At 44.1% G+C, this 72089-nt stretch overlaps 2 long non-coding RNA genes across 2 annotated transcripts; both read left to right on the top strand.

Moving 5' to 3' along the window:
* Positions 1 to 20275: 20275 nt before the first annotated feature.
* On the top strand, positions 20276 to 27598 carry LOC310842154. The gene is made up of 3 exons (XR_014562940.1): positions 20276 to 20445; positions 26607 to 26725; positions 27469 to 27598. It is a non-coding gene; the product is annotated as an uncharacterized lncRNA (long non-coding RNA).
* Positions 27599 to 49762: 22164 nt separating this feature from the next.
* LOC310842281 lies at positions 49763 to 57738 on the top strand. The gene is made up of 3 exons (XR_014563055.1): positions 49763 to 49791; positions 55648 to 55852; positions 56751 to 57738. It is a non-coding gene; the product is annotated as an uncharacterized lncRNA (long non-coding RNA).
* Positions 57739 to 72089: the final 14351 nt, after the last annotated feature.

The following is a 72089-nucleotide window of genomic DNA, read 5'->3' as shown; positions in this document are numbered from 1 at the left end:
TTGTTGCCAAGAAAGTTATTCACTACCAGAACAAATGCCTTCCACGCTTCCAGTTCCACTTCGTTCATTGAGTTTCCGAACTCTGGATCTCTGATGAGCTGATGGATTTGAGGACCGTCAAAGATGCCAGCTTTCAACTTCTCCATGGTCAATCCTGGAAAAGCCTTGCACAAATAAATGAAGCAGTCACCATCCTTGTCCAGAGCCTTGGTGAACTGCTTGATTAAGCCGAGCTTGATGTGCAGCAGTGGGAAGAGTATTCTGTCTCTGTCCACCAGAGGGTCGTTGATGACGTTCCTTTCTTTGCAAGGCACCAATTCCTCCCGCACAGGCCAGTCCTTCTTCGTGTAATGCTGAGCACGGTCCCTACTATCCCACATGCACAGAAAACATGGGTACCGTACTTGGTGAAGCCAGACTGTTGTCCCAACAAAAAGTTCACCATCTTCAGGTCAACACAAATAAACCACTTATGCTGATCATAACTAATTTTCTCCAGCACATACTTCACCGCTTCATAGTTCTCCTCCAGTGTACTCGAGTGAGCCAGGGGTATAGAGGCAAACTGGTTGCCGTTGTGTAGCAGAACACATTTCAGTGATCGCTTGCTGCTGTCAATGAACAGTCTCCAATCTTTGGGTTCGTACTGTGGCACTCCAAGCTTCAGCAGAAGCTGCGCAATATCTGCACAGTACACCAGGTCCTTCTCTTCCGAGAAAAAACGGAGGTACTCTTGATGCCTGTTGCGCAAGAAGCTGATGCAAGCACTGTCAGAGAGGAGGTTTTCCCCCTTCAATCTGGATGCCAACAGTTCAGCAAAGTCCTTTGACAAGCTGAGGTCGTGAACTAGATCATTCAACTCCTTTTGGGAAAATGCATCATCTTCAAGAACCACTTCTTCTTCATGTCCTTCAACACTGGAGGCATCTTCATCACTAATGTCAGGAAGTTATCCGAAGATAGGCACTGGAATTTCATCACAATGAGCTACAGGACGACATGCTGATTGAAGATCAGGATACTTCGTGGGGCAGCTGCCCCATTAACTTAGTTTTGATCCCCCAACTTTATGCTTTGCTGGACCAATTTATGGAAGATTTTGAGGTTTTATGACTTCAAACTGATCCCTTTTCGACATAATCACCCAGAACTATCGGACCTGAATACTTCTTGTCATTAAAATAATCATTTCCAATGAAAACAATTATTTGATAAGGCATTTTACCCCCACCAACTTCTTCTAAAATGCTCCACACAAGCATACATGAGAACAAAAACGTAAAAAAAAGACATGTGGCCATAGCTCAAAAACTTGACCTGATTGAGCAAAACCAATGTGATTTTTGGATTCAGCGCATCAGATTCATCCTAAATCAGCTGAAAAAACGCAGACAACAAATTTGTTGTTGACCAGTGTAATCTTTCTTTCTAAGATTAAAAGAAGCAGGAGCGAAGAAACATATCCTTTTTGAACAGGGGAGAGCATCATTTATGTGTCTTTTTAATCCCCCCTTCAGCTGAAGTTCCCCAGGGTGGAGAATACATGCACATACACAATGAGGGGTGAAGAACATGTGGCCCTCCAGGTGTTGCTGAACTACAACTCCCATCAGTCCCAGCCACCATGGCCAATGGTCAAGGCTGAAGGAAGCTGTAGTTTAACAACATCTGGAGGGTCAAAGGTTCCCCACCCCTGTGCTAAAAGCACAAATTAACAATAGAAAACTAAACAGAAGACACACACACACAATGTTTTCTAAAAATCACCACAACCTCTGAACCAAAAGGCAGTGGCAACAAGGCAAAAGCTTCTCCACCTCCACTGTATGTTTCCCTCCCTCACCTTCCATTGCTGAGGAAAAGAGAACAGTGTGGAGGTATAACACACCTCAGAGGGAAGCTAATTCAATGGACACAAAACAACGGCAGAGATATTTATGTGTCACTCAAACAACATGTTTCTGTTTAAAGGGGGGGGATCTCCATCTGAATTGCATTTGGTGGGACTTTTCCTGAACTTGCCACATTGGACTGTAATTTCCCAGTCCTATAAAATACTGTTTGGCTTTTCCAAGAGGTTTGGTGTGTGTTTTAGTGACATGTGTAAAAAAATAATAATCTGGTGACCAAGTGAACCAGCAGGCACAATAACCTAATGTATCCTGTGAATTAGTTCCTAATAGAACACTGGTTTGTGAATCACTCTTTTCTGGCAAAAACACTGGGGGGAGGATTGTGGGCCTTTTGTCCCCCCCTATTTTGCCCCCTTTCCAGATTCTACCAAGGACAGCACCTCTGATTAACCTGTGCTCACCTGTCCCAGAAATTTTTGAAAGACACATATTTAAAATCTTAAGTAATTCAGAGGATTATGAATTAAATATATTACTTTTGACTAACAATGGACCATGGATCTGTCAGGACTAAGCAGCACATTAAATGGAGTGCCCTTAAAGAAATATAATATCTCTTTCCTGTCTCAGAATATCTGCTCTCAGATCCACATATGTTTTATATTTCTTAGGCATCTGGTCACCACCTGATATATAACTGCAATTGCCAATTCTATCCAATTTGTATTTAATGTTATGATGCAAAAGTTTCCAAAATCATCTGGGCGAATTAAAGTCTATTTTCCCACCTCACCTCAAATGTTTTTGGATTTCTCCTTGGTAGTGCAATCTTATCAGAGTAACTAACAAAAACATTTTCCTGGAAATCACACTCAGTGTTCAAGTAATATTGCCTGTCCCCTAGCGGCAGCAGAGATTAATTGCTTTACTGATCTGTGACATTTTTTTGCCATTACACCTACAAATCTGAAAATAATTATTAGTGCAGAGGATTAGTTCAATTTATGTGCTTGGGGTTGCAGTCATGTCCGTATGAGTAAGCTCCACTGAACTTAATGGGACTTACTTTTGAGTAGGCTTGCACTGTGAGTCTTTCCCACTGAAACTATTAAGTTAAAAAATGCTTAGCTTTGCCTGGATGGTGTCCAGTATTAATTCCTAGGGTTTGGTGACTGATAAAAGATTCCAGAGAAGCAGGCTATCTATAGACAATGACTTCCAAATTGAAATTCCAAAGCTATTACCAAAAGCACTAGGTTTGATCTGAATTCCTATGTAGGCGCATATGGCAGCTTCAAATCAAGAAAGTCTCTGGAGCTCTGGAGATTATTCCTAGAAACCAAAGTTTGTTCTTTTTCTAATCTTTATTTTTGCATTTTCAAAAATATTACAGAAGAACAAGTATAAAAAATATGCAATGCAAATTCCATTCTCCCTCCCAAAGAGTTCCATGTGTACGTGTATAGTTCAAAGTTTGAAGGTAATGAAGACTTTGCATTAGTTTCCAGTTATGGGCATTTGTTGATTAGCCACACAATTCAGAAGTCAATATAGACTTGAAATGAGTTCCGTACAGACTTGAAATGAGTTCCTTTTTCAGTAGTTGAGTGAGCATCACCTGAAGTCTTCAGTAAATAGAATGTAACACAGTAGCCCTACCTGGGCATTTACAAAGGCAAGGATAACTGATTCTGGGTCTACATCCCTGAATCCCATTGTCCTTGTTTTTATTATGTATTTTCTGTTCTCATTTTGTATTATTATAATTTTTGTGAACCGCCCTGTGATCTTCATATGAAGGGTGGTGTACAAATTCAACAAATAATAATAATAATACATCCAAAAAGATTCAGCCACCACATATTAACCACAAATTGGGAAAGCCACCAGGAGAAGTCTCAGAGCAGATCTACAAGTTGTTTTCCAAAACTAGAATATGGTAAGTAGTCTTTTGGGGAGATTTGGAACACTGATCCATCTGTAACATTCAGGAGTACAGAGTAGATAGTATTTGCCAGAGGACTACAATTATGAGTCAGACTTAGCACTTCAAACAGCTGGGAATTACTGATGGTCGCCAAGTCCAAGCCCCAGACCTCCAATGATCTGGGACCTAGATATTTTGACTTAATTTCCTCCAAAGAACTGCAATTGTGCCAATATTCTCTTTCCTAGAATAATCTCAACCAATCCCAATCCATCAGGTTCTTCCTATGGTCTTCTGCTCTGTTCCTTCACTGATGCTGAGTGTACTCCCTGGTATCCTAATGGATGAACCCACACTACTGGATTGGAAAATCAAAAGAAAATTTATTTATTTTGGTCCATGTTTCTCTTTTGAATTGTGAAATGGACACTCTCTTTTTCTGGTAATGGTGTCACAGTTCCATAATGTAAACAAAATGTCTTCTTGAGTTTCTTTGATCAGTATACGTACTCAATGAAGTTGAGACAAGGCTAAAAGCATGAGATCATTCGCTGCCCTTAAAGAAAAGCTTGCTTTTCAAAGGGAAACTGTGCTGAAACACCAGAGACATGTACTATAAAAGCTAACATAGCCTGGGTCATCTTTGCCTCATCTAGAGCCAAAAAATAAAAGGAAAGGAGAGCCTGTGCTTTATTTCTATGTGTATGCTGCATGCTGGTGTGATTTTGTGGTTGCTGCTTTTATCTGTAAGTTTTTTGTTTGTTTGTTTTGGGTACATTTTACTTTCATTTTTAATACAAAATACTAGTTTATTTAGCTATAGTTTATGTGGTTTATTGAGTTATAATTTATTTAGTTATAGTTTATTTCCCACCAAGGAAGACTTACAAAAGATAAAATGCAAAACACAACATATAACAGACACACCCATTTAAAACAATGTGATGTGCAAAAGGTCCACAACAACCACTTTAAAACAAATATATCCTCCCCTGACTCAACACAGGAATGAACACTAAAAATTGTCACTAAAAGCTGGACTATTATTGCTGTCCAAATGGGGAAATGAGTACATTTTCAACTCGTGCAGGAAAGATGGCAATGTTGGTATCTGGTGAGTCTCCAAAGGGAAAGGCCTAGCACATGGTATGGCGTGTGACTTGCATGCAGGAGATCCCAGGTTCAATCCTGGCATCTCCAGATATGCCTGAAGAGACACTGCCAGCCAGTGTGGACAATCCTGAGCTAGGTTGACCAAACTCAGTATAAAGCAGGTTCCTATATTCCTGAAGGACTGTTCCATAAGTGTGGAACAAGAGAAATGGTGGGTTCTCTTGTTGTCACCCTCTGGCACACATATTGTGCCACACAGAGAAGGACCTTAGCGTCTGGGTATGGGGAAAAGTGGTCTTAGATGTATTGGGACCTTGAGTCAATTGTGAGTCTGTTGTATAGAGGATTTCATACTTAGCAGAACTGTTATACAACTTTAGATGAACAGTCCAGTTTTCCATTATGTTAGCAACCCCCCACCCCCATTATTAACCTTTTTTGGCACTTTCTGGTGATTTACTTCAACCACATAGTCAGGAATGGTTGAGCAAATATTTTATTGGCTGTGCTTCAAAGCTGACTTCCTTATGCTTAGTTAATATGAATTATAGCAGCAGTTATGATACCTATATAATGCTTGCCTATGCATCTCACCTGGAGACCGGAAAGGTTCAACAGTGTTACAGTGTCTAAAGAAAAGACATGCTTACGTGTGCCACGCATCAGGGAGGGGGAAGATGCCAGAAATGGGAGAGGAAGGCAACCCATGGCTTTCTTATCTCCCGAATCAATGCAAGATTTAAAAGTGTTAAGGACTGTTGGGTCTGTGTGCAGTTCTTGGAGAAGTGCCTTCAGGCCTCAAACTGACTCCATCTAACCAGCCTGGCAAATGGATCTTCCTGAACAGGAAATAATATAATAGGGCTTTCTGTTCTAGTCAAACATTGCTTCAGCAGCATGGTCTTTCTGAGCTCTGGTGCATTCTTGGTGCATTTTCTACTATTCTTTGGTCCTAATTTCTGGTTTGCACAATGGCAACCTATTGGCTGGTGTGTTGTTGTTGTTTTAATGCATCTATAAGAAACAATGGCTCTGTAGCAAGCAAACAGCAGCTCCTTAATCTCTCCCAACATTGTTCTTCAGTGAAAGACCTCTTTGTCCTTTTCTGTTCTTAGAAAAGATCTTTGTGCTATGATTTAGAAAAAGAGAGAGAGAAAAGATTGCGGAATGAAGGGTAATTTCATGGGTGATTTAGGAGAGATGGAGGATAAGAAGGAAAAGACACACCAGGTTTTCTTTCATTGCTTTGCCACCAAAGAAAACATGAAGCACTTTATTACCTATTAATTTTTAGATTAAGTCTAATGCATAAATGATCTAACCTTTCCTTTTCTGTTTACGGTCCACCTGAGCAAGCAGAACTTTTCTGCAAGGTCTGCATTCTACACTAGCTGCAGGCTCTGTGTCATCTTCCAAGGCAGCCCCACATACAGTGCATTAGAGTAGACAGTTCACCAGAGCATGGTCCAGAAGGGTCCAGAAGTCTTTTCACTTGGTGCTAAATCATACCACAACATGAACCATATGTGAACGATAGGACTTTTCCACTGGGTCAGCGGTGGGCAACCTCCAGCCCATGAGCCAAATGTGGCACTCCAGCCCTCTGTATCTCTTCCAAGGCCACAGTCACTCTCTCAAGCCTTGGCTTTCACTTGGCCATGTTCTGTACCCTCCTCAAGTGCTATTGCCTGTTGGGATTGTGTCCTTAAACTGGGATAATGCATCATTCTGCTTGCCAGGATGGAAACATATGTATGCACATAGAAACTTCAGGCCTACCTATCGCCCTGCCCACATTTTCCTCCAGACCTGCCCATGCATCCTCCAGGAGGTTGTCTGGGAAGGAATTATTGTTGTTGTTGTTGTTGTTTCAATTTATGCCCCACCGTTCCTCTCGAAGGAAGGCCATGCAGCAAGCACATCATCATGAAAACAAGTCATAAAAAAGCATTCTAAAAACAGTTAAGAACATTCTTAAAACAGCTAAAGACATCTCAACCAGTGCTCTGAGGGTTGCCAGGAACAGTGTCCTTTAGCCATCAGCCTGGATGAACAGGAATCTTTTTGAATTCCTCCTGAAAGTCAATAATGAGGGAGACAGATGCACCTCATGAGGGAGGGCATTACACACAGGAACCACCACTGAAAAGCCCCTTTCACGGGTCGGTGCCAGTCTTAGAGTCAAAGATGAATCATACTGGGGAAGACACACTTTTAGGTCCTTGGGCCCAAGTCATTTAGTGTTTTATATGCTAGTATAGCACCTTGAATTGGGCCCAGTTCAATTGAGCAGTTCAATGCTTTCTGGACTGCTGACACGTGGTCCTATCAGGCCGCACCGGCCAGCCTCACAGCCATATCCTATACTAGCTGCAGCCTCTGGGCCATCTTCACATACAGTGCATTGCAATAATCTAGGCAGGAGGTCACCAGAGCATGGACTATTGAGGCCAAGCTAGTCTGGTCCAGAAATGGCTGTAGCTGGAGAATCAGCCTGAGCTAGGCAGAAGCACTCCTAGCCACAGAAGCCGATTTAGACTGTAGTGACAAGGTGGAATTGAGGAATGTGGCCCCCTAGACTAGGAAAGGTAAAACCAGCAGTGAATTTGTCTATCTTTTTACCTTCAGATCCTTATATACAGTGTTGCCTTTCAGTTCAGTAACAGAATAATTCCCGTAGGAGCCTTCTCTGAAACATTAACATTCTCCAAGAAGTTCCCGGAACACCGTATTACTATAACTTGACACCGAGTTAGGAGCTGCCCAATAAATGTTTGCAAGGCTGCAATAAACTCTGTTCCTAATAGTGTGTTTCATGCTGGGCTAGCAAAGTGCTGAGGAAATAACCAAGCGGAAACTCTATATTCAGTACTTAAATGTGGCACCAGCAAAACTTCCAGCTACAGGCCTTCTTTGTGAATTCAGACCAGCTACTTATTCTTTCTGACTCTGGATGCGGTGTTCGGAGTCTGTCTGACTGCCAGCGCTCAGACTCACAGTGAGCTTTGAACTAGAGACTGGAAGGTTATTTCCACCACCCAGGCCTGGTCAAAGGAGGGGACCATGTGGGAGACTAGCCAAAGAAGCCTCTTCACACCAATAGACCACAACAGCTCAGATGAACCTTACAGAAGCTGGGCCAGGCTTGCTTTCTGCTTTCAGCAATTCTGTGAACCCGATACAGAGGACCTTCTGCCTTCACAGGAGCTATGTCTAATGAAAGATGGAAGGCTGATTTACTCTAGTTCAGGTGTTTCAGCAGAGCAGGCCTCGAGATATTAAAATCTTTAAGGAACTCAACCAACCTTTGTGTGGTCATTCAGCCCATTCTAGTGGCTCATGGCTAAGATATCACTGCATTTCACTGGTGTGAGACATTCTAGATGCAGAACTTGGCCTTTGCTTGGAGAAGCTGGTTAAGGCTGCTGGCCATTATGGCTATGCTCTGCCGCCTCAGGTAGAGGCAGTAATGCTCGCTGTTTAGAAGTGTATTCACACCTACGCCTCCAAGGCACAAAAAACAGATTTCTGCAATACAACTTCAGAATAAATGTTAGAAGCTAGAAACAACGAACAACAGAGATAATTGTCAAATTAAACCACTATGGTGGCAATTATCTGCCAAATCTAAAATAGATTTTGCTCAGATCCTTTGGTTGCTAGAGCAAGGGAGACTCTATGCACCACATAAGAGCCTGTGCCAGAAACCAGTTCTTCTTATTTCTTCCTTCTTTCATTCTTAATATTCCGTATAGCTTTTTTGGGGGAGGGTGCAAGTCTGCTCTGCCATGGTATATGAGACTGGCTGGCTGGCTGGCTGGCATCTCTTCCTTTAAATAGAAGGCAGTAAATCCAGATGACTTCACGCTGACTGCACAAACAAATGCCCACATGTCCATTTCTCTTTATATCCCCTTGTTCAACTATTTGTGAGAGTTTGCTCCTGGGAAAATATTACAAATGCCCCCCGAAAGACAAAAGGATTGTGGACAGAGTTAAGCAGCCTAAAACTTGAATCAGTCTGGAAGAAGAAGAAAGGCCAAATACCACTTTTGAGTCATTCATGTGAGTTTAATAAGTTGCTCCCTATGCATGGTTTCCTAACAGCTATGACACCTCACGCCCTTAGTCAGGCATTCTGCTTCTGTATAAACCCTACACATCACCACACCAACATCCTCCTGTGTGAAGCAGGGAGCTTTCTGTCTCCCTGGGGGTTTTAACCTCTTTTCCAGTGGACTTCTGGGAATTGCAGCTCTGTGAGAGGAATAGGGGTCTCCTGACAACTCTCAGCACCCTTAACAAACAACAACTCCCATAATTCTTTGGGGAAAGCCATGGCTGTGTAAAGTGGCACCATAGTGCTTTTGATGTATGGCGTGAATGTGGCCACCGTCGGCCTTCATAAGTTGGTGGTGATATGGAGGGTGAAGCATTGGACACTTATTATCCTTGCTCACACACAGGGCAGATATTTTTGAGTCATTCATGCAAATTTAATAAGTTGCTCCCTATGCATGGTTTCCTAACAGCTATGACACCCCACGCCCCTAGTAAGGCAGTCTGCGTCTGTGTAAACCCTGCCCATGAACAGGCCAGGTGGAGATGAGCAGAATGTCCAGATAGGGCAATGGCCTTTGACCTACTGCAGTAGTTGGAGAGTGTTTGTAGTTCACCAGCAAAAGCAACATATGCCTGTCCCCTCCTGCTTCCCTGCTTGTTCTCATCAACCAGCTTTAGGTTAGCTCCATAGCATCGATCTGGCTGCAAAGCTATAGCAACAGCAGTTGCATATCCAGAAACATGCAGTGTAGGCAAAAACTTTAGGGTACAGTGGTAACTCAGGTTACATACACTTCAGGTTACATACGCTTCAGGTTACAGACTCCGCTAACCCAGAAATAGTACCTCAGGTTAAGAACTTTGCTTCAGGATGAGAACAGAAATCATGCTCTGGCGGCGCAGCAGCAGCAGGAGGCCCCATTAGCTAAAGTGGTGCTTCAGGTTAAGAACAGTTTCAGGTTAAGAACGGACCACCGGAAGGAATTAAGTACTGTACTTAAAGTCTCTGTTACAGGGTTTATACTAGGATCAGTGTGTTGTTCTAAGAGGAACAGAAGTAGAGCAGTGTCCTTGGTCAGGTCTCCTCGCTATGTAACTATTGCCACAGTCCTAGTTTGGCCTACTATGCAAAGCAGTTGCTGACCACTGATCTGCTGGAATATACTGACTGACCTTTTTTGGTACAGCAAGATTGGAGAACCTTTGACCGTCTAGTTGTTTCTGAACTACAACTCCCACCAGCCCTGACCATTGGCTGTGCTTGCTGATGCTGATGAGAGTTGTAGTTCAGAAACATCTGGAGGGCCAAAGTTTCCCCACCCCTGTGGCAGAGGATAATTTTGACTGGAATTTTAATGTCTTAATAATTCAAGCAAGTAATAAGTAAGAGTTACATCTGCAAACTGAACAAGACTATTAAAAAGACAATGATTATTACTAACTGCTGTCTGAGCTTATTGTAGTCATTTTCCCTAACCCCAAATAAAGAGCAGATTGGATGCTATGCAAGAGTTATGGACCATAAGTGGAATAATCTGAATGAATCCCATCTTACAATTGGAACCAAGGCTAAGACATCACTGACTAGAATTACTCCCCAAGTTTGACCTTCTTTGTTATTTTAATATCTGGCAAAAGTGTTTTTTACAAAGTTGTGACCATCAGATGGTTTTGTGAATCATTCTGCACTAAGGAGGGGGGGAATAGAATAACTGTGATAATAATATTCTTGGGAAACTACCAGAATGTCTGGGAACAACTAACCCATGCTGTGACCAATTTGCTCTAGCATTCATAGGAATGAAATAGGAGTCCTGTGCACCTGTAGTCAGGCAGGTATATAGTGTCATCTCCAACACACACACCCCCTCTCCCACAAGCTTAAGAGAGCTAGGATGGAGGATGGAGGGGCCTGACATGACATTCAGATGTTGTGTGTGTGACATCACACAACGTCCTGACACCACACACACAATGCCAGACGATGTCAGGACATCGCAAGATTGGGGGCCCTCAGTGCCTCAGCCCACAGGAGCCAGCACCCTTGGTTCCCCTCCTCCCTTCAAAGCTACTTTTGCCAAGGATGAGCTGAGCAGATGCCCGACTGCTGCGGCGCAACACAGTTGAGCCATCCATGTTCCCAAGACTAACTGTTTTGACCAAATGACTTTGAGCACATTAAAGCCCTTTGACCGTCTCTTCCTAAACCCTCTCCTGGTCTTCAAGCCAGGAAACAGGAAAGGGTTGTGGGGTTACGTCTTTCACCCTGTCCCTGTTATCACACAGTACAATCGCAGAGGATGTCATGGGGCTCCGCCAGCTACCTTACCTTCCTCTGTCATCCCAGGATAAACAGGGGGAAAGGTGTGATGGTGGCAAGGTTGACATGGCGCAAAAACACTAGCAGAAGCATTGGGTTGGCTCAGCTGGTGCATTTACACTGACCTCACTGCCGCCTTGCCCCTCCCGTTTCCATCCCGCTATGCCAGAGGGAGGTCAGGTAGGCGGAGCAGCTACACCACACTGTCTGGTACTGGGCTCAAGCCAGCTTCTAGTGCAACCGCAGCAAGAGTGAAGACTTTTCTACTCATTGAAGCTCCCTGTGCAGTCTTCCATGGCTCTTAATCCTGTGTGAAACCTCAACAAGTAGAAAAGGTTCATTGTCTACAAAAGCTACAGCCAAGCATGAACCTGGAACAAGCTGGATTCAAATTTTGAGAAAGAAGGCTCCAAATAAACATTAGGAATAACTTTGTGACAGCAAGAGCTGTTCGAGAGTGCAGCACACTCCCTCGGAAGGTGGTGGACTCTCCTTCACTGGTGGTTTTTAAACAAAGTTTGGATGGCCATCTGACAGGGATTCCTTAGGTGTGGTTACTCAATCACAGGGGGTTAATCCTTGGGCAGAGTCGGATTCAGGGCAGTGAGGTTGGTTCCCCCATACAGGGTACCGAGTGGAGTGACGCAAAAATTAGAAGATTCATTTGGGAGTGCCAAATTTTGGGCTCGCGCAGGGCACCATATTATGAAAGATTGCCTTGGGGTCCCTTCCAACTCTACAGTTTTATGATTTGAAGCTGTGTGATGACAGGGCAGGCCTGAAAGGCTGACATGGCCCCAGAGCCCTTTTCCGCTCTCACAGCTGTAACAGCCTGAGGAGGAATTCCTATTGTGCAGGGAGAGGCGGGGAACCTAGAATCCACATGCTTTCACATCAACATCTCTCGGAATAATCAACCGCACCATGCCACACTTTACATATAACACATTTCACGTTGTCTCTTTCAAAGCTGTCTGCTAATGCTCATTGTTAAATTCTTGTTATACTTTAGTTTTAATTGCCAATGAAATGTTTTTAAATGCCTGTTGGTTTTAACAGCAAACTGCTGCTTCCAAATAAACTGTTACAATCACTAACGGCTGTTGAAACATTTGGTTGCGATGGGTTCTCTCTACGCTCAGTCAGGAAAGGCAAACCCCTCAGAGTCCGTACTTAAGGGCTTGTACTGTACTCCGATTCGATGGCTGATAAGATAGCGGGCACAGTGTGCATTTCAAACCAGAGGACTCTGGTAAATGGACTGTGACATTTTCAAACAAATAGAATATCAAATAGCAGGTATAAAGAATCACTGGCTTCTGCAAGAGCAACAAATCTTTTCAAGGTTACCTTTCGGCAAACTGAAGATAAGACTAAATGGTCAGTGACACCAAACTTAAAAGTCTCTCTCTCTCTCTCTCTCTCTCTCTCTCTCTCTCTCTCGGGGATCCTCTTAATTTCAGGCCTTTAATTGGTTTATTAAGTCAATCCTTCTTATGCAATCCTGGAATTGTATTAGAGATGGGTGGATTTCTCAGCACTTCTCATTTTTCCATTCTGAAGTTCAGTTTCCCACATTTCCACATCGGTTTTCCGGAGGCATCTGGTTGGCCACTGTGAGAATAGGAGGCTGGATTAGACAGGCCATTGGCCTGATCCTGCAGGTTACTCTTACAATCTTATGTTTTTAATGGTTCATGAAATGACCCTGACTCCTGCTGCTTCTTGGCCTTAGAGCAAACAAGGTCCTCTCACACAGTGAGTACAGTCGTACCTTGGTTCTTGAATGCCTTGTGACTGGAACGTTTTGGCTCCCAAACTCCACAAACCCAGAAGTGAGTATTCTGGTTTGCAAACATCTGATGTGGCTTGTGATTGAGTGCAGGAAGCTTCTGCAGCCAATCGGAAGCCATGCCTTGGTTTTTGAACATTTTCGGAAGTCGAACGGACTTCCAGAATGGATTCCATTTGAGAACCAAGGTACCACTGTACTCCATGCTTACAAAATGAGAGAAGGAGACACCACCAATATTTAGGGGGAAGGGGAGACCTGGGGACGGGGAGAGCCAGTGAGGACGGAGCTTGTTCAGTGACCACAGAATGCTGGTTGCTGGGAAAGAAAAGGAGACGGGAGAAGGGATAGAATGGCACATCCTGCAGGGGGTGTGGCTTACTGAACACTCCACTGCACTGCAACATTTTCTTGCATGCCCCGACTTGTATGAAAGCAAAATTCTTAAAAGCAAGAGTATACTATTAGGGTAGGGAGATGCTACCAGGACTGTAGCAAGGCATATACAGATTAGAGAAAAAAGTTCAGTAGAGGGGAGGAAATGATGCTAAAGCAGTAGAAGCAAACAGGAACATCTGAGTCAAGGTACATGATATACTAAGAGAAGTAGGGGCTTTGATCATGTTCCTTTCCCATGCTGAATCATCTTTGACTTGGAGACGGGTTCTCAAATTTAAATTACATGGCTGTGGAGTAAACTGTGTAACTGAGCAGCTATTTGATCAGCTCACCACTATCCTTCATTTTTTTAAAAAATCAGCAGACAAAAAGGTATGGGAAATGGGATGTGGTAAAGGAATATGAAAACTAGTAGAACCCAGATTGTTGGTGTGAAGTGATTCCAGCACATGTCAGCCTTTGACTCACTTGACCTCCTTCCCAATGTTATTTTAAGGTCCCCCCCCCCCTTTTGCTGCTGAATATGCATCGCTGTTACACAACGCTTACTAAGACAGTTATGTAAAATGCGAGAGATAAAAACCTCAATTCAGAGGCCCATCTCTAAAGGTTTTTGAACTTCCTGAAGGTTCTGGGAGCACATCCAAGGTTTTTATTGTTCCCAGAAGGTATGTGGGGTTTTATTTGTCATTTGGAGAATGAGAGTGTGTTGAGGAAAAGAGGCAAGGGGAGAAGAAGGTAGGATTCAAGGGAGACTCAAAACAGATGTAGGGAAGAAAACCCAAAAGGAAGGGAGGAGAGGGGAAATGTTGGAGAAATGCTACCTCTGTTAATAGCTCAATCAAACCTATGCATGTCTACATGGCCAGCAATGGCTACTAGCCATGGTGGCTGAGCTCTGCCTCCATGGTCAGAGCAGTAACACTTATGAATACAATTGCTGGAAGCCACAGAAAGAGAGGGTGCCTTCTGGATCAGGCCAATGGCCCATCTAGTCCAACATCCTGTTTTCAAAATGGCCACTCAGATGCCTGTTGGAAACCTGCCAGCAGGACCCAAGCAGAACAGCACTCTCTCCTCTTGCAGTTTCTAGCCCCTACCCTTTATTCCACATTGATGAAGGCTATGAACATAGCAAAAACCTCACTGGATCAGACCAAAGGCTTTTCTAGTCCAGCAGAGGCCTGAAAGTGGCCCATCAGATGCCTGTGGGAATCACACAAGCAGGACATAAGACATGGGATCCCAAACAACTGGTATCCAGTGGTGTGCTGCCCCGGATATTTTAGGTAATATTGGGAACCTTAAATAAGACTTGTTGTTGTTGTTGTTTAGTCATTTAGTCGTGTCTGACTCTTCGTGAGCCCATGGACCAGAGCACGCCAGGCACTCCTGTCTTCCACTGCCTCCCGCAGTTTGGTCAAACTCATGCTGGTAGCTTCGAGAACACTGTCCAACCATCTCGTCCTCTGTCGTCCCCTTCTCCTTGTGCCCTCCATCTTTCCCAACATCAGGGTCTTTTCCAGGGAGTCTTCTCTTCTCATGAGGTGGACAAAGTACTGGAGCCTCAGCTTCAGGATCTGTCCTTCCAGTGAGCACTCGGGCTGATTTTCTTAAGAATGGAGAGGTCTGATCTTCTTGCAGTCCATGGGACTCTCAAGAGTCTCCTCCAACACCATAATTCAAAAGCATCAATTCTTCGGTGATAAGACGATGCTCTGCTAAATGTGTAATATCCTGTATTCACTTGCTCTCCAGTAATGTGTCTGTTCTTTTGTTTAAAAGAGAGGTGGCTAACTCCCAGCTTGGGGGGGGGGTGGCTTGGCCCCCAAAGACCCTACCAGTTTCAGGGGTGACAGAGAAGTCTGACGGAAATGGGAGCAGAAATTGTCAATGCTCTCTTATTCATCCCATGTCTAGAATGGAAATCAGTCCAGAGAATACAATCAATAGTCACTGTTGTGGTTGCTTTCAGCCTCCAAATGATATATAATTCATTGCATTTTCCACCCACTTGCATTGCGTTTCCTTCACACTGAAATGAATAGGTTGGAATAAGTTATGCAATTTTGGCCCAGCGGACAGCGCATGCGCAAATACAGAGTGGGATAGGAAAGTAATGCTTTCTTACATCCCTACCCACTTTGGGCCATACTTATGTCCTCTATATTGCTACTGGAGGGTGCATGTTCATACCAAAGAAGGTTAACCACTCCTGATTTAAAGGTATATTAGAAATAAGAGGAAAATACTGTCTCTGTGTGAGAGAGAGATAAAGCCATGTTAGTGTCTTGCAGCAAAACCAACATGCAGCAGAAACAACAAAGAGTTTTGTGACACCTTGAATAATGGCAAATTTACGATGATAGCTTATGCTACCATGAATGTGTTAGTCTCTGTTGTTTTTGTTACAGCAGGCTCACATGCCTACCCGTCTGGAAATTGTTACGCAACTGTAAGACATTTATAATGTGACTCAGGCATTCTTTCCCCAGGGCTCTAAATTGCCTGGGCTCTAAATGGACCACAAAAAGAGAATGTTCACTGCTACCCAGATTTGTCTTCCAATATGTGGAGAATAATGAAGCCAGTGACAGGACTATACTTGACCCAACTCCCCACATTGTGTGATGGTAACTGCATTTGAGGAGAACACCCTAAAAGGCAATGGAAGCTGCTCCATTAGTTCAAATGGGGGCACTGCCCCACCATCCTCAGTCTGCCCTCACCCAGCTCCCATCCATCTGCCTACTTACTTACATCAGTGTCAGGATGCTGTCAGCGGCTCCCAGCTGGCTGCCCAGGAAAGTGTAAAGACAAGGGAAACTTTCTTACAGTCCTTTTTTATTTCAGACTTTACAGAGAGAGGCTATAGAACCCAGCCTCTTGGATAATGGCATTGTCCTGAGTGAATCTCCACCCCACCCCGTCTCTCCCACTTCCTCATTCATCATCATCTCCTCTACGGGTGCCTCTAAGTGCTGCCTGTCTCCAAGCTCTTTGCTCTCCTACTTTAAAGGCCCGCTGGGTTCTGGGAGATGGTCAGTCTGGAATGCTTTCTAAATCTCTCTAATGGAATGCTCTCCCATTATTTCCCAATTTCCCCCCTCATCCGCCTCTGAGCTGTGACCTCCCGCAAACCCTTGTTGTAAATCAATACTGTCTCCCTCTTCCTCCTCGCTGGAAGGGTCAGGATGGTGAGGTGGTCTCCACCATTCCTCCTCTGCCCAGTCCCTGACAGATGCCAGCTTCCCCCTCCTTAATCCTGGTACTGCCCTTATAGAACTCAGCAGGGAGGGAAATGGGGATCAGGATATAATCAGTGACTCTGTCTTTCTAGCATGGGCTCTGCCTACTTTTTGGGCTCCCTGCATTCCACCTCACCAGTCTCAAAAGACACCAGCTGATAGGACATGATAACTGTAGTTCAAAACATAGCTCTATAGCTGCAGTGTGCAAAATGGCAGGCTGCTGTGTGACATACCCTGCTTTGGTGCCCCTGCACAAGCTGTTTTAGGCCAGACTGTAGATTGTACCATGAGAATTGTATCCTAATCCTGTCTTCCCACAAAAAAAAAATAACCCACGGCAGTAGCTGTTCACTGGGCCTGAACTTCACTCACTCAACCCCTTAGGACAGGAATGGGGAACTTGTGATCCTCTGGATGTTGTTGGACTCCAGTTCCCATCAGCTCTGGCCAGCATATCCAGTGGTCAGGAATTATGGGGGGCTGTAGTCCAGCAACCCATAGCTTGGGTCTTATGTGTCTTCAAAAGGCCAGGTTACAATTCACCAATCTTTTGCTGGCTAGCATTTACAACCATGTCTTGCCATTTCTATATGTGGCAATATAGTTGTGCGTGAGTTTGTGTGTGTGTGTGTGTGTGTGTGTGTGTGAGAGAGAGAGAGAGAGAGAGAGAGAGAGAGAGAGAGAGAGAGCACAAACTCCTCAGTTTGAGCCACATTCAGTCTCCTGGGTCAGTGTTTCAAATGTCAGGTGAAAAGCTCATTTAGTCTGAAGAGGAAACAGTGAGAGAAATACTGTGAGGTAATAAGTCATAAATTTCCATTTCAGGATGTTTGCAGTAACAATGCATCATGTCTGGCTCTGTTCAAAGTTCCACAGTTGCACATTGGAACAGATGTGAACAGAACCTATACACCTTCAATTTATGACTTATTTTAGGTAAGTAGGCTGAAAAATAATTCTTCCTTTTTTAAAACTTGGGGTAGAGGTGGGGAGCTAGGTTGGGTTCCTGTTGCCATCTTGCTAATAATATTGAATATATGCCCTAGTCAAACTGAAATTAAGACATATAGCAAGAAGAAATGGACCCTCATTCCCCCACTGAGTATTATCCAAAGAGAAACCAGCAGCTTATAATAAAGCAAGCAAAAGAGAAGGTTATAGACCCTCTCAAAAGTGTTATTTTGGGGGAGCCACAATCCTGCTCAGTAAATTATCCACAGCTATGGATTATTTGCAGTTTGATGTTTCTTTTCTTCATTTAATTTATAGTCTACACATTCCCAAGGGTCCAGGGCATGTGTTGTACAGCTGGGATGCGGCACCCATCACTCTTCTGCCATTGTAATGGTGCCTCAAGCGGTCCAGTTGTTTCCATGGAAACAAGGGGTGGAACTTTGGCAAGGTTGAAAGCAGCTTTGGGGAAGGGGAAGCTGGGAACACTTCAGAGAGGACACTTGCTGCATGACTTAAAGGAAGTGATGTAACCTGTGAAGTTCCACCATAAAGTGGAAGAGGCCCAGAATATCAGGAGCAGGCTTGGAGATAGCTGCTTTGCTAAGTAGCTAGAGCAGAGCAAAGAAGAGACTATAGCCAGGCTGAGAGACACTTCATTGGCCTTTAGTGCTTGTGGTCCAGTTACATACAAGATGAAAAGAAGCTGCTGGTTGTTGTACATCTTTCTTACTCTGTGCCCCAAGCCAGGGGTAGTCAACAACACGATGCTCGCCAGATGTTGCTAGACTCCAACTCTCACCAGAAATCATGTCTCATACTGACTGAGAAAGCCTGAATGAAAATGTCACATTTACTCCTTCCTTATCGATGAACCTATATTCTGTCAAACAGTAGGAAAATAACTCAGATAAAGCTCGTGTATATTAACTGACCCCTTCAGCTGAGAGCTGTAACTACATGCAAAGACTAAATAAAGTTCAAGTGAAGAAATGACCCAGCTCTAGCTTTGCAATATATAAATGCTCTTTCCATATCCTAAACACTAAAGAACACCTGTGGGGAAACTATAACAAAGAGAACTAGTCATAAGACCTTTGGGTGTTATTGTATGTAGCTGTGAAATCCATTGAGCCTCTGGGAACTACCCGTCATGTGTTCAGAGGGCTCCAGATTACAGTAGCAACATCTTTCAGAACCAGTGATGTGGCGTGCCCCCTGGCATATGCTCACTTCTTTGCCCTTGCCAATATTTATATTGTAACAGCAAAGAGGAATGTGGAAATTACCTAGAAGTTGCAGCTCTGAAGAGGCCAGGTGCAGGTGGGAGGACTCCTGGTGAGTGTCGAGGCCATAATACTTCGGGACACCAGTTGCTGGAAACTACAGAAGGGGAGAGTGTTCTTGCGCATGGATCCTGCTTGCAGGTTTCCCAAAGGCATCTGGTTGGCCACTGTGAGAACACGGTGCTGAACTAGGTGGGGCACTGGCCTGATCCAGTGGGCTCTTCCTATGTACTGAAATATGAGGGAGTGATATTACTATCTGTTCTGCTGCTACAGTCAACCAGAGAACTCTGATCCATTTGGCAGCTGGTTCATAGGCTGGTACAATATAAGTTTCCTCAAATTCTACATTATTGTTTTAAATATGACTTTGTGAAGAGAACAGAAACTGGAATGGATAAATAATAAAATAAATTATGGTGCATATGCAAGGAATAAAGTAGCAGTGGAAGCAGAATTGCTAACAGTGGCTATAATTGATTTATGTTCCCGGTCATGCAGATATAATGAAATGTCTACATATTACAGTAATGTCACTCCCTTTAATAGTGAACTTGGCTGGTGAGTGCCGACAGGATTGTAGCCAAAATGGGGCCACTGAGAATCAAGAGGGAGTCATCAACATGCTTGAGGGAGCCTTGAGGTTTGCAGATACCAAAAAATATCTTTAGGAAAATATAACTAAGGGGTCAACCTTCCCCCCAAACTGAGAACTGAGCCGTCTCAGTAAATACCAAATGTTGACTGTTGGTTAGAAAAGGAAGATGGAAAATGGGGGTATGTGGGGAGTGAAATGATTTGCTTGCGCTCCTGACAGCTTGTGGTATCCCAGAGGGAGGCACAGTTGGCTCGAAGGAGCATTCCCTCGTGAAGGCGAGGATACACTGCAACACTTTGCTGCAGGTCCCACTTGTACTTGTTTAACTTTAAAAAATATGAGAATTCCTAATGGAATTAATGCATTTTTATTTATGCTTAGTCTAATTCTACACACATGTCTGCATGTAATCCTAGCTTACAGGGGTTTTTGGAAAGAGAAAAGTATGCACATCTTTTTACAAATTTAGCCCAGCAAATAGCTGCTAACAGGCAGATCACAGAATGTTGCTTTACAACATTTAGCTATTATGAAATTACTTGAGAATGGAGAGTAACAATGAAGGTTTTTGATTGGTCACTGGCTATGTCATGCACGCGTCAACATTTCCTCATAAAAAACACAGGTATGACCTTTTTACCTTGAAGTTTCCATGTCATAATAGCTATGAGGCACTCCTGGTTAATAGATTTCTGAGGGATTATTGCACACTTTCTGAGGAGCTGAAGTCGCTTGGCTTTTGGCTCCTGCCTCATGCTGCACCTGAGATGTGTGATAATCTCTCAGAAATGTGCTGCTTGTCAAGTCTTATGGCTTAATTATAAACATTAACGAAAGTCAGCTACAGCTTAAGAGGCTTGCCCATCTGTTTCTGCACTTGATGGATGGTTGTGGTAAGTCAAGAAAGCCTATCCGGACACATGGTTTAGTTACCTAGCGTTGTTTTTACAAGTCCTGTTGGTTTTATCTTTGCTATTTATTTATTGAAAAGCGTTTCTATAAACCATAACGTCATACGTGGCTCCTTGGTGAGTGTGGCTCCTTGTGGCGCCAGGCAGCTGCGGGGGGTGGGGGTGGGGTGGCTTGCTTGCTTTGTTTTAGAAGCGGCTTGAAATGGAGCAAGCCACTTTGAAGGCACACTCCCAGTGCCAATCAGCTGACTGGCAAAAGGGGCTTGCTCCATTTTCATGAATCAGTTTGCATTCAAAGCTCCGTTTTCAGACGTGGTTCATGCAAACGAAGCGAGCCTCTTCAAACGGGTGCCTTCGAAGGGGCCTGCTCTGTTTTAGAGCGTTTCCTAAAATGGAGCTCTGTTTTAGGAAGTGGTTTGAAACAGAGCCTTGAAAGCACACTCCTGGTGCCGATCAGCTGATTTGCATTGGGAGCCCACCTTCAGAGGAGGCCACTGTAACAACCCACCAGCTGTTCAGGTGTCCATTACCTGGTGTCAGGGGAATGGCACATGGCTGGTCCCACCTATCAAGTCGGACTGTGAAGGATGGGCTAAGTAATGATGCAGCTCATTGGCCGGACCCAGTTCTGCATCCCTACACAAAAGGAAAAGGGGTTGAGAAGCAGGATGTGGAAAGGAATCTCAGACATCATATCTTATTTCCCCTACGTGTTGTGATGTATCGTCACTGGAGCTGAACAAAACCTGTCTCCAAAAGTTTCCCACACCATTTGTGGGTGGTCAAATGCATGCATCAAGTGGGGGCAGGGGGAGAGAATTTGTCAAATATGGCAGGGAATCCAACAGTTTTTTTTCTCAGAAGATTCTCTCCTGAGATATTTTGTGTCACTTAATTTGTGATCAAACTCATACCTTTAGCTCATATTGGTGGGTGAAGGAAACCATGGGCTAAGAGAGCAGTGGAAGGAGTAGGGGCTAAGACTATGGCTTTCTTGATCAATATTGAAATCCTATTATACCATATCAAAACTTGATTTACAGTTGAGTACAAAATTCATAGATGGCAAAATGGGCGGGGGGTTTCTCTGAATATTCTCATGGAGAAGACTGAAATTCCCCCAACAATTCAAGGTAAAGGTAAAGGGACCCCTGACCATTAGGTCCAGTCGCGGACGACTCTGGGGTTGTAGCATTTATCTCGCTTTACTAGCCGAGGGAGCTTCTGGGTCATGTGGCCAGCATGACTAAGCCGCTTCTGGAGAACCAGAGCAGTGCACGGAAACACCGTTTACCTTCCCGCCAGAGCCTTCCCGCCAGAGCAGTATCTATTTATCTACTTGCACTTTGACGTGCTTTTGAACTGCTAGGTGGGCAGGAACAGGGACCAAGCAGTGGGAGCTCACCCCGTCATGGGGTCTCAAACTGCCGACCTTCTGACTGGCAAACCCCTGAACGCATAATTCCTCAGCCCTAGCCCCCCCCTTCAACCAAACTGCAGTAGGGACTTTATTATGCAATCTGGGGGGTCACGGGTGCATTTGGGATATTTGTATTCAGAACAGTGAACAACAGTTTCCTACCCTCCATAAAATTCTTTCTCTTTGCTATAAAGATCTGAGATTGAGTCCAAAATCTGAGAACTCTTTTGCTGTATATGGTGAATATTTGCTGGAGTGGGAAAGGACCACAGACCCATCTCCCTGACCCTATCCCCCACTTTCAGAACATGTTAAACTGTGAGTGCAGATGTTGCCGGACTCCAACTCCCATCATCCCCCTGGCTATAAACCATGATGGCTATGCCTATGGGCAATGGGAGTAGGAGTGCAACAGCATGCAGAAGACTACTAATTGGCCTGTGTTCGGGCCTTGAGCAAGTCACTTCCCTCCCTCATTGAACCTACTCACAGCCTTGATGAACTGGTGCTTAACTAACCTCAACATTGGCTGTGGGGGCTTCTGAGCATGCTCCGTTCTCAGGGGGCTTAAGTAAATAAGAGCCAACAGAATGAAACAAAAGACATATCAAGCAACCTGTCTTACCCACAATGGCCAGCCAGATGTGTATTGGAAGCCCACAAACAGGACATGAGGGCAAAAAACCTTTGCTATTTACTAATTACTCTTCTAGCTTGCCCTATGAAGCACTTAATCCGAAGAAAACCAGTGTAAACAAGCAAAATGCATCCAAGTGTGTTTCTGGGCTGGATTGTAAACAGAGATAAAGCTGAATCTGCAAGCCTTTGTGCTCCTGCAAAAGAGGAATGTTGGTTATGAATGTTTGCAGAAGGAAATGAAGAGTGAACTTCATTTTAAATTATGAGAAAGGATCCCACTTGGGGGGACTTGGGGGGAACTTCCATTTGTTTTCTTCAGAGTGCAACAAAACAAACAGTTCTGTGTAAGAGTGGAGACCAAATTGAGCATCAGTGGGCAGGAAAGTCACTGAAGAATAGTGATATCCAAGGTTTTATCTGTGCCGCGTAGCAGATTTCATATTGCCAAAATAGAGAGGTATTCATTATTAAAGGAATGGTGTCATTCCTATAATCAAAATATGGGCCTCTCTTTTCACTGCCTTCTTTTATGGGGTTTGCTGTGGGTATCTGACCTCACGGGCACACAAAGAATATTTCCCTTCTTTGATCTTTATCTTTGAACTTGAGCTATGAGTCATACTTGGAGCGACTGGTATACTGCAGATTAAATGCCATAGCCCATTCCTTTCCACTATTTAAAAGTATCTGCTTGGGTGCTGGATATTATGTACTATGATTTATAATCCCTCCATCCCCCAATTGTGAGTGTGTATGAGATATCTGAACTTTATGTTTCCAAATTTTCTAATCGGACTCCTTCCCCCTGCAGTAAAAAAAAAAAAAAAGCATATGTATTTCACTGAATTCTCCTTGTTGATTATCACTTTAAATGTTGTAATACTTGAAAATGTAAAGCAGGGTCTCTAGCAATCTCTATCTGAGGATTATCGACTGTTAACATGAGTGGAAGGAAGTCTTGTGTGAGGGAATTTCTGATGCCTTCCTTCCCCCCCTTCTGGGGGTCAAAATATCGACTGAACAAGTACCGTATCGGTCCGAATATAAGCCGCACTCGAATATAAGCCGCACCTTTAAAATTGGAGGGGAGAAAAGAAAAAAGAAAAAATACCCAAATATAAGCCGTTCCATTCCTCGCTGCTCCTGGCTGCATACTGGGCGGGGTGAGCCGCACTGCATTGCCGCCGGCCATTCCCCTTCCTGCTCTCTCCCTTCCTGCCCTTGGGGGAGAGGATGGGGGACTACGCTTGGGATGGGCACCGCTTTGCCCTGTGCTCCTGGGCTGCATACCATAAGGTCGTGATTATAAGCCACACTTAAACTTTTCATGGTCAGAATTTGGGGGGGGAAAGTGATTATAAATTGAGGTCTTCCATGATTGAATCTAGCAAAAGTCAGATTTTGAGGATTGGATCCCGGCTTGGACCGAAGAAGGAAAGTTGGAAAGATCCCTCTATCCAGGGATTGACTGACTTTTGGGACATGGGCTTGGGTTTGGAGGAGCCTGAAGTTTTGGGGGCCTTTAGACTTGGAGGAATTCCGAATTACGTCCTGAAACACTTTATGGACTTTAGTTTTAACCATGGAAATTTGGCTGAACTGTTCAGAAGGAATAAAAGTACTGTTAGGTTGGAGTTTTCCCGAGATTTGCTCCTGAGCATTAAAGAATATGAAGAAGATCAGCAGAAGGGACTTGGAAAAGAGTTAAGAGCCTCGGATATAAGATCTCCAGGTTGATGGACTATATGGAACTGACGGAAAGGACTGGCAGAATCCGAAACCACGGAGAGGAGATGGTGGAAGAAGATTGGAAAAGTTAAAGTTTATATTTAGAAATATTGTAAAAGTAATGACTGTTAGAAAAATGGTGGAATGATATTTTATGGATTTAGCAGAAATGCTATAAGAAGTTAAGTATACAGTGGTGCCCCGCAAGACGAATGCCTCGCAAGACGGAAAACCCGCAAGACGAAAGGGTTTTCCGTTTGCGAGTTGCTTCGCAAGACGAATTTCCCTATGGGCTTGCTTCGCAAGAAGAAAGCCCATAGGGAATTCTCCGGGGACCTCTTTTAAATGCTGGCGGTGGGGAGCAAAGCCTTTCCCCCCCCTCCGGCCTTCAGAAGAGGTCCAGGAAGGCCGGCGGGGGCCGAAAGGCTTTGCTCCCCACTGCCAGCATTTTAAAAGCAGTCTGGGATAGCAGGGAAGCGCTTCCCGCTATCCCAGACGGCTTTTGAAGGCAGACGGGGGGAGCAAAGACTTTCGCCCCCCGCCCGCCTTCAGAAGGGGTCCTGGACCTCTTCTGAAGGCGGGCGGGGGGCAAAAGTTTTTGTCCCCCCTGCCTGCCTTCCCGGGGGCTTTTAAATCGCCCCGGGACAGCGGAGAAGTCCTCCGCTGTCCCGGGGGTTTTTAAAATGCTGGGGGTGGGAAGAAAAGCCCTTGTCCCCCCCCCCCAGCCTTCAGAAGAGATCGGGGGACAGACTGTCCCCGGACCTGCTCTGAAGGTGGTTTCCATAGGAACGCATTGATTGATTTTCAATGCATTTCTATGGGAAACCGTGCTTCACAAGAAGAAAAACTCGCAAGAAGGAAAAACTTGCGGAACAAATTAATTTCGTCTTGTGAGGCACCACTGTATGTAAGTAATTTAGTCTTAATGGGAAATAAGGTTAAAAAATATGTTATTTATAATATGATAGAAAATAGAGAAAGATGGAAAGGATTTGCTGAAACAATCAGTAGAAGTGGGATACAAAAAGGGAGGTGTGAGGAGGTCGAGGAAACAAGGGAATGAAGGATAGAGCATGGAAAAGGAGGGATGTTTTTAAATTGTTTTTGCTTTGCTTTATTTATGTGTCAAGTTTAATGGGTTGGGTTTTGTATTGTTTATATATTGTATTGTTTTTGTTTTTTCCCCTCTTTTGTTTTCTTCTTTTTTGTCTTTCTTTTTCTCTCTTCTTCTTTTTTTGTAACCTTTAAAAGCAATAAATATTATTTTTAAAAAACAACAGAATTTGGGGGGAAAGTGAGGCCTTTTCAGGCCAATATGGTATTCCTCAAACAGTGGCCCACGACTCACCAGTGGGCCTCAGTGCCCTGCCCGCTACAGTACCTGTGCCATAACCGTTCCGTTGGGCCAGTGCCGACACCAGCATCTCCATGCATGCTGACTAAAACTGCCCAGGAGACAGAGATTTTGTGGGAGTAGATGAGGAAAGGTCACAGGAGGCACTAAAGATAATTGGAAAGTACGATAATCTTTATTGCCATTGTCCCATACAGAACAATGAAATTGAAAAGTGAGATAAAAAGCTAATATTTATTGATAATAATTAATAATGCATAAATAAATAACTGGTAATAGAAAGTGCAAAGATAAGAGGGAGGATCTGTCAGAGGAGTAAGAAGCGAATTTCAAAAGACCAGCAATGAAGGACTGTAGGGTCTGGTGGGAAGGCAGAATTAGCTGCAAGCTGAGCGTGAAAGAAGAATGGAATAAAAATATAGAGCTGTGCAAAAATTATTTGAGAGACACAGGGAAGGGAAAAATATAAAAGAAAATGTAATCACCAGTAAAAACTGAGCCACAATATCTCCAGAGCAAATGTCTTGACTTAGCTTGTGGGATGATGAGTGATGGAGCTCCTCGCCATGGGGGAAACACTGTGAGGAAGAATTTAGCAATTTCTGAAAATGGATTAGATATCAGCAGAAGGTGACATCAGTAATTGCCAGCTGATTATACCAAACTTTGCCTCCATCCGCCACCTTTTCCATAACTGGTGCTGCCCCTGCACTGCCATTTTGGGACTGGTGAGCCTCCACACAATTTTCAGTCATCTCAAGTGAGTCCTGGGGGTAGAAAGACTGAGAGGCCCTGAGCTGAAGAGTGAGGTGGTACCCAGAGGTTGCTGCTGGAGGAAATACAAACACTTTCCAAGAAATACTTTGCCCTGTAGAATTCATATGAGAATTATGTCAGCATAACCCTTTCCTTTCTTTTCTTTAGCAAATGACGGACTGTTGGAAGAGTGGGGTGGAATGTAGGAAACCCAATAGATAACTTCCCCTCTTCATTTCCCCCCAGATTCCACTCCAGGAGGCTCTCAAGCCAGCATCTTTTTCAAGACTGTGTCTCATTTTCTCTACATGCAGTTTATAAGAATGAGTAGCCACAGAAGGATAATTTTTATTCATCACCTCATGGTAAGATTTCCGTGCAAAACAAAAACAAAAACCCAAAACAAATATGCAAACTTGCCAAAATATGTCATCCTAACATATGATGTAAGAGGAATTCGTTACTATGGTTGTTCAGCTGCCTGAAAAAATATCACACCCTTTCCAGAGATTTGGATAAATGCTCAATAGCCATTTGACGTTACCGCATGTAGCTGTGTTATTGTGGCAGGTGTGTGTGTGTGTGTTTTGCACTGGCTTATCCGGTCATGAAAAATACATCTCTCTCTCTTTCTCTCTCTCTCTCTCTCTCTCTCTCTCTCTCTCTCTCTCACACACACACACACACACACACACTGTGAATCATTAAAAATTGCATTCTTCTAAGATAGTCCTCTATTTTGAAATCCAGTTTTTGGCACCTCTTTGTTTTTATACCAGCTGTGGTGTTTCATCTCCATAGGCACACAGATGACATCTGAACATCCAGCACTATTGTGCTTAGAGACTCCACAAACAACCCCACCAAATCCTGTATGATAAATTTCCCCCTGATTAGTTAAACAGATACTGCAATGCGCCAACAGAAGGAGGCGTTGTTGAGACAGCATCTCCTGAGACTCTGGCTATGTTTTCTTTGAGTTCTTCAGCATTCAGCCCTTGGAGCAGCGAGAAGACTGGGTGGCGGGGGGAAGAATCAGTTCGCATTATTCATTCCCAGTGATTTCTTTCTTTCTTGATTTCTTCCTTTCTTTTGGTTTTCATTATAGTGCCAGATAAAATCCTGTCATGTGGAACTGAGGCCGAGAGCAGGCCTTTGAAGAGCAGAATATGAAAATATTGTTTGATCCAATCACAATATGCTTTTTAAGAGTCTAATCCATAAAGTCAGTTCTCTGTATTAAGGATGAAAGAAACAAACAGTGGTATGCAGTGTTTTGTGAGTGTGTGTTTTGAAAGGTATTTTTAGCTCTTGGTTTCTCCATCACCACCTCACCAAGGATACGGAAGAGTACCTAATTGTACCTAGTACCTGGTCATTGTGTGGAAGAGGAATGGTAAGATGGATAAAGAGGGAAAGAAGGAGGGCTGAAAGAGGAAAAAAATGGGTGGCCCTGCTTCCTGCTAGCATGCAGCCTCTGAAAGGTCACCCCAACAAGGGACACAGCCCTCAAAAGAAAAGAGGCTCCACAGCCCTGTAGCGTTCGAGGCAGAGGTCCTTCCAAGAGCTGCTTAATTGCTGGACATTCAGCCTGGGGCTATATGCACACTATCTCCAAGTCCCTTACACTCAGTCCTTTGAATTACTCAAAAATAAGTCCCACTGACTCCAATGAGGCTTGCTCATCGAGTCTCAGGTAAGTATTATAAGACTACAGCCTAAGTCCTTAGAGGGAGACGCTTGAAGGCTGCAGCCAAAGTTAAAATTCTGAATTACTCTGGAGCATGACATCCAGGCCTACACGGTGATTTATTTGAAGGTACTAATTAGGTCTTTGCACAGATTGGTAGATTTTGCGGTCACTTTAGTTTTCTTCTTGTTGTTGTATAAGCTACTAGATACTATGACAACATACATGGGAACATCCTGGTTCTTGGTCAAGGCTGTTGGATTAGCTTTCTCAGCGTAAAGGGATAATTGTGCGTCTCTCCTTCCTCTCTGTCCACACTGTATCTCCACAATACACATGACACACCCATTCCGACGGTGGTTTGATGAGCGGTTTCCAAAAGGGAACCAATGAAGCATGGGTGTAGTTAATCGCTGTGGCTTTCCCATCTATGTATATGCAATACAGACCTTTTGGATCCATTTCCAACAGAGAATGGACATACGGCCGATTGACGGCAATTTACAAAGGGGTATCAGTGAATGACATACTAAATTACCTTGTAGGGTAATGTTTTTTCCATGCTGTGTAGGAACTCTTTTTTGTTTGTTTTGTTTGTTTCCTAGCTAGCTAACCAACCAACCAACCAACCAGAACTAAACAGCTCAAAAGACACAGACCCCTGCCATGTCATTTAAAGTTTTGATTACCATGCAATAATAAATAAGAAACAGTGTTTCATCCCTCCAGTTACTTGAATTAAAGAATGCAACAGCCCTGCTGCTACAAAGGCACACCTAGTTCGGCATTCTGTCATCACACTGGCTCACTAGATGCCCATGGGAAACTTACAGGCAGGATATAAGCACAATAGCAAATAAGTGCAATAGTTTCTGATACTGGTGGGCATCTATAAACCATCATTGCTAGGGGCCATTAATATGCTTATCCTCTGTGAATGGGTCAATAACCCCTTTAAAGTCATTCAAGTTGGTGGCACTGCATACACCCCTATGCCTCAATCATCACTACACCTTGTGGCAGAGAATTCCACAGCTGTATTTTGTGCGACATCGGTGCCATTCATTAAAGTGAAATCTTCCTGGATGGGAGAGCACACAGCAACCAAAAAGGTACACCAGATCAGTGCATTAGTTACATGGTTGTTGTTGTTGTTGTTAAAACATTTAGGCCCATATTGGATTTTTTAAAAATATGCCCTTGACTGTAAAGTTTGTATGTGACAAACTGGTATTTGAAAACACATACTTCACACAAGCACACTTCTCGGGGAGCCTGTTGAATGAGCATTTGCTGGCAAACGGAGGTTTTTAATTTAATTTAATTTAATTTTAAAACGTGCTGCCTTTCAGAGCCAAAAGCCTTGCTAAGACAGCTAACATAATATACAAAGCTATAAAACACAATTTCAATAAAATGCCATATATTGAAAACAATGGTTAGCAAAATCACAAGCAATTCCTAAAATAAATTAAACCAGGGAGTGGGAGACTTTCTTCAGTGTGCTAAGGACTGGATTCTCTCATCTGCCAGTGGGCCAGTGGCAAAAGAAACTGAGGTAACACTTACCTTTTCTATGGAAGTCTACATTCTAGGTACACAAAAAGATCTACCGGTATATGAGAATCCATATTTAAATCAATACTTAAATCACAAAATACTTTTATAGATATGTATATTATCACCATGTGTGTGCTTATAAAGGTATTTCATCCTGAAATATGCACCTGTTCACACATTTTTGTACATTTTTTGTTCAGAGAACTGTATTGCAAATTTCAGATAAGTGTGAAACCAAAGGATAATTATGTTCTGATCTGTGTAGAAGTCCAATAGGTATGATGTAGTGAGTTCTCTTAAAACTGTGGACCAAATTAAATCATCCTCCATCTTAACACACAGCCGTTGCAATTCCCACATTCGGTATGGAGCTTCGCTGACCTAACAACTTGTTAGGAAAGGGGCTTTTTTATTATTTTAAAAATCATCACAATTCAACTTTGAGTATGCTCTCTTTCTAAAGGAATGTTGCCTAGTTTGCCTTCTTTGCCATCAAACAGATTGTTCTTGTAGGAATCTTTACTTATCACCTACTTAGTCATTGGCAAGATGGACTTCTTGTTCCAGCAGAACTTTTTCCATCCATGTATCTATGGATGCAATTATGGGCCCTGGAAAGCTGTTTGTTTTCAGGGAGGGCTGCCACCCCAACAACTGGTTCTAAGAAAGGCAGTTTCGGAAATACCACAACTTTCTCAGGTTGTCTACATGGCCATATCTTTTGTCGTGTGTCTTCCAGCGTTGGCTCATAAACTGATATAACAATTGTCGGTTTCCTGTTTTCTTTAGTCCAAGACTATGAAACCTCAAGCTGGATAAAAAAGCTAATGTGAGGCACAGACTGGACCTTTTGTATACCTTGGTAGCCTATCCAAAGTATAACATTTTGTTAAGATCTGACTGATTCCTGGTATTGAGTAATAAGTCAATGTTTCTCCCTCTAATAGAAATAATTGGAAACTGAGTAGAAGTCATATAGGAGAATTGTGAAATGTGTAAGACTAAGAATGCTGGCAATATTGAGGTATGCATGTTAGGGGCAATGTGAATTGTATGGTTAATGTGCATAACAAGCACTCATCATATATCATAACCATTGTATACATCATCTCCCCAGGAGAAGGAAAATATCCACATTCTCTGGAAAGTAGACACATTCTCTAGCTTGGGAAACTACAATTTTGTTTATTCTCTGGACAATATGCACATTCTGTGGTAAATGTGTCTACTCTCCTAAGAAACATGTTCTTAATCTAGTTTAGAAGCAGTCAACCAGAGGTGATGAATTTGCATCAACAGCCACTTCTTATGCACATTAATGGCTTAACTCACTTTATTCCTACACATATATACTGATCAATTACACAGTTTTTCATCAGTGCATATATCGGTTTGAGCATGCCTATTTAGTCGTTTAGTCATGTCCCATGGACCAGAGCACGCCAAGCACTCCTGTCTTCCACTGCCTCCCGCAGTTTGGTCAAACTCGTGTTGGTAGCTTCAAGAACACTGTCCAACTGTCTGGTCCTCTGTGGTCCCCTTCTCCTTGTGCCCTCCATCTTTCCCAACATCAGGGTCCTTTCCAGGGAGTCTTCTCTTCTCATGAGGTGGCCAAAGCATTGGAGCCTCAGCTTCAGGATCTGTCCTTCCAGTGAGCACTGAGGGCTGATTTCATTAAGAATGGATAGGTTTGGTCTTCTTGCAGTCCACGGGACTTTCAAGAGTCTCCTCCAGCACCATAATTCAAAAGCATCAATTCTTCAACGATCAGCCTTCTTTATGGTCCAACTCTCACTTCCATACATCACTACTGGGAAAACCATAGCTTTAACTATACGGAGCTTTGTCGGCAAGGTGATCACTGCCTTGTCATGGTGAAGGGGCTTGAAAAACTCAGAGAAGCTATGAGCTTATGATGCAGGGCCACCCAAGACAGACAGGTCATAGCTAAGAGTTTAGACTAAATGTGATCCACCTGGAGCAGGAACCGGCAAGCCACTCCAGTATCCCTGCCAAGAAAACTCTATGGACAAAAACAACAGGCATGCCTATTTACATGAAGGCAAAAGTTTTATTCACATCTAGCTGTACCTTCCTCATTTAAAAAACAACCAACCCATTATTTTGGTCAAACTATTCACCAGTCCAGGACATTTTGCCACTACAGGCAAAACTGAAAATGCTTTCCCCTTTGCCACCACCTCCGTTTCTGCACATGCCTGCTGCTGAGGCTGCCTTGTTTGCACCAGTTTGTCCTCTTTGTTGCCGCCTCTTCCTTGCCCAGATCTGCCGCCAGAGGCAACTTCCTCATGTTGCCTCATGGGTGGGCCGGCCTTACATCTTGCTGATGTTTATTTCACTTTCTGGTGGGCATAGCTTTTTCATAGAGTAATTTTGCGACAGTTTGAAAAGATCTTTACCCAATTATTCCTTTAAAAACTGTTATTATAGAAAAATGTGTTATTTAGGTTGTCAAAGTTTTTTTCTTTGTGGAAGATAAATGTAATACATAGACATCTTTGATTCAGTCATATCTGGCTGAGGAACACTGTGCGTATTTGCTTTATTTAGATGGGAAGATTACTCCACTTCTTTTGTCACAGGGTGTGATGATGTTCATGGAACTGTAATCTTTTTTTGCTGCGTTCTGAAAAATCAAACAAGAGGAAAACAATTACAGAATTTCCTGTGTTTATTTGTGATTCGCCCTCATTTTCAAAGTGATTATAAGATTTTAAAAACCCTGCTAAACCCTTTAAGGGTTTTGAGAATGTTTTGGTTATGGTATACACTGAACTTTCTGTGGGAAGTAAAGATATCTATGAAGCCAAATGCATAGGCCAGAGGAAATATTTCTGTTTATTTGGATTAATCAGCTGATCATTTTTCAGTTACTCATTATAATGGAACCGATATGTATATATTTGCCAAGAAAGAGAATTTGCTCTTGAAAAAGCAAATGTTGGAATATATTCTATAAACAATCTGTATGTTCTAAGCTAAAGTTACATTTTATAGGACATTTTACTGCTCTTAAGTTGATCTGCCAAGAATCTCAGGTGCTTACGTCTGTGGAAAAATAAGCTACTGTCTGTTGAAGTTTCAATAAAACAGTCCAGAAATTGGATGTTAAAGAAAAACTGACATATAAAATCAATATTATGGTAAAAGACTCAAAGGAGTCCCCCCGCCGCCCGCATCCACTTATTACTTTTATATTTTGTACACTAGAAATCTATACAAGTTTCTTTCTTTTCAAATATATATAGCCTAATTTTAAGAGCTGCTATTCCTCCAGATAAGTGTGCAGGACTGAGTTCATGTTCCACCATGACTTTTAGAACTGACTGGGAACACTCTTTTATGTTGACTATCGATATACTAAATCAACTCCACAAATCAGGTTCCCTAAACTCTAGGGACCCACCAAAGCCTGAACCTGCCCATATTCCAGTAGTGACGTAAGACAGCTTTATTCAAACTGTATTTGGTTGCCCAGGGATAAGTAGGGATACAGCAGTATAACCAGCATATTGTTATTAACCCTTGAGGCCATAAGTCCAATTGGTTAGCGATGAATCTATGGGCTAGCATAAATATGCACAATGTGTTTTGTTGTACCAACATAGTAAGCTGACACTACTTTGCCCCTAACAGTCAATGTGGCTGTAGAAGTGTGTCAGAAATCCTTCAATTTTCTCTCCAGATTTTGGAGTTCTGAATTACATCGCTTTATTTTCACTGAAATCAATAAAGAATATGAGTGGTTAAAGTTCACAAATAGTGAGTGAATTGTTAAAAGTTACCTGCGAAGACAAGCGTAATTGTCTCAGCTTTGAGAGCAGTTGCATGAGTTGTGCTGGAAGGGGCAAGTCCTATCAAGGAGCAATTTTTTGGAGCTGGTTTTCCTGTGCTGTGGAAGGAGAATACTTGCTCCCTGATATGATATCGGAACACCACCTTGCCTGTGACTGGAGGGTCTCTGGCAGAGGGAGGACAAGAACTGCAGTCCGACTGTATATGGCGAACAACAGGTTAGCCACCCCTGTGGGAGAAGGAACTTAAATTCAGATTAGTATATTGGCCTTGATATCTAAGAGCAGGCTTCATACTGAAACAACACTTTGTGTAACTCTATAACTCCAGAAACGGTATCTGCATTTTGTTCAGAGTTCTTTTTTAAAAAACACACACCCAAATGCTTTGAGGGATATTTGATTCTTCCATGTGGAAAGGATGGAATTGTTCATGAGAGAACCACTGCTAGGGTTGCTCTTTCCAAGGCAAAACTATAATTAAAGAAAAACAGACTGCCTTATTGTTAGTTTATTTGAGTAGGTAAGCTCCGTGATCAGATGTCAATGCCGAGAAGTTATCATTCATTCTAGGAAACCTCAAAGCAAACATTTAGAATTGGTTCTCTGGTTACCCTATTCCAGCCTGATCCACAGTCCAGTTAAGATAAGTTATTTGGATTAATGCCAACAGTCCAAACCCCAAATTATGCAGTTAGGGTCTTGGAGGTCTGCAAGCCAGTTCCTGCATAAACTCTGAAGGCCCACCTAGGAAATGACAATGGTTCGATTTTGCACCATGCCTACTCTATGATCTGCATATCGCAGAAGTAAATCTCAGGACTGGCCAAGATATTTGATAGCCTGAGGTGAAGAAGAATCTGGTACTGCCCACACACTCTAATTCCATGTACGAAAGCTGATTGGCCACAGTTGAATCTTACCTGGTGACAACAGTTTTCTCCAGTGTACCTGAGAGCAGCAGGCCAGTTGGCCCACACACCTTTGTCCTCCAATACCTTGTGATCCCTCCCCACTCTCCAGTATCTGTGCCTGAGTCCAATGGAGATTACTTCCATATACATATTACTAGAATTGCAGCTATGGACTACAATCCTTCCCACATGAACTTGGGTGTAAATCCTACTGAAGGCACGGGACGTGTAGGATTGGACTTTTGAGTGCGATTTCCTGGTTCTGCACTTGAAATGACATGGATTTGAATCCAAACTTGGCCAACAAATGTTCATTGAATTTCCCAGTGCTGAACCACAGTAGTTTGGATAAGGCACCGTGTGCACGTGCACACGCTCTGTATTATTAAAATCTGAAATATGGTTAGTTCGTCTATATATATAAGAGTATTACAATCAACAAACAGAGCCCAATGAGCAATGCCATGACCTGATGTTATGGGATGCGCTTCCTGCTGAAATCCAAGAGGCCCCTTCTGTATTGGCATTCTGATGGCTTGTTAAGACACACTTGCTTGAGCAGGCATTGATCTCTCGTCCTGAGTCTCCAGTTTTAACTGCTGTATTGTTTTAATGGGATTGTTCTATTGCATATTTCAGTTAAGGGTGTTTATATTATAATGTTTGAGTGGGATTCTCCCTACCCATCTTTTAATTATGGATATTTACATGTTTGTGCTTGTGTGATTGGTTTTGTAAATGGCTTAGAAGCCTATTTTGACATTAAATGGTATATTAATTAAATTGTTGTTGCTGCTACTGCAGCTATTACTTAAATTTCTCTTGTTTTTTTATGGATGGGAACCCTCTGGGAGATTTACTCAGTAGGGTGGACCTCAGGCAGGAGGGAGCAAATTATGTGTGAGGCAGCTAGCACAGAACACAAGCATGTTAAAGGAATTATTAATACTGATTGTTAAATGGTTAAATGAAACAACATTGAAGAAGCCTGACATTTGTCTTTACTGGTGCAACTGAGAGCACATTATTATTACTATTATTTTAAGCGACAACGACGACTGTATTCATGTGCTTCCTGCTAGCCACAGAAGCAGAAAAGTGGTGCTAAAAATCACATCTAAAGGATACCTATTCCACAATTGGTAGAAGTTGCTCTGGTTGGCAAGGAAATGTGTTGCAGCAACTTGCTATGCATGGAAGCAGCTTCACGACCCCAAAGTGTTTCAGAGTGCCTGGACACCATGCTCCAGATTGTCTCACCCACTGGCAGAGAAAGAGCCAGACCGGTTAGATCCATTTTACAGACTGAGCCCCGAAACCTAACAAATGTGAACTCCTCACTCAGTAAACCTACAGCCGAGCCAGGAGTTGAACCTAGATCATCCCCTCTCATTTATTTTGTGTAATCCCATGGAGATGCTTAAGCTATTGCTCCACAGCGCTGTCTTTTTACCACGGCAACAGCCACGCACATTAATAACTAAGTGTTAAGTACATTCACAATGTTGTACACATGTTGAATTATAGAGAGAGGGCCTCACAGGCCACAGTTGCTCATTAAATTAACTTGCATACAACACTTTAATAAAACAGAGGGGGACATGATTGGATTATTACCGAAGGAATGGCTTAGAAAGCAATGATTTAGAGCCAAGTGGAGAAAGATAATTCCAATATTTCCCATGCTGATACTATACATCTGTTCCAAAGAAGCTGAAATTCCATTGTTCTCCTCTCCTAAATGTCCCGATTAGCAGAGCCTGGATTCGAAAGCATCTCAAATATTACTTCTCAGGGATTTTGCCCCTGAAGCGTAGAATAGTTTAAGCATTAGGTACTCTTAATTCACTATTAACTGGCTACGTTGGCAACGGCTAAAGAGGCTGGGACTGTACCATGGTCTAATAAAAAACCCCAATAAAAGTTTTAAACTAATTCACACACATCTGCAATCTGATTACATAATATGTGTCATAGCTGCCAAGGCCTTGCCACACTGCTCGTTCGTGCGGGGGGGGGGGGATGTCAGTATGATGTCTTCCTTGGCAGCGTTATTGTCGTCTCAGGCTAATACCACCATCTCTAGGCAAACCTAGGAACAGATGAAAGGGTAAGGGCACTGTCAAGCTGGTCCTGCCATTAGGCAGAATAGGGTCGCAGTGGAGGCACCCCATACCTTCCTTACTGACCCCCCCCCCCCGCTACTCCCCTCTTCTCAGGAAGAGAGCAATGTGTGTCCTCTAAGCTAGCCTGCTTCTCCCAAATGCAGTGAAGGATGTTGTTCTATCACAAGTGTTTGTGGCCACATCCAAGCCATACATTTAAAGCATTCACAACATTTCAACATTCATGGCTCCTTCACACACACACACACACACACACACACACACACACACACACGAAACCTGGGAACTGTATTGCAGATCTGGCCAGACTTTGAAGTAAGATTCAACTGCCATTCTGATCTGCTTTTGTAGTGACTAGGCCGCCAGGACTACATTACACGAGTCCTAAAAGACCTATATTGGCTCCCAGTACGTTTCCAAGCACAATTCAAAGTGTTGGTGCTAAAGCCCTCCATGGCTTTGGCCCCATATACATGAAGGAGCATCTCCACCCCCATCATTCAGCCTGGACACTGAGGGTCCAGCTCCGAGGGCCTTCTGGTGGTTCCCTGTCTGCAAGAAGTGAAATTACAGGGAACCAGGCAGAGAGCCTCCTCGGTATCTTTTTTCTTCCTCTCAGACAGCAAACGTTTTTCATAGAATCATACAATTGGAAGGGACTATGAAGATCATCTGGTCCAACCCCTTGCAATGCAAGAATCTTTTGCCCAACATGGGGCTCAAACCCACAACCCGAGATTAAGAGTCTCATGCTCTACCAACTTAGCCATCAGGGGTTGCTGTGTCTTGGGCCAGTCCTGCTCTTTGAAATGGCTGTTGGGCTAGCTGACCCATCTGTCCACAAATTCCTTTAACAGGAGGCGGGGGGGGGGAGAATAACATAATACTTTAAACAAAAAATAATCATTCTGGACATGTAGGTTTTTGAGATGTTTTAACAAGGATATCAGGATCTTTGAGAGTTATGCTTCCACAACTCCACAAAGTACTCTGAGTAAGTAACCAAAATAAACTAGTGTTCAGTCCCCTGCTTTGGAAATTAAAAGAAAGAGAATAAAAGTCAACACACCACCAATATAAAAGATTGTGGGGGCATTCTTATCATAGTGATTTAGATTTTTTCCAAAAAAGAGAGAGAAAACAAGCTAAATCACGGTCATTTTAGAACTATCTAGTAATTGCTTCCATTCCTGCACATTGATAGGACATTATGGACCTAGTACCATACCTTAATTCTGCCTCTCCCAATTTATGTTAAAGCTGAGTCTTGTTGGCACCTTCCATTTCATTACAGTGGTACCTCGGGTTACATACGCTTCAGGTTACATGCACTTCAGGTTACAGACTCTGCTAACCCATAAATAGTGCTTCAGGTTAAGAACTTTGCTTCAGGATGAGAACAGAAATCGTGCTCCGGCGGCACGGCAGCAGCAGGAGGCCCCATTAGCTAAAGTGGTGCTTCAGGTTAAGAACAGTTTCAGGTTAAGTACGGACCTCTGGAACAAATTAAGTAATTAACCCAAGGTTAACACTTTGCTTATTTATTTATTTATTTATTTATTTATTTATTTATTTATTTATTGTTAGAAAGGAAGGAATTAATTAATTAAACCTATTGGGAAAATTGCATAAGTTGTGTGTAGATCTTGTAAATCTTCAGACATGGCTGAGAATTGCAAGCATACCCACAATATGCCTTGGAATATGCCTCTACAACGTCTTAGAAGATTCTGGAATACATTTTCATTTGCAGTTTCCAGAGGGGAATAATCAACAGACACTGGGTTTTGTTTCTTTGCTCAGCACCGCTAAGAGGACTGCATTATAATGCTGATGTGAACTGTCACTGCATTTACTTTACCTGCATTCAGTGCTTTTTTGGGGGGGAGGGAATGTTTTCAGGTACTCTCATTTTTCTACTCATATTGAAATACTGCCCCGCAATGAGGCCAAACTTAGATTCACAAAATGTTTAGGGGTATGTGTACCCCTGCATCCCCCCCCCCCCCGAAAAAAGCACATTCAAATTCACCAATTCTGGATGAAATCTCGTCCAAAATAGATGTGATCTTGCCCCAAATCAGCGCCCATTTCAGTACCATTTCACCACCGCTAGCAGAGGCATCAGGCCATCCATGGAGATGCTGCCTCAGGGGCTTCTGCTGTCTGAAGCAGTGGCCTCACCCTTCCTAATGGGTGGACCAGCCCCGGGAAAACATAACGGGTCTTTGGAGTTTGCAGTTCTCCGAGTGTTATGCTGCAACTCTCAGCTCAAAAAAATTATTAAAATGTATTTAAGATAAAATGTGTTTTGCATACATTGTAGTAAAGTGTGTGTGTGTGTGTGATAAAATTGTACCATATTGGCCCGCAAATAAGCCGCACCTTTAAAATTCAAGGCTTATTTGCAGGTGTGGCCTGCCTCCCAGCACTACCACCCTGAACAGGGGCAGGGGGCAGCCGGCGTTCAGTGCCCTGCTCCCCAAACCGGCGCTGACCCTCGGTTCTGAGCACACTGTGCACCCGCCTCCCTGCACTATTTCCCCGAGCCAGAGCTGACCCCAACCCCCATTCAGGGCGGTAGTGCCGGGAGGCAGGCGCGCAGCACTCTGTTCTGAATATAAGCCGCACTTTAACTTTTTACAGTCGGAATTTGAAGAGGAAAAAAAAGTGTGGCTTATATTTGGGCCAATACGGTAGTTAAATATATATTTGAATACATTCTTTCTGCAGATCAAAAAACAAAACAAAACAGATTAGGGTTAGGGAAGGGAAGGACATCTACAGGAACACAGGGAGCTTATACCAAGCCAGACCATTGGTCTTTCAAGCTCAATATTGTCTGTACTGCTTAAAGTAGCTCTCTGGGGTTTCAGAATGGAGACATTCCAAGCCCTTCCCAGACAGGAATTGAACCTGGGACCATCTGCATTGGAAGAAGATGCTCTACCCTTACTGAGTAGAACTGTGAATTTTAAAACTGACACAGACCAAACCTTTCCTTCCCTAGTCCAGATTCCAGAGTAGATCTATGCATTACTGCTTCTGTGTCTAATCATGTTTCCGGCAGTGACCACTGACTCTCGTGTGAATCTCTTTCATGGAGTCCTTGGGATTGCACCCAATGAACCACCAACTGAACTGATAAAGAAGGGGCAGATTCTTTCTGATACTAACAGTGCGCACGACCAAGCTAGAGACTTTCTTCTGACCTGTGGCATTGGAATTGTGTACCAAGTGACTTTGGTGCAGAGAAGAGGGGACTTTGCAAAGAATAAGTCCATCCCTCTCACCCCCACACTGTAATCCACCCAGATCTGTAGGTTTATCTTTGTGTTGTGATCAGAGAAACTGGCTGGTACCCACAGCTAAGCTTTCAGTGATTTTCATGTGTCTAACAGTTTTCCTTTCTGATTACAGCTAGCTCATCTCTGCCAGAAATAGGCCAGGGGCTCGTAAAAATACTTCTGAAGATCAAAGATCTGCCTTTTGGAATGACTTCTGCTTCAACATATTCCTCCAGAAGGATGCCCTAAGACCTCCTACAATCTACAAAGCCTTCCACTCCAATTGCCTTAACCATTCCTCTTATATAAATGGTGCCACAAGAAACTACCTTGGTCTGCTGATTTGTCAGAGTGATGAAGAAGCTTCTCCCCTGCCTGCAAAATAAGAGTTTAAAATAGTCACAAATGGCAAGGGCCTGTATAGGAGGGCTGTACACTGGAAATCCCAAGCCAAATTGGGAATGTGGCCTCGGATGAGTCAGACCCAAACTCCTGTGAGTCAGGATGCATGGGGCCAGAGGGATCCTTGGCCGTCGGGGGGCAAGGCATCAGGCAGGAAGGAAAGGCAGACAGGGTGGAGAAACTGCAAGACAAGAACTGAGGCCTGATGCCCCAACCCATGGAATCGATGGGCAGGGAAAGGAAACAGCATTAGCTTATGCATTCCTGGTGAATCAAATGAGCCACTTCACAGAGTGGATTTGCCGAAGTTTCAAGGTTACAGAGAACCTGAGAAGTTAACATTAGTGGAATAAAAGCAACATGGCAACTGCCTTCATTTTGTTAATGGTGTGGTAAAATCTGCCAATCTTCTTAAACAACAACAACAACAATGGAATTGGCAAGTGAAGCTGAATGAATGAATGAATTTTATTATTATGGTCACAGACCAGTTCCGGCTCACTTACAATATCAGGAAAATCATAAAACATAACAGGAATACATTGAATTGCAATTGGGTATAACAGGGACGCGGGTGGTGCTGTGGGTTAAACCACAGAGCCTAGGACTTGCCGTTCGAATCGGCGGTTCGAATCCCTGCAACGCGGTGAGCTCCCGTTGTTCGGTCCCAGCTCCTGCCCACCTAGCAGTTCCAAAGCACATCAAAGTGCAAGTAGATAAATAGGTACCGCTCCGGCGAGAAGGTTAACGGCTTAGTCATGTTGGCCACATGACCTGGAAGCTGTACGCTGGCTCCCTCGGCCAATAAAGCGAGATGAGCGCTGCAACCCCAGAGTCGGTCACGACTGGACCTAATGGTCAGGGGTCCCTTTACCTTTACCTATAACAGAGACAATACAGATATAGCGGCAGTTGAAAATATGTATTAAATCTTGATCACTAAAATAAAACCTAAAATTGTCATTTAAAACCTTAATCATTTTGGTAGTACAGCTTGCTCCCTAAGTTTTATGGCAGACGCACAGAATTTGGCCACCCTTAGCGTGGTCTCTAGATCCTTGTCCTCTAGGCAAGTGCAGCTGATGTTTGCATGATAGCCATCTGGTCCTCTCCACCAAGGCGAGCCAGTCACTATCTTTCAGCCTAACCTAGACTGTCATAAAATGGGGAGTCAGAGAGCCATGTGCCCCACCTTGAGCTCCTTGGAGGAAAAGGTGTTATATAAATGAAATAAATAAATGTGCAAGTTGCAGCAGAACCTGTCCCTGTGTTGGACTGGAGCTGATTTCCTCTCCCTTCCCTGAAGTCCCCTGAACATCTTTGTTTGCATAAGGATCTTCTTACTTATTGGGCTAGCACAAAGACAAAGCAAAATGCTGCTGTAATAAACAACATGCAGTGTTTGTGCTGCCATGCCTTGCCCTTGTTTCTTTCTGGTTTATAAGGAAAGGGCTGTTATCTGAAGGATAAAATGAGCTCCTATCCTCTTGCCCAGAGCTCTATTGTTCCCATGTGCTGGGCCTATTTAAGCACATGACAGATGGATGAGTTGCTAGCTTAGATTTGCTTTATTCCGGGGCCAAAGAAGCAGGGAACTAATACAAAAAGAGTCATTCTAGCAGAGAAGATTACCTTTAACAAACTGACATGATTAATGCCAAGGAGAACGTGCACATCAGACTCATTTCAATGCACAAGCTCAAGTGGCTGCTGTGCTCTATCAGCTTCGGTTAGCGTGAACCACTTTGTCTGCGTAGCAAATTGCTCTTCCTGTAAATAACCGTATATGTAGATGCATATGTATATATGCTGCCATTCTGACCCCAAAAAATCTTTCAAGCAAGTAACAGTCAGGACTGAAAGCAATCTATGCAATTGAAAAACCAAAATGGCAAGTAAAAACTCAAACGCAATTCATAAAACTCCAGGACATGGTCAGTCAGATTCAATTTAGTTTGCATGTAATTGTGAATCGGCCTATTTTAGAGCAATATGCAAACCAAAATACAGCAGTCCTTTGAAATGTGCACTTCTCATAACCAGTCAAGTTATGAGCACAAAAATGTACAGTGTAATGTGCAAAAAAACCCTAAAAACTGCATGTATTAGTGAAAATAACAAACAAAAATGCATTACTTTAGAGTAGGGTTACCAGACGTCCCTGTTTCCCGGGAGCAGTCCCCGGATTTGTGAATAAGTCCCTGGACAAATTCCATCGCCAGAATGTCCCTGGATTTCATCTAATGTCCCCGGGAAACGCAGCAGCAGCATTCTCAGCAGCCCGGAGCAGTTGGCTCTGGCTGGCTTCAGGAGCTGCTTGGAAGTCCCCATATGATGATGGTGCAGGGGCTCTAAGATGCAGCTTCTGGATTGCCTCCACCTTCCCTGACCCCAGCAACTAAGCTGTGAAGGGAGGCTTCATGCTGCCTATCGGAGCAGCCTTCTAACTCCTACTTGCATGCAAGCAGGAGTGGTGCGGGGATCTCTCAGCTGTGAAGGGAGACTTCATGCTGTATCAGAGCTTGTGTGCAAGCAGCAGGGGGCAGGGATCTCCCAGATAGGCAACGGGAAGCCTCCCTTCCCAGCTGAGGGATCCCTGCTCCCTCCTGCTTACACGCAAGTAGGAGCTGGGATGGGGCTGCTCCAAAAGGCAGTGTGAAACCTCCCTTTCCTCTGCCACCGCCATCACTGCAGCATCAACGTCCAGAACGTGCAGTATGTATGTATGTATGTATGTATGTATGTATGTATGTATGTATTTAAAGTGTCCCCAGATTCATTGAAAAAAAATCTGGTAACCTTACTTTAGAGTAGACGGCTTTGCAGCACAGCTGCATTAAAATTGGGCATAGTAGAAGAAACTCAAATCCAGAGAGCTGAGCTTAAGACTCAATGAGAGAATTAAAATTAACAGATTTGTCCATCTGCATTTCCCCATTCATTCTGCTGCCTGGGTTCTGCCACTGAGAAGACCCTGTCCTGCACCCTCACCTGTTGTGCTTCAGATGTCAAAGCATTCCCCAATGAGCCAACCATGTAAGCAGATTCATATGGAAGGAGGAATTCCTTGGTTCCAAATGAATAAATGTTTAAAGGTCAAATACTGCACATTGAAAAGAGCCCAGGAACAAGCTAGGAACAAATAAAGTTGGTAGAATATTGTTGGTGTCGTAAGACCAGAAAGTAAGGCTCCCACCTGCAGTCTAGATTCCAGACATTATTTAAAGACAAGTGATATATACCACCCAGTTTCCAAAGTGTCGCTATATTTTTGCAAATGTTTCAGTCATATTCCTGTAAATTTAGGTGGAGCTCTTGCACAACAAACCCAAGAAAATCCACTGGAATATATGGGATAACCATGATATCAAACAGCATCATATAATCTCTGCACCGATATAACAAATCAGAATGAATGCTCGATAAAACAATGACATCATATAATCCCTGTGCAAATTTTGTGTGGGTTGAAGGCTCAATAAGCAGGTTACCTGTCTAGCACCTAACCTTGATATAACTGAAACATGCATGACAGTGGCAAGGAATGTTTTCTCCTGGAAAAGGTGCACCAACCACAGTTTTGATCAACCGCTCCTAGGCGTGGTTCTGGAGCATTCCTAAATTATGATTCTGGTCTTCCAGAAGTACAGACCCATCTAGAATAAGTTTGTCATTCAAAATTCAAGCCAGAGTTATTTTTAGCTTCCCCTCCTACCACTTCCTAAATGTCCTTTCCTGCCTCTTTGCCCTCCTCTTCATTGTCAATACGGTGGAAATAAGAAAAGGAGATATGACTCTTTGTTTTCCTCTATCTTGTTGCTATAGTGCTCTATCTTGTGCACTGTCTTGTTGCTCTATCTTGTGCACCATAGTGCAAGACCCAGGGGCCTATGGGAGATGGGCTCCTGGGCTAATCATTTGCCAAACTGGGATGGCTGAATATGAGGGGGACTGCTTATTAAGCATCCGATTGACTCAGAAAATATTCCAATCTGTTTCAGATCAAGAACTTGAATAATTTTTCAAGTTCAGGGCACACTAAAGGGCCCTCAGAAAATGGCCTCACACTTTATTCCAGTGAACTCTATAATTCGGGAGGGAGGCGGGGGACTGGTGGAGTTTTCCTAAGGTTAACAAAGAAGAAGGAAAAAGGGACAACTTTGATGGAAGGCAGATCAAAAGAAAAGACTAAGAAGAGGAACATGCATTATAGCTCTGTAACAAAACCCATGCATACACATTCACATCACACGTCAAACAATATTGAGTTTAAAGTGTGACATGAGTATTTTTTCCACTCCAAGTACACATGTCTGGAAGCCAGTGCCGAACAAGAGCCAAATGGGAGACAATCTTTATTCAGAAAAAAAATGTAATGTTTAAAACAGCCCTGAATTTGCTCACAAAAATAGCTTCCCCCACCTTAAAATCGTTTGAAGCGCAGATAGATAGATAGATAGATAGATAGATAGATAGATAGATGATAGATAGATAGATAGCTTCAAATTAATATGGATCAGTAATCGGATATGCACCATAGTTTCAGAAATATATGAACTGTTAATGTGAAACTTGATTCCAGGCTGTGAGTTAAATTGGGGTGTGTGTGTGGGTGTGTGGGTGTGTGTGTGTGTGTTTGCTTGTTGATTTGATTGCCTTGATTTCAATCACTCCACTTACAATCAGATCAATAAGGCTTATTCCCAGGTAAATACCTATCCTCAAAGGGGAAGCTGTACATTTGAATTCCAGTTTGGTGTCCTTCATCTTAATTGAGTTTACCTATAAGTTCTAAGTGGAAAAACAATTAAGTATGTTTAAGATTTGTCACCTAAGCAGCACGCACGCACGCACGCGCGCGCACACACACACACACACATTCTCTGATTAGGGTGTGATTGTCTTTTCCTTACATAAACTTCTCTTTTTTGCTTTATTTTTATTGTAGCCGAAGTGACTACACAGGGAGTTTACAGGGGAGGCGCAACATCCCTTCCTGGGAGGAAAAGGCCACCACGGTGTTATTTTAACCTACAGCGGGAGAGATAACAACACTGAATACTTGCTGAGCTACTTGAAGGAAGAGGGAAGTGGAGAAGCCATGTCTGTCACACCAAAGACCTTTGCTGACTCTGCCTTTTTTACTTCACAGGACTGCAGATTTTATACTGATGAAATTTGCAGCCTTGGGTGTGTGTGCCCTAACAAAAAAGGTGATGTTTTGGCAATGTCAATCAACTGACATCCCATATGCAGAGTTTGCTGCCCTCTCACAAGAAGATAGCAAGGGCCCTGCTGGATCAGATAAAAGCTCCATCTAGTTCAACCATCCAGTAATAGCCAACCAGATTTTTCCAGGAAGCTGCCCAAAAGGGTTGGAGGCCAGAACCTTTCCCCATTTTTTTTGCTACAAGCACACACAGAGCTGGTTTTCAAGAGCAGGACCACAAAGAGGTAACCTGGGGTCCAGGTGAGACATAATTTTGGGATACTCCTGTTCCAGCTCCCCTGTAATGTGAGCAGTAGAAAGAAACAGCATCTTTAAGTAGAGGGATAGGGTCTTTAAAGGCACACAAACTGTGCTGCCCCCATAACCTACCCAAAGTTTCTTGGAAGAAACTTGTACAAGTGCGACAAACTGATGTAAAGGCTTCCAATATATTTATTCGAGGACAAAGGTACGTATAGTTAAAGCTATGGTTTTCCCAGTAGTGATGTATGGAAGTGAGAGCTAGACATTAAAGAAGGCTGATCGCCAAAGAATTGATGCTTTTGAATTATGGTGCTGGAGGAGACGCTTGAGAGTCCCATGGACTGCAAGAAGATCAAACCTATCCATTCTGAAGGAAATCAGCCCTGAGTGCTCACTGGAAGGACAGATCCCGAAACTGAGACTCTAGTACTTTGGCCACCTCATGAGAAGAGAAGACTCCCTGGAAAAGACCCTGATGTTGGGAAAGATGGAGGGCACAAGGAGAAGGGGACAACAGAGGACTAGATGGTTGGATAGTGTTCTCGAAGCTACCAGCATGAGTTTACCAAACTGCAGGAGGCAGTGGAAGTGCCTGGCGTGCTCTGGTCCATGGGGTCACGAAGAGTTGGACACAACTAAATGACTAAACAACTTCATGTTTTAAATTACCACATCATATTCATACATTAGAATGGTTAGAAGAGATGGTACAGGGCGGTGATGGGGAATCTATAGCATGTGGGACCCTAAAGGCCATTTTGGGCCAAACCATACGCCTGTTGGTCCTTTGAAGTTCAGTGGGGTCTAGGTGTGAAATAGGAATGCAAAGCGAATGGAGGGAAATGGCACTGGGGTGGAATTCTAACTCAAAAAGGAGGAGAGCCTTGTCCCGAAAGTGGGAGAGCATCCACTTTGCTTGCAGATAGTCCCAATATCAATCTGCAGCATCTCCAAATAGGGCCGAAATGTGTCTACCTCTGAGCTATGACCCTTATCCAAATGGAAAGGGGGGGGACATGGCAGCATGGAGACTGGCAAGTTCTGGGTCATGGATAGGCAGCAGAAATTGGAATTTACGGGCTTTTCGGTAATTCTGGTTCTCTCACTGAACACAAACCATTATGGGATTTTCTCTTTTAAAAAACAGAACTGCACAGTAGACAGACACCAGCATTGACTTGTGCATTGCTAAAGCTTTTTTGCCTCCCTAAAATATATGGATGCTCTTATTCTGCTGGCACTGCCTTGAAGGAGCAGAATGCTTTTAATGTTTTGCAAGAGCGACCTCCATCAGGCTTTTGAGGGGAGTTAATAAATCAACAGAAGCCACTTAACGGCAGCATTTTCACGAGTCCTGTGGAATTCTAAGTAAATAACGGGATTGGAAGAATGAAAATGCTGTTTATATTGAAATGTAGTCTGCCGTTCAAAGGAGCACAGAAGATGCTTAAGTGTTAAGATTTTCTGCCGCTACCGCTCTCAGCGCAACGGTATCCCATTAAACAGAACGTTAAGCCAAAGCTGTTAGCATTGGCACGGGGCCAAGTAGACACCAAATCTTCATAGATGGGATTTAATTGGTACAAGAAGAGGTAATTTATTAAGGAACACTGAAACCTTGTATACACTGAAACATCAGACCAAAGGGCATGAAGCCTTGTGCGAATATTGCGTTTGATAATCAGGGGGTTTTCCTTCAGAAGGCCTAATACACTCCAAGTACTGAGAAACCACGACAATTTCTCTACAGAGCTCCCATACCTGGTGCCCTTCAGTCTGCCCCATTTTCCATGCCCTCCTCCCCAGGAAAGTTTGTGGCTCATTAAAATTCATTAAAGCGGCATTGTAGCCACTCCCACCAATCCCTGGGATATGAGGGAAGGGTATACTTTACTGGAGAGCCAGAGAGACCCGGTCCAGGTACCACAGTGGTGGAAGCACAGAAAGTCATGCTTGAGGGTAGCTTAAGAGGCAGGGAGAGTTGTGCTTCCCTACGTGACACAAGCTCAAGAACTACTAGTACCAGGGTTTATGGGATGGAAGCAGGAGGAAACAGCAGCTGGTAGAAGGGACAAAGCAAGGACATTGATCCCAAGGACAGAGGCAGCTATCCAGTGAGCACTGATCCATTAGCATGATCCCCACTAGTATGAATATTTTGTTGATAATTATTCGCTGGTGAAGACTTTATTGCAAAACAGTTGAACTATTCTGGATATACTATCCTTTTGTGACTTCTGAGAGACGTCTTCCTTTGAGACTTTTGTGAAACAGCTTGGCGTTCCTCATTATTCATTGATTTGTTTGATTCTTTGTTTGACTCTGATATATATATATATATATATAAAGATGACGATGAAGATGACGAGTGAGACCTCGTCGAAACGTCGCCTAGACACCCCAACTTTTACACGGGAAGACACCCGAGGACACCAAAACCTGCATTCCTGTACCCGTGAAAATCTACGAAAGCAAATATATATATATATATATATATATATATATATATATATATATACAACTTGTAGTTGCTTGTATATTTTGTGAGATGTGTTGTATGGAACATACATCATTTTGAAATGGCTTATTCGTATATTTTGAATGAAATCATAACCAATTATATATTCACTAACAGTTATTAGGCAGCGTGTTGTGTTTGCATTTTTGTAGATTTTTAACATTGTTACAAATTTCTCAGTAGGGTTGGGCAGTACCAGCTTTTCGACATCACGATATATCACCAGCCAAACATCACAATATAGTGATGTGTTGCAATGCTGCAAAATGGAGGGAGAAACAAGCTGAATGAGACCCAGCCCCACGAAGTGCCAGGGCGAAACTGTCTCAGTTTCCTCTGTGGGAATAGCGATGGTTTCATCCTGGTGCCTTGTGGAGCCAGGGTTGATGAAGCTCATTCCTCATACACCAGGCGCTGGCAGTGGATGGAGTCTCTTCATCGCCAGTGCCCGGCGCACCAAGAGAGGAACAAGCTGCATATTTTGAATTAGATATATATGGGGGCACCAAAATCTTTTAAGTGCTTCAGGCCTCTAAAGGTCTTAATCTGGCCCCGTTCGTAGGCCCAAAATATATGGCGAGCAAATGTCTACTGCCATTCTGGCTATGAATACAATTGAGGCACCCTGAAACATAACGAGGTTACCCAAAGGGAACAATTTTACACTCTGATGAGTCCTAAAATATGTGACACCAGGGGAAATAGAAGGAACTTCTAAATATCTACGTCACAAGACATTTAGTACCGCCTTTGTGAGATATTGCATCCTTAAAAATATATATTTAAATGCACATTTGGAAAAAGAGTACAAAATTACCCCCACTTACCTGATTAAATGAGGTTGACAAAACAAAATGTAATTTTCAGTGGAGTGCATTGATTTGCATATTATTTTGCACACTTCCAATGGCCATGGAAGAAGCAGAAAGAAGTTTCAGCTAACCAACACACATCTGAAACGGCAGCCGTTCTGCTATGGAGCAAGAATGGTTAAGCCACTGAGCTATTTTGTCCATTGAATGTGAACTTGCATGAGAAATTGACTTTGGGGAGATGATTCATGATTTTGTAATGAAAAAGGCCAGGAAAACGGGGCTTTCAAGTAAAATATTTTCAGCCACATTGTCCCATTAGAATATATATAAAAAAATCAAACCACTGACAGGATAATAGTTTTATTAAGTATTAGGTATTTATTAGCTTTGTGGGACTCTCCTCTGGGATTGATGTTATGCTAAACAAAAATAGGGGGGAATGAAGAGGGAGCATGGTAGGAGGAAAGCTGCCCTGTGGGGCAAGGTGTAATTCCAGAAAATGTAGTATCAGAATTAAACCATGATATTATATAGGTTGGGGCCGTGGCAACTGTGTGAGACGCAGCCCATGTTACATGTCTGTTCTGTGTACCTAAAAATCATACTTGGGCCTGTGCTCCAAGAGCCAGCAAGCCAGTGTGGTCTCATGGTTAGAGTGTCAGACCAGGACCTGGGAGACCAGGGTTAAAATCCCCACTCAGCTATGAAGCTCATTGGGTGACCCTGAGCCAGTCACTGCCTCTCAGCCCAACCTACCTCACAGGGTTGTCATGGGGATCAGTTGCAGAGGAAGGGAACCATGACGTCACCTTGAGCTTCTCAGAGAAAGAGGTGGGATAGAAATGAAAATAATAAAATAAATAAATTGTTGGTCAGTTTGGGCTGCACCCCTACCCAAACCACAATCCTCTGTCACTTTCTTTCCATATACAGTGGTACCTCGGGTTAAGTACTTAATTCGTTCCAGAGGTCCGTACTTAACCTGAAACTGTTCTTAACCTGAAGCACAACTTTAGCTAATGGGGCCTCCCGCTGCTGCAGCGCCACAGGAGCACGATTTTTGTTCTTATCCTGAAGCAAAGTTCTTAACCTGAAGCACTATTTCTGGGTTAGCAGAGTGTGTAACCTGAAGCGTATGTAACCTGAAGCATATGTAACCCGAGGTACCACTGTACAGTCATAACTCAGGTTACAGCTGCTTCAGGTTACGTTTTTTCGGGTTACTTCCGAGTTTCGGCGGTCACGCATGCGCAGAAGCGCTGAATCGCAACCCACACATGCACAGACGCACCGCTGCGGGTTGCAAACACTGCGGGTTGCAAACGTGCATCCCACATGGATCACGTTCGCAACCCAAGCGTCCACTGTATTTTTTAAAAGAGAATCATAGGATTGCAGAGTTGGAAGATACCACAAATGTCAACTAGTTCAACCCAGCCCCTTGCAATGCAGGAATATTTTGGCCTACGTAGGGCTTGAACCCATGACCCTGTGATTAAGCATCTCATGCTCTACCAACTAAGCTATCCCTTAGAACAGTGGCCTCTGTCACACTGTAGTTAATCAATGGTGCAAAGACAAAAGGGGCCAAAGCGTCCTGGAAATGACTCCTTAGAGTGGGTGTCTGGAGGGACTGAAAGTATCTATTTATGCATTGCCAAAACTGAGTTATCTGTAGGCAGGCCAGCAGGCCATCTACTCACTCTTCCCTACTATGGTGAGATGTATTTTATTTCTATTTAAACTATAGAATTGTTTGCACCAACACATGTTAGCATATGTAAAAAAGTCTGCAAAATATATGTTTTGTCCTCTATTTGGTGATGCAGAAGTGGCACCCCACGGAACACGCAGCGTGGATATTTGCAGGGCAGCAGGACTGCTCACAAAGCAGCCGAGACTGTTGCAGGCATCAGCAAGAACAAACAGATCACTTAGCACTAATAAAATTCTCAAGCACCACAAAGGACAGCTGCAAACAAAACCTTTCAAGCGTGTTGCAAAGTGTCATATACAAATGTGACACTAGATGGCAAAGGTGAGCTATGGCAAATTCAATATATTTTTCAAAACTTTTTTTTTTAAAAAAAAAGCATTTTCCCAGTGTTTTCTATATGTGTGTAGATTCCACCAAAGTGCCAAAGAGGTAGGGATGTGGGTAAACTCCCGCAGGGTTGAGATGGACTGGGCCAAGGTCGCCCAGAACCTTTACAGCTGAGTGGTGAGTTGAGCCCTGGTCTCCCAAGTCCTAGTCTAGAACTCCAACCACTACACTGGGAGTTGTGCAGAGACAGCATCTCTCTCTTTCTCCCTCTCTCATTCTTCCTCTTCTTCCTCCTCCTCCTGTATAGCATTTTGACATATGTCTTGATAAAAGGACTTTATTGTCTGCATCCAAAGACCTGCAAATAACCCGTCAGATTATGGCAACACTTTTTTAAGACAGCAACAATTACTAAAAAATAAGTGTTTTTAATTCATCATTTGTTTGTTTAACACAATTTGCATACTGCTTGATTGTAAGAGAACCTCTAAGTGGTTTCAGAATCAAACCCGCTTGTCAATAACCCTGTTCAGCAGAGAATGAAAATGCAGCCACTGGTTATTTGAGTATGACAGGCCCATGGGGAATGGATGATAGGGAAACTGTGCAGTTAGGAAGGTTTCTTTGCCACTTACATTTGGAACAACCTACACAACTGTCTCGCGGCTTTGCCGCTAGTGAGTAATGCAGTTATCTTAAAGCCATGCCAGTAAAACCCTCGTTTCAGACCACATTATTCTGCATAGGCCACATACAGGAAAAGCTGCAGAATAAACTATTTTCCAAGCGGTTTTTTGAGTACTTTTATTGGGCCTATTTTTATGCGTCCCATGGTTGTTGTTGTTTTTATTTTATTTTAAAAGCCACTCATCTTATTTGCCATATGTTGGGCTCAGAAAGAAAGTCTCAAAACTGACTTCAAATAAGATTTCCTATGGTTAAAAAGTTAAAAACCATCATCAGTCTGAAATTCCATTTCAGCGGGCTTTCCAAACTTAGGAGGAAGTGGTGCGTGTAACAGCAGAAATTTGGGAAACCTCTTTTCTTGAACAAGGTAAATCTCCTATGTCTTGAGCCACTAGGTGCTCAAGGGACCTCTCAAGGGACCGAGATGGGTTTTAAATCAATGTAGACTCTCAAGGCTATTCACATTTATTTTGGCACGGCTGGATTAAATGGGCATGAGCAAAGACCAATATTTCTGCAAAGATAAAAACAGAATGCCATTTGATATAAATACAGTGCTTTTAAAATAACTGCACCAATGCACTAAGGGCAGTGTAGCAACTGTTTTCTAAATGTTACAGACCTTTGGTTCCATTATTATTATTATTATTATTATTATTATTATTATTATTAATATACCACCCTATACCTGGAGGTCTTAGGGCGGTTCACATAAAAAGATCACAGTATATAAAATAAAAATAAAAGCAATAACCCAATAATACCCCCCTCCCCCAAAAAGAGCCACATTTTAAAGGGGTATGCCATGCCTGTGTGAACAACTAATCACATCAAGTAACAAAGCAGACCCTCACTTCTGCATCATCCATCCAATTCAGTATTTACCCTCCAGTCCTTCTATATGATTATGTTCCTGGTCTCTGGCTTTCATGGTTCTTGTTCTCCTGGACAGCTACCTTGACTGCTGCCTTTTCACAATAATACCTCTTGCCTACAAGCCTGTGTGAGAGCCAGTGTGGTGTATTGGTTAAGAGCGGTAGTCTCGTAATCTGGGGAACCGGGTTTGCGTCTCCGCTCCTCCACATGCAGCTGCTGGGTGACCTTAGGCTAGTCACACTTCTCTGAAGTCTCTCAGCCCCACTCACCTCACAGAGTGTTTGTTGTGGGGGAGGAAGGGAAAGGAGAATATTAGCCGCTTTGAGATAAAGCGGGATATCAAATCCAAACTCTTCTTCTTCCTTCGTACCTGTGTCAGAACTGGACTCCACAGCACCCTTGCAGAAACAAGCACTCAGGCCTGACGTCACCTCAATCACTAAACTATGGATGTCAGTTTTGACTGTCTCAATCAGGAGTGGAGAACCTCAAAGTACTCCAGGCATTTTTGTCCCACTCCCACCAACCCCAGTAAAAGATGGTCCAGGATGATGGGAGTTGTAGTCCAGCAACTTCTAAGGTCCAAACTCCCCACCCGCATATTATGCAATGGTTCTGAAAAATGATGTGTCTTTTTATTCAATATGAGAGAAATGTTTGGAAAGTGTGTATGTGTGTGGAGAGGTCCATTAAGAGCCTCTGTACAATCTAACCTGATCTGTGAGGTCAATGGAAATGTGTTTAAAACATAAGCAAATTTTTTTCAATTAAAAAACTCAAAACATAGAGGCTAAAAATAAATTGCTTTTTTAAAAAAGGGTTCCTGTAATTTTAAGTTTAAAATATGAGCCTGAGTAATCAAGGAAAGTATTTTTACTGCCCAGTCAATATTTTTCCTGGAAGCTTCAATAAATAGACTTTCTTTAGATCTTGAGTGTGTGTGTGCCTAATGGTCTTAGGTGTCTTATACCACAGAAAACTTTATCCTCAAGATATAGAGTAAACAGGAACTTTGTGGTTACGTAGTTCCTGGGGTGGGGGACCGGGGAGGCAAAAAAAGAAGGCCTGGTTTCCATGCTCTACAGAAAATTTATTCCTATTTTAAGAGCTATTCGCCCTCCTAGCCCAAACCTGTTATGACATCCTTTGTTTCTATTTATTTTGCTATTTATTTCACTTTGCAGACCTTAGGTTACTTTCCTCCTATCACGAGTATTGTGTCTTTCACCTCACTTTCGTGTGTTTGCTGGAAAAGCACAAGGAGAGCTTATTTCACCACCACTCTGTTTATTTATTTTATTTTCTGAATCAGCAACTTGTAGAAGCCATGAACCATCTAAGACTGAATTATCTAAGACTGAAGGGAAGTGAGTAAAGGAAAAGTTTGTGGCAATGTGCATGTGTGAGCTTGTGTGTACTTCGAACACGCATAAATGAGGAGTTGCCTGTAGCAATAATAATAATAGTAAGGAATATTGCTTGCAAAATGGATATATTAAGAAAAATTACTTAGAACAAACATGCACATGAAATGTGCACCAAAATGCTGATTGATTTTCATGGTGAACTGAAGACTGGGGGGAAATGAGAAAGTTAAGGGAAACCAAAAAAACCGGAGAGAATCATTCATCCTATCTGAAACTATCAACATGGCCTTCTTGCCAATCTCTCTAGAAATTCCAGAAGCAACTCTAGGCAAGCTATCAACTTTCCAAATCATTGATATGTACTAATGTGATTCTCTTGATGAGAAAATAATATATATACGCTATAGCATGCCTATAGTCTGAAATCCCTTTCTTGTTCCCTTGACATCTTTTATCTTTTTTTGTACAAGAAAAGCAGATGTTTCCTTGTGGTTCTACATTTCCATACGGGTCTGTTAATATGTCATTGGCTGTTGAGAGACACAACTAGTTCCTGGAGAGCAGAAATGGCTGTGGGAAGAGAAGTACTTGGCACTGGAAGATGAATGTTGAGAATCCGTAGTCCATCGGCAGCTCAAAGTTCACAGTGGATGTCTTCAGAAGTGTCCCAGTGTGACTTGGACCTAGAGTAGAAAGTGCATGAATTCTAAGCAAACTGAACTTTCAAATAAATGTTCTGGGTATTATTAGATTCTCAAGGCTATAGTGGTCAAGACGTATAAATTCTCAGAATGCTCTCTCCAATTTCTAGATTTATTCTTTTTGGAGAGGAGTCATAATTGTGTGGGGAACTTGTGTGGGAGGCCAGCGTAAAGAATGCATGAGTGGGAGGGAATGGTTTTTCAGACAAAAAAAGAAAGAAAGAGAGGAAATGTGTGACACTGGATTACTATGAGATTCTCATCCACACTGTGTACATGTAAGAGAGGGTGGCGAATATTAACTAAGTCTGTGTCTCTCCACCAATGTTTTCTACCTTTCATTCTACCTTTGTGCTAGGAATCTAGGAAAGACTAGGAAAGCAAGGGACATTGGTCATTGACTCAACTGAGGGACCACTTTCCATTCAAGCTGGTGGTTCTAAGCAGTAGCGCTCAGCAGGGCTGCACTTGTGGGGCTGCGCTGCTCTCCCATCTCTCCAATGCCATGTGTCACTGTCACTTACTGATGGCGTTAAGGTAGCAGGATCTCACTGCAGGGCAGATGCAGGGGTCTGGGATTGGTTCTGTCACTGCGTCCGCACCGTGCTGATCTCTGGCCAGTAGGCGGCAGTGATGCAGTAGAGCAATACAGCTCCACCTATGCAGCCCCACCAACCACTATGGGTTACAAGACCTACTACATAACTTTTTTTGTTTCCTTATTTCCTTCTTCCCTCCCCATCCCCTTTCTTCATGCAATGTATATCATGCCTTTAATACAGTGAGCTTGACTTCTGTATTGTAAGTCTGGCTTGTTTTTAATCTCTGCGCATAGTTTAGTGCAGTTAAGGCACGTCATAAGTGAGAAATAACAAATGGGAGCTGCAGCAAAAATGCAGAGTGCTCCTGCTGAGGACCCCAGCAGCTGGCCAAACATGCCATTTTGAGGATACTCTATTCACTTTCCCCTCCTCTCCTGACAATTGTTTTCCCCCTCCTTTTTTTTTTTTAGTTCTGCAAACCCTGAGGCTCTCCCAAGCCTACCAATATCTCTCTCATGTGCAGGAGTGATGCTATTTTGGCTCCACAAGGATCTTCACTTGGAGAATGAGTTCGCCGTTGATACAAAGAAAGAGGGGGAATGATAGTTACGTGGACATGTACAAGGTGTCTCTACACATACACAAGTGTTTGCATAAAGAGGAGTGTACATGTTGGTTTGTACAGCTCAGCTATTTGTGCGCACAGACTGTTTGTCCGCTGAATGCAAGAAGTCATGTGAATAGTCCTTCTAGTACTGGGTATAAACAATGGGGGTTGACAGTCACCTTAAAAGCCTTCTTCTGGCGAGCTAATGTTGGAAACAGGATGCAAGTTGGACCTTTGGTCCAGTTCAGGAAGACAGTCCTCACATAGGCTCTTGCGCTGCTGTTCAGAATGACCTGGTTTGCTAGAATTCAAGGGCTGTTGACACTGAGCATCTCTAAGCAACCATAGTTGTAGCTGTTCTTGTTTATAACATGGGCTTCATGTTCCAAGTGAGAAGAAATTGTGCCACCCCAAACACCCAAACATTTTGACAAGATATTAATAGCTGCAGCCCCATGTTTATCCAAGTATATTTAAAAATGAAATTGCATCCCTTTTTGTCCTTTTCCAGTTGTGCCAGAGGTAGCGAATGATTATTTTTTTATAATCTTCTTGTATTCTATTTGGATTTTTGTTAGCAGCAGAGGGCAGCACCCTATCCTAGAATCAGGGAGTCATTTTGAACCACTGCCATTATTTTTAAGCAGACACCATATCTACCTTTGGCAAAGACTTTGGATTGTATCCCGTGTTGGTCATACTCAGAGCAGACCTCCTGAAAGTTACCAACATGCCTAACTTTGTTCTCTAGATTTCAGTGGGTCTACTCTGAGGAAAACCTATTTGGAGTCAACCCTCTCCCTCACAATTCCTCCTCACAATTTTCATTCCTGGACAGACTGAGTTAAGAAAATAGGTTATAATCAGCCAAACCCGTTTGCTTACTTGGGACATTAAGTACTTTGCTACTCAACTGCCAGCTATAATTTGGTGTGTTTTTAAAATAGTAATTCTTTTTTTTCCCAGTCTTCCAGAGTGCACTCAAATTTTGAACATGGAGTATCAAAGTATTCCAGTGGCACTGAAAGCTGTGGGCAAAGTCCAAGAGTTTCAGAATTAATTTGCATTTAACTCAGATAAGTACCTCAAGATTTAAATGCTTATTTGGAGCTTATCTAAACAAGTTGGATCTTGTCAGTCAGCACATATGATTGGATTTCTCACAACATGAAAGCTGCCTTGTGGGGCACCCAGTACTTCTCATTACTATTTTGTTACTGTCTCGGTATTTTGGCCTTTCTCTATTCATGTCTCAGTATTTTGGCGGCCTTTGTTCCTGTCTAGGTATTTTGGCCTCTTTTGACTTCTAACCCAGCTGGAAACGAAAATGTTGAGAGAGGCATATGGAAATGCTGAAAAATAATAATTTAAAATATATATATTGGAGGGACTCTTTAAGGGCTCATGCAAAAGCACCAAGGTGAGAATCTTAAAATCAGTGGTGCAACTAAGGTACCGTATTGTTGTGCTGCAATCCTAAAGGGGGAAAGGACCCATCACCTCATCCTAAACCCTGCCAGACTGTGCCGGCAGCATGGGAGTGAGAGTGCAGGAAAGTCCTGCATTCCTCTCTCCATTTCTGGGCTTCACATCCTTCCCTCCCCCCTTCCATTTCCCCTCTAAATGTTTCCAACTGAGCTTGCAATAGGAAGGAGAGGTTTAGACATGCTCAAAAGGGTATCTAAATTGCCCCCTGGTCTGGGGAACATGACAGGAGACCTGGAGGAAGGCTGAGGAACATTCTCAGATGGCCCCTTATTGGCCCTGCTATGTGGGATGAATGTAGTCTCTCTCACTGTCTTACACACTGGAATTCTGAGTCTGACGTCGGGTAGAGGGACCCAGTCCATCCTACTGCTGCTGAGATGACTTCCCAGAGACCACAGGATTGCATCCTTAGACTCTGGACATAATGGTCTTAAAGAAGAGGGTACCATCTTTAGATGGTAATGTGTATTACAGTGGTACCTCGGGTTTAGTGCTTAATTCATTCCGGAGGTCCGTTCTTAACCTGAAACTGTTCTTAACATGAAGCACCACTTTAGCTAATGGGGCCTCCCGCTGCCGCTGCACCGCCAGAGAACGATTTCTGTTCTCATCCTGAAGCAAAGTTCTTAACCTGAAGCACTATTTCTGGGTTAGCGGAGTCTGTAACCTGAAGCGTATGTAACCCGAGGTACCACTGTACTTAATTTACTTTTAAATGTTTTTAGTGAACCATGCTGAATTTGGGGGTCCTGCTGTTTATTTTGCTGAGTGGGGCTCAGGACATCTGCCCCAAAGTCATTCCCTGAAGGCGCCACTGCTTAAAATGAGCAAATACATCATTACATTTCATTATTCTGATTTCAGCCACTGCAAGACTCAGCCCCACTTGCAGGCATCAGGTGGATCTTGACAACAGATGAGAGTGATTGGACTTGTATTGCCAGTTGCTTTCCAAGTGATTGCTACAGGACAATAAAATATATTTAAAAACAGGAAGAAAATGGGTCAAGAGTTCCTTTTTTCTTTTTTGTTTCCTTGGGTCTAATTACTGGGTTAGAGTTTCCTTGCCACAAATGTTATTTCTTTTTTCTTGCTGGCCCAAAGCAACCGTGATTTCACATCCAGCATGTCTGATGAGTTTCTAATGAAATCTAAACAATGTCTGCCCTGGTTCTTTGTGAAGAGGAATTACTTGTGTGCTGAACCCATGAGCTAACAAGCACGAGCTCTTCCTTACAGACTTGCAAATGCCACCCAAACAAAACTTTCCCGAGCCCTGTCGGCCTGGGTCCTTAATCCCACTCACCACAGCTGGGCCAAAGTGTCCATTGTCCAGTGAATGATAGCACCACAACTCTGAAATGGCATGGGGACAAACAACCATTTTAAGCATCCTTCCCCAGTCCTATGCCCTCCAGATAATTATGGACCACAACAACCATCAGCACTAGCCAGCATCCCTCCAGATGTTTTACACCCTGTAGCTGATATGAGCTGTCACCCAAAACATCTGGAGGACAACAGATCGGGGAAGAATGCATTATAGTAACCTAGAGCTAAAACACTATACATGATATGAACATATGAAATGGACTAAATTTAACAACGGTCTTGGTGAACCTTGGGGGGGTGTTTGTTTAACACACACAAAATTAATCCACTGAAATGTAATATCAAGATCAGTGTAGGTGTAATCTTAACTCTTTCTGCTTGTGCTATGTTTCCACTGAAAATTGCTTCTCCTAAGCTGCTTTTACTTCCACTGGCAGTACCAGACCTAGCTTTTAGGGAGCTAAAGTATAAAATACAGATCAAGACAAACGGGAAGATGCTAAGCATGGAGGACAATTTTATTTGCATTTTTAAGCAAACCAACTTAATTAGCACCTTTCAGATGAATTGGAATTGTCCTTCAGGTTTCACACTTCTCTGAATTTTGCAATGCAGTTCTCATCTCAAAATAAGGAACAACCCAAAATGCATTAAATCGTGGTGCAGGAAGAAGGAACTCCACAAACTGGGTGGCATTCAACTAAGTTGTGTGCATGGAACAAGGACCACCAATGCAACATGACATAGCCCTCATATCCTCCTTCCTTGTACCCCCACCCCCTAAATCTGTTCAGGAGAGTTTGGGGAACCCCTGAAAACAAGTCTAGGGACCCCACAGGGGGTGGGGAGAAGGCCCCACTGTGCAAGCGGACCTCACCTCATTTCATGTGTGCTTAGCACACTTAGCACTACGTTGAATTCCACCCATTATATTCTGTATTTCAGTTTGAGAGAGAGAGAGAGAGCACAGAGGAGCAGGGCCAGAAAATAAAGAGAGGGGAAGGAAGGAAGGAAGGAAGGAAGGAAGGAAGACAAAAGGAAAGAATTGAGGCACAGCATAATCATTTGTGAATTATTAGACCTTTATTTATTACTTTACTTTCTTATATTTACCCAAGGTACTGTGCATGTCATTCCCACATGGGAATGCATCCAGGCACAGACCAGACCCAGACCTGCTTAGCTTCCACAAGGGAAATGTGACTTCCAAGCATTCCCTGCAGCAATGGGATCTAGCGTGCAGCTTAGGTGTGAAAGGAAGACCGGGGTAATTGGGAAAGTGAGGATCCACACCACTGCTTTGAGAAAAGAAGCAGTGTTGGGTCACAATTCTCCATCTATGTGTCTGGGCCAGGGAGACTCTATATCTGGCTGCAGTGAAGATGGGAGTGGTGGTGGAGATATTTTGCCTGGGATTTAGCAAGGTCTAGGGTTACCTCCTGAAAATGCAACACACTCCTAAGTTGCGGACGTGAAAATGGGTCTGTTGAGGAACAGAACTATTTTTCATTTGGACAGATTTCTACTATGCAATACATGTAGTTCTATTCCCAACCTATGTCACAGTACATAAAAAAACAAAAACAAAATCCTGACTGTTCCCATGAGGCTTGTCTGGTTTTATGACACATCATCTTGAGTAGTATTTATTGCTCTTTCTGTCTGACTCTTTCCGCAACGCTCACCCATCTTTGAATCACCAAAATGCAGAAGGAGCTGTGATTCAAGTGAAAATCTGAGCAAGCAAACTGGTTTGGCTTTCGCACAATGGAAAGTTCATCCTGCAGCCAGAGGTGATTACTCCGCTCTGATCATAATTTTACTTGGATCATGACAAACAGATAATCTGGGTTGGTTTTAGGCCATTTTAATTTAGGCACTTTGCAGTAAGTAAGGTGGTTTAAACCTCTTTCTCCTCCTCCTCACTGCCGTTTGCTGCAAGCAGTGATTTATCACGATTAATGATAGAGAAAAGTATCTGTCTGGAGAACATTTCATGCGAGCAGGCGCCAAGCATAACACCAGACTAATACCAAATTAATTGCCTGGATTTCCTAAACTAATTATGGGCCAAATATCTACAGATTTTCATATGCTCCTTCTGTTAACTCCACTATGAATGGATTATTTATTTACCGACTTATTTATGCAGTCAAGTCAGTGGGTCAAGAAGCAAACTACGTTATCCTAACAGCTTGGGGCTCATCACAGCCAGGAACCTTTGTTCAAGGTGTTTGTTTGGAAGCTATGTGGAAGAGGAACCCCATTTAAACGTGACACCAAGTGCATGGGTGGGGGCAGGGAACGTACAAGTGTGGCTTTCCACCTGCCTGCCTGGCATTTAAACCAGTCCTCTCTGTAGCAGTCACATGCCAGGGATCTGTGGTCCAGGCAGGTGCTGCGTTGGCACGCTAATGCTGCATGCTTTGTGGCTAAGAGCCCAGTTCTGGCATGAGGCTGCGTGCATGGAACGCATAGTTCATTGCTTAATGCAGTGAACTGGAAAGGCTGCTTGGCTATCTTATTATTATGAAAGCTCTCAGGTGAGAACTGGGGAGGGTCTGTCATTTTCTGTGGGGGCTGGGAATAAGAGCTACTTTTGGATAGAGAGAAGATTCTGCATTTGTCTACTGTTTTTGTATTTCCGATACCTTGCGGTTGATTTTCTCCTATTTTACATGTTGTTGCCGTTATGAGAAGCTGTATTTAATTTTGTATTTCTTATTATCACAGCTGTATTTTAGGACTGTTAAAAAATTATATTGTATGATATTATGTTATGTATCAGTATTTGTGTTCTTTGTTGTAAACCACTTCTATGGTCTTTTTGACCAAGGGCACTTATTAAATAAATACACTTATTAAATAAATAAATTTTATGTGATTTTTCTTGTTCTGCTCTATATTTGTTTTGCTATTTTGTATCTTGCTCTTCTTAATTCGCTTTTTAGGCCACCTTTGGGATCCCCCAAGATCAAAAATGTGGGATACTATATTTATTAAAGGTGATATGCTACAAAGTAGTTGTGTTAGCACAGGGACTTCTGGCTGCTCAGAAGAAATCCCCTTTCATCTTCTGTTCCCCTAAACCAGTTCTGGGGGTTTTCCCAACCCTATGGAGCAGATCTGGGGAGTGCACGAGGGCACGTGAAGAGAGGAGAGGAAAGGAAAGTTCTGTTGTGCAAACAGAAATCCTTGCACTAATGGAATTACTTTGATGGATACTGTCGTAAATATTTAAGTAGAAGGCTATGAATTTCCACCCCAAGGAGACATATTCATAGCAACAACCTTTTTGATCTTTTAGGCACCCAGAATTTTAAGAACATATTAAATTTCTGGAACATTTTAGACGTTCTGACTTTTAATTATTTTCTTTCTTTGTTATGACCACCTTGCTGCTTCTTTATAATTTTATAATTTTTGTATGCAGCCTTGAAATCCTCACATTAAAAAGTGCTCTATGAATGCTCCAAATGAATAAATAAAATTATACTGGTGGCCAGTGACATGTGTCTCCCAGGCCAATCATTAGAATACCCTGTTACTCAAGAGATTGCAAACGTGGCAGCCACCAAGCAGCAGCCTTGCACAAATGTAAAGTTGGGCACACAAGCCGCATGCGACAAGCAAAAGTGTTTTTCTTTCATCTCATGGAAGCTTGAGAATTCTGCTGTGGTCATCCCTGGCAAACCAGTTGCTCGTCCCAAACTTTCCCTCTTCCGTAACTGCAATTTGAATCCACTTGTATCCTGCCTAGAGATCCTATTTTTACATTCCTTTTGCGACGTGAGTTATTTCTTTAGGTAATGAGCCATGTACTGTGAACGAGAGAGAGACAGAAAGAGATGGAGACAGAGAAGCGAGTGTGGCGAAGACCAGGCCAGCGGCTGGCATGGGAAGGGGGGTTACCCCAAGCACTTTGGTATTTCAGTGCTGCTCAGCAATGTTGTGTGCGTGACCTGTTCATTCAGCCGAGGCCTCTCCAGAAGCTTTTCAAATGGATGACCCTTTCTGAACCTAATTAGGAGATGGATGGAGGAGAGAGTACACTGGAGAATTTTAATAAAAGGAATTGAATTGCTTCTTCATCTTTGCAACCTGGGATTTAAGAGGGAATTTCACTGGCTTTGTAGCCATGTAAAATAAATAGACATTAGATGATGACAGGGAAAACAGAATTGCTGCCAAAGCTAAAAGGAGCTTGGCAAAAGAACAAAGGACGGCAACACAGTCGATCATTATTTACTATACGAACTTTTTCATAAAGCACAGGAGAGAGAGAGAGAGAGAGAGAGAGAGAGAGAGAGAGAGAGAGAGAGAGAGGAATAATGGACCCTCGCTAAAAGATGAAAAGGGTTTGCCCTAGCTTACATTTTCTGCTGACGAGAGCTAGGATGTGCCCCAGTTGTTAGAGAATTTTGTTGTTCTGTTTAGCTCCTCAATAAAATTGATTTCGGCAGCTAGGAAGTATTCCGTAGCATGAACTCTGTAATTTTTGAAAGAAAGGATATGCAAAGGATATGCAGAAAAGAGAACAAATTCATGGACATGCATACATTACAACTCTCACCTCAAATATTTCCTTTCTAATTGAACCAGTGTGTATTTCTGCAGATTGTTCCTGGCAATGTCCTGATCTAATAATTTGATGAAAGTTTTTTTTTTAAGAGCTTCAGTCCCCAATATCACTATTAATATAAATTATGAGCTGATAGCCAAATAACCTTGAATGTTACATCTTTCAATATGTATCCAGTTTGTTGCTGCTTACTCAGACACACAAACATGTTAAGCCAGTGTTATCATTCCTTGTCATGCAGGCATTTGTATTTGGGCTTGAAGGATATATCGAGTTGCCAACTTTTGAAGCAGCCCTCGTTTCCATACCCCTAAAGGCAGAAAAGTAGGCCAGGCAGAGGAGCGTTTTTGAAATATAAGTTAGCAAAACTCTTTGCAGGAGCTATCAGATGTTTTCTATCCACACAGTCTGAAAGATGCCCCACTGAGAAAAAATGGTTTATCTTATGTAATACTTGACTGAAGGTTTGGCCCAACTTTGGGAGACACTTGCAGTGAAAGAGAGTGTCATGTGGCAAAGACACATGAGAGCAGAAGCAGCAAAGCAAACTGCGAAGTGCTGGGACTGCACAATCATTTGGGCCTACTAAAGTTATTCAGGCCTAACTGCTAACTGTTGAGTCACTCTAACATGTGACTTAGCAGCCAGTTTCACTTTGTGTTTCTCTGTAAGATGTCAGTGAGAGTCTGCTTCAGTTGTGAGCAGAGTCAGTATGTAAGCTCAGTCAAACTGTTTGGAACCATATTGTTTATGAAGAAGTTTATTTTAACTCAGTAAAACTTTTATTCTTTAAAACTCCGCATTATTAATTTACGTCAGAGAGGACACCACCATCTTCCATATTTGGGAGCAAGTGGGGAGCAACACGAAACTGCCCTCCTGTAACCTCTTTGCAGACGCCTCTTTGAAAAAATTGTGTCTTCCCCGACTGGCTGCAATGTCCCTTTGGAGTGATTGATATGTGGGTTGTGCTCAGTCACTCCAAGGCTTTGGTCATCAGGCAACACACAGAAGACTCGGGTACCTTCACAACAGTGTTCTGTAACCAAAAAAGAAAAGAAAAAACACCAGTTTTTGATTCATGGGCACACTGTCTCAGTTTTAAGGCTAAGAAAGAGAAAGAAAGAAATTCTATCCAGACTTTTGAGAAGGAGACTCTCGTGCAGGCTCTCTTTAAAGTGATATACCGGGTACCAAACCTTTTCCCCCATGGACCAATTGGAACTTTCTGAGGGTCTTGGCAGACCACTTAATGGCTTGGGGGGGTTGGGTTTTTTTTGTTTGTTTGTTTGTTTGTTTATTTGCATATTGCAGCAATCATACTGTGTTATATCCTGTATACCTTAAGGAGCGTCTCCACCCCCATCATTAAGCCCGAACACTGAGGTCCAGCGCCGAGAGCCTTCAGGCAGTTCCCTCGCTGTGAGAAGTGAGGTTATAGGGAACCAGGCAGAGGACCTTCTTGGTAGTGGTGCCTGCCCTGTGGAACACCCTCCCAGCAGAAGTCAAGGCAATAAACAACTATTTTACTTTTAAAAGACAACTGAAGGCGGCCCTGTATAGGGAAGTTTTTAATGTCTGATGCTGTTTGTTTTTAATATTCAGTTGGAAGCCACCCAGAGTGGCTGGGGAAACCCAGCCAGATGGGTAGGGTATAAATAATAAATTATTATTATTATTATTATTATTATTATTATTATTATTATTGATGCTGGAGGATATTTTAATTGTGGGGTGGTTTTTTTGCTTCTGTTATCATCATCATTATTTCTTGTGCCTAAACCTCTCCCCTCCTTTAAAGTCTCTTCCTCTGCCCATCACTTTGGTACAGCCCCCTCACCTTCCAGACAGACTCCCTGGTTATTAGGATGATGGAGCAATCACTACACTTGCTATTTGCAGCCACTGATCCCACTGTCTTTCACAGAAATGCCATGGACCACCAGAACACAGCCCTGCACTATGCACTTCCCACTTGCAGCCACCATTTCATCGAGAAAAGAAACAGCATGGTGGCAAAGGGTTAGGTATATACCACCATTGCTTGCCTAAGGCCAGTGTGAGTTCATGAATGAGGCTAAAGATGTCCCATCTACACAGCACCAGCTTTCAAATAGTAGTATTACTTGCAAGGATGATGAAGCTTGTGGCTTATGATTCAAGGGGCGGGGTGGCCATTACAAATTTCCTATCTTTCTTTTCCAGAAGCTTAGGAACATGGGAAGCTGGCTTCTACTGAGTCAGGCCATTAGTCTATCTAGCTCACTAATGTCTACACATTACTTTCTTGGGCTCCATGATCACTGCAGATGGTGATAGAAGTCACGAAATTAAAAGACGCCTACTTCTTGGGAGAAAAGCAAAGACAAACTTAGACAGCATCTTAAAAAGCAGAGACATCACCATGCCGACAAAGGTCTGTATAGTTAAAGCCATGGTTTCCCCAGTAGTGATGTATGGAAGTGAGAGCTGGACCATAAAGAAGGCTGATCGCCGAAGAATTGATGCTTTTGAATTATGGTGCTGGAGGAGACTCTTGAGAGTCCCATAGACTGCAAGAAGAGCAAACCTATCCATTCTTAAGGAAATCAGCCCTGAGTGGTCACTGGAAAGACTGAAGCTGAGGCTCCAATACTTTGACCACCTCATGAGAAGAGAAGACTCGCTGGAAAAGACCCTGATGTTGTGAAAGATGGAGGGCACAAGGAGAAGCGGATGACAGAGGACGAGATAGTTGGACAGTGTTCTCGAAGCTACCAGCATGAGTTTGACCAAACTGCGGGAGGCAGTGGAAGACAGGAGTGCCTGGCATGCACTGGTCCATGGGGTCACAAAGAGTCGGACACGACTCTTCAACAACAACAATGTCTACACAACAACAACAATGTCTACACGGATTGGCAGCAGTTCTCTCTGAGCTCTATCTGGAGCTCTATCAGGGATTGAACTTGGGGTGTATGCAAGGCAAACACTCTGCCGTTGAGCTGTTTCCTGCTATGGAACTCCCAAACCACTTTGCAAACTTAGAAGTCACTCCACTTTCCTGAAAATTCTCCATTACAGTGGTACCTCGGTGTCAGGGTTTCAGGGACAGAGAGCGAGGGGGAGGGGTCCCAGGGCGACGAGGAAGAGGACGACGACGACCCGAGGTTGTCAGTGAGTCCGTCAAGTGAATCCGAGGATTCCCAAAAGGGAGCCCCCCTGGTCAGGCCAAGGGGCAGTAGAGAGGGAAGCAGTCAGAAGCAGGGGAACGAAGAGGGAATCCCCAGTGGGGGTTGGAGATCGGGACCGGCCTCTCCGTCGGAACGGAGTGAAGGGGGTGGAGTTGCCAGTGTGTCAGAAAGAGCAGAACAGGAAGCAGAGAGGGGAAGGAGTTCGGAGCAGAACGTCCTGCCGGAAGGGGAGGAGTGTAGTACCGAGAGTAGCGTAACGGTCGAAAGGAAGGTCAGAGGCAACGTACGCGCGCCAAGTTCAAATGTGGAGGCGCGCGGAAATGAGGAGAGCCCTGAGGAGGAGCCTGGTCCCAAAGCACGAAGGAGGGGGGAGCAGGCGTCAGAAGACTCAGCCTCGGGGGAGTCCCGGAGGGAGGGAGCACAGGGGGGCAGGAAGACCCTGCGGAAAAGGAAGGAGAGGAAAAGGTGGAGCAGTACAAGCCTCTTAAGCTGGTGCAGGGGCGGGACTGACTCAGAGGGGACTTCTAACATCTAAGGGTAACAGATGCTGAGCCACGGAGCTTGGATGTAACGACAACAATGTTCTTCAATAACACCTTTTGTATATAACTTGGACTGGATTTTGTTCTCTTGTGAGCTGGGACCTCGGGTGGCTCTGACAGTAAGTCCCCTCCCAAAGAACGCAAAAAAATTTTTTGCAAAGCTCACAAACGGTGACAGCCATGAGTGCGGAGGATCAGCTGACAGCACTGCGAACTACAGTTTCCGAACTCACCGCTGCAGTCCTTGCGTCTCAGAAGAAGCATGACGAAATGGAGAAGCGCTGCCAGGACCTGCAAACAAGGTGGGAGCGTGCAAACAGGGAAGGGTTCCCAGGGTCCAGATCAGAGGGCATTGGCCTTGGAAGGCGGGGGGGCAGCCTAGTCACCCACTTCGATGGGAACCTGAAGCACTACCCCAGTTTCAGAGCAGATGTTTTGTATGCATTGCACTTGCTTCGTCATGACTTTAAAGATGAGGAGGAGAAAGTGGGGTTTATTGTTTCTCACTTGCATGGGCCGGCCAGAGACTGGTTGCGCAATTTGTGGCGTGAAGATGGCCCTGCCCGCTGCGATTCTGATGAATTCATTAAAGCGATGGATGCCTGCTTCCAGTCAACCGTAGATTTGGATCTTGCACGCAGGGAGATATTTGGACTGCGGCAAGGCAAAGCCACTGTGCGTCAGTACCATTCCAGATTTTTTGCTTTACTGACTGCGTTACACTGGGAGAAAGACTGCACACCTGTGAGGGATTTGTTCTGGGAGGGTCTCAGCGGTCCCATAAAGGACGAACTTGCCAGGGGAGACAGACCTCAGACCCTGGAGGAGGTGGTGCAGAGGGCTCTGGCGATTGGGATACGTCACGAGGGACGTCCTTGGCACAATGAGGAAGAACGTCAGGTGCGTCCACCAGCGAGGACGTCTTCTTTCATCCCCAGGGAGTTCAGTCAGTCACATCCCTCGCCGCTGGGGAGGCAGGGGGAGGAGCCGATGGAACTTGGTGGTGCTAAGGCTCAAGCAACAGCCAGAGCCCCAGTTTCTGGTGCAGTAAAGGGGAAGCCTCCTAGAGGGACCAGGAAGTGTTACATCTGCGACAGTGCACTGCACATGGCGAAAGAGTGCCCCCAGAGGCTCCAGAAACACACTGCAGCTTTAGCGACGGTAGCTGCAGAAGTGATCCAGGAAGAGGAACCTCAGGGAAACGACAATGCCTGGCTGGAAGCAGAATTGCTGGGGCTCAGTCAGGCGAATCTGTAGAACAGTCCCCAGCGTCTTTGCAACCCACAGACCCTTTACCACCCAAGCCAGCGGTGCAGCTCACCGCAACACTTCAGTTGCCAAATGGGACCACCCTAGAAGTGCCCCTCACGATCGATTCGGGGAGCAACGCCGATTTCGTGGGGATGCAATTCGTCAAGCAGCATCGCATAGCGCTTCTGCCCGCCACAACGCCTCTGAACGTAGTCACGGTGGATGGCAGGAAATTGCTTGGAGGGCAGGTTGTGCAACAGACACCTCCCATGGTGATGCGGATTGGAGATCACCGAGAAGTCATTAGCTTCAATGTCACCCACCTGTCTGACACGCCTATAGTATTGGGCATGAGTTGGCTGGAGAGACACAGTCCTGCTGTAGCGTGGTACCAACGCCAGATCACCTTTTGTTCATCGTACTGTGCTCAAAATTGCATCCAGTCCTGCCAGGAGGAGGGGGCTGAGCAGCAGCTGCGACTTGGCATGGTGCAGGCAGTACCTAGCAAGTACGAAGGGTTCCTGGAGGTTTTCTGCGAGAAGGAAGCTGACCAGTTGCCGCCCCACAGACCTTATGATTGTGCCATCGATCTGGTGCCGGGGGCACAGTTGCCGACTGCAAAGCTGTATTCCATGTCTGAGGACGAAATGCAAGAGCTCAGGGAGTTCATAGAGCACAATTTGAAGCGTGGATTCATCCGGGAATCGAAAGCAGTGGGGGGCAGTCCTGTGTTCTTTGTGAAGAAGAAGGACACGCCCCAAAAGAGACTCATTGTGGACTATAGAACCATAAACAGTATGACCAAACCCAAGGCCTTCCCCATGCCCAAGATAGATGATCTCCTAGCAACCGTGAGGAAGGGGAAGATCTTCACCAAATTGGATCTGCGTGGAGCGTATAACCTCATACGCATCCGGGAGGGCAATGAGTGGAAAACGGCCATGTTCACGCCTCTGGGCACGTATGAATACAGAGTTATGCCGTTTGGTCTCCAAAATGGATCTCACGTCTTCCAAGCCTTTATGCATCACGTGCTAGCGGGACTCCTCTACAAGAAATGTGTGTGTTTCCTCGACGACATCCTGATCTTTTCGGAGACGGAAGAGGCCCACGAGAGGGACGTAAAGGAGGTCCTGCAAAGACTACGGGAGAACAGGCTCTACGCCAAGTTAGAGAAGTGCCAGTTTGATGTGACGGAGGTGGATTTCCTGGGTTACAAGCTGTCCGACAAGGGGCTGGCCATGGACAGCGTCAAGGTCCGCGCGGTGTTGGACTGGAAGAGCCCACGCAATCGGAAGGAAGTCCAGAGATTCGTCGGCTTCGCCAACTTCTACCGCAAATTCATCAGAGGTTTTGCAAAGGAGACGGCAGCGATCACGGACACTCTGAGTTCCAAGAAGAAGAGGTTCGTGTGGACGGAACAGGCGGAGCGCTCTTTTCGGAAGCTTAAAAGCCTTTTCGCCTCCGAGGAGCAGCTGCTGCACGTGAATCCAGGCAGGCCCATGCGAGTAGAGACCGACGCGTCAGACAGGGCGGTTGGAGCCGTGCTCCTGCAAGAAGATCCACATGGGAACTGGAGACCCGGTGCCTTTTACTCCCGAAAGCTCAGCAAGGCGGAGCAAAACTACACCATATGGGACAGAGAGCTGTTGGCCATTCACGCAGCGTTCAAAGCGTGGCGACACTTCCTCATAGGAGCCAAGCACACAGTACAGGTCCGCACGGATCACAAGAACCTAGAGTATTGGCGCACGGCGAAGCTCCAAAGCCAGAGGCACATGCGCTGGGCGGAATTCTTCGCGGATTTCGACTTTCGGATAGAGTACATCCCCGGAGATTCCAACGTTATAGCCGATGCGCTATCCAGGAAACCGCAATATCTCGATGAAGCGACACCAGTAGCAGCCAGGCACATTTTCACACCGCAGGCGTGGTCGTGCGCTGCCATCACAGTAGATCTGGACGCGGTGCGACGCGCGTTGCAAGTGGATCAGTTCACACAGTCCAAGATGGAGGAGTTGCGCAGAGGTGTGCAGAGTGGCGAAGATTTCCAACTACGCGACGGGCTGCTAACTCGCAAAGGTGCCCTCTACGTGCCAAGCGACGAGCTTCGCGCAAAGGTTCTGCAGCAGTTGCACGACGCCCCCAGTGCGGGCCACTTCGGCAAGGAGAAGACAATAGAACTGGTGGCAAGGGACTTTTGGTGGCCTCAGATGCGTGGAGAGGTAGCGGATTACGTCGCCAGGTGTGACACTTGTCAAAGGTCCAAGCCAGTACACCAGAAGCCAGCGGGGCTGTTGGAACCGCTGGAAACGCCACAGCAACCGTGGGAGAGGGTAGCCCTGGACTTCGTTACTGACCTGCCCAGCTCCAGAGGGAAGACGGCGGTACTGGTGGTTGTGGACCTGTTCACCAAGATGGCGCACTTCATTCCGTGCGCAAAGGTGGCGACGGCGGAACAGACTGCCAAACTCTTCATTGATCACGTGTTCAAGGTGCATGGGCTGCCGCAGTCCATCCTGTCCGACAGGGGGCGCCAGTTTGTTTCCAATTTTTGGCAGAAGCTTTTAGGTATCCTGAACGTCAAGATCAACCTTACGTCGGCGAGACACCCACAGACCAACGGCCAAGGTGAGAGGTTCAACGCGATCATGCAGCAGTACCTGAGATGTTACGCCAATCAGCGACCCGCAGCTTGGGTGGACTACCTGCCGATGGCAGAGTTTGCCTACAACAACACGAAGCACGCGTCCACGGGGGTGACGCCGTTCTTCGCGAACAACGGTCGTCATCCCAGAACCTTCCCGGGGTTCGGGGCACCGAGAGAGGGGGTGCCGCAAGAAGCCGACCAGTTTGCAGCGGAGCTGCAGGAGGTGCACGAAGAGTTGCGGAGACATTTGGAGCTGGCCAAGCAAGCATATAAGGTGCAGGCAGACAAAAACAGGAGAGCGGGGGAGGAGATCCAGGTGGGGGACTGGGTGTGGTTAGCGGCCCAAGCGATGCCAGCCAAGTCGTTGGCCAAGAAGAAGCTAGGGCACAGGCAGTTAGGGCCGTACCAGGTGGAGGCTAAGATCAACCCTGTAGCCTTTCGACTAGCCCTCCCCGAAGGTTCCAGAGTGCATCCGGTATTTCACAGGTCGGTGCTCACCCCCTACAAGGCACCGCACAGGTTTCAGGAGTCTGAAACAGTCCCGCAACTACACACTAAGTCACAGGAGAGGGAGAGGGCGCCTAGGGCCGAACCACTCAACGAGGTCACAGAAATCCTGGACTCGAGATGGGGGAAAGAGGGGGTAGAATACTTTCTAGCCACAGAGGGCACTCCAGCCAGTGCCAACGGTTGGGTGCCGGGCTACGCTTTAGACGAACCTCTTCTAAAAGACGAGTTCCATGCCCTTTTCCCGCATAGACCCATGCCAGCCGAGTACTTTGATGACTGGCTCTTTACGCCCACACTCTCAGACAGTACTTTCCAGGGTTTTTCTTCAGCCGAGGAGAGAACGCCAGAATCTAGCCCGCCCAGGGGATCGTGCTCAGGGGTGGACACAGAACCCTCTTATTGGTGGGACGAGCAACCAGAGGAGGACTGGCGCAGGAAATGGCTGACGGGACCTTGGCCGGCAGCACCAGACGAGGTACCAATGGAAGAGGGAGAAGAGAACACTTTGGGTCAAGAACCCGAATTCGAACACTCATACACCGAACTGCAAGCAGAGGATATGGAGGTACACAACCTGTATCCTGCATCCACCTCCGAAGAGCTGCAGCTCCTACAACCTGCACCCGATGGGCGGGAGGGGGGAAGGGGGGCTTCGAGGGGGCGATGGATGTCAGGGTTTCAGGGACAGAGAGCGAGGGGGAGGGGTCCCAGGGCGACGAGGAAGAGGACGACGACGACCCGAGGTTGTCAGTGAGTCCGTCAAGTGAATCCGAGGAT

Source organism: Podarcis gaigeae (assembly GCF_964106915.1).
Source record: "Podarcis gaigeae genome assembly, chromosome: 3".
Lineage (NCBI taxonomy): Eukaryota > Metazoa > Chordata > Lepidosauria > Squamata > Lacertidae > Podarcis > Podarcis gaigeae.
The sequence above is the reverse complement of the archived record's forward strand: the minus strand, read 5'-3'. Positions and strand labels throughout refer to the sequence as shown.